The sequence below is a fragment of the Somniosus microcephalus genome, unplaced genomic scaffold (genome assembly GCF_052327205.1).
Source record: "Somniosus microcephalus isolate GS21.2 unplaced genomic scaffold, FLI_Smic_1.0 unresolved_chr4, whole genome shotgun sequence".
Lineage (NCBI taxonomy): Eukaryota > Metazoa > Chordata > Chondrichthyes > Squaliformes > Somniosidae > Somniosus > Somniosus microcephalus.
This window is the reverse complement of record NW_028225182.1, coordinates 11,606,663-11,678,751: the sequence shown is the minus strand read 5'-3', so window position 1 is coordinate 11,678,751 and position 72,089 is coordinate 11,606,663. Positions and strand designations below refer to the sequence as shown.

The 72,089-nt window shown below is 46.2% G+C and overlaps 1 protein-coding gene across 1 annotated transcript; it reads left to right on the top strand.

The window, feature by feature from the left end:
• Window positions 1–12,730: 12,730 nt before the first annotated feature.
• LOC147089572 (putative G protein-coupled receptor 139) lies at window positions 12,731–24,998 on the top strand. The gene is made up of 3 exons (XM_085977011.1): window positions 12,731–12,800; window positions 22,497–22,538; window positions 23,498–24,998. Exons 1-3 carry the CDS (start codon window positions 12,731–12,733, stop codon window positions 24,415–24,417), a joined length of 1,032 nt encoding a protein of 343 aa, XP_085833137.1. The 3' UTR covers window positions 24,418–24,998.
• The last annotated feature ends 47,091 nt before the right edge of the window (window positions 24,999–72,089 follow it).

The following is a 72,089-nucleotide window of genomic DNA, read 5'->3' as shown; positions in this document are numbered from 1 at the left end:
GTCAACTTCCTAGGTCACTGTATTAGCTGCGAAGGTCAGTGTTTCACCTGCTAGGTCACTATGTCAGCTGCTTAGTTCACTATGCACAAGCCTTGTTCACCATGTCACCTGACTACTTCACTGTCTCACCTTCCCAGGTCACTGTGTCACTTGCCTAGGTACTGTGCACAGTTCTCGATCACTATGTCATCCTTATTGGTCACTGTTTCCCATGCCTTGTTAAACGTGCACAGGTATAGATCACTATGTTACTTGCCGAGTTCATTGTGTCACCAGCCTAGGTCACTTTGCACAGGTCTAGGTCACTATGTCTCCTGCCTACGTCACTGTTTCATCTGCTTAGGTCACTGTGCACAGGTCTAGATCACTGTGTCACCTTCCTAGGTCACTGTTGCAACTGCCTAGGTCACTGTGCACATGTCTAGATCACTTTGTCACCTGCCTAGGTCACTGTTTAATCTGCCTTGGTCACTGTGCACAGGTCCAGGTCACTATCTCACCAGCCTAGGTCACTGATTCACCTGCCTAGGTAATTCTATCACCTGCCTCGTCCACTGTGCACAATCTAGGTCACTGTGTGTTGTGCCTATTTCACGATGCACTGGCCCAGGTCACTATGGCAACTGCCTAAGTGTCTGTTTCCTCTGCCAAGGTCACCGTTTCATCAGCCCAGGTCACTGTGTACAGGTCTACGTCCCTATATCACCTTCCTATGAAACTGTTCCTTCTAGCTAGATCACTGTGCACAAGTCTAGTTCAATCTGTCACCTGTCTAGGCCACTGTTTCATAGAAACATAGAAATATAGAAGATAGGAGCATGAGTAGGGCATTCGGCCCCTCGAGCTTGTTCCACCATTTAATGACATCACGGCTGATCATCCGAATTCAGTAGCCGGTCCCTGTGTTCTCCCCATAGCCCTTGATCCCTTTAGCCATTTTCATCTGCCTAGTTCACTGTGGTCAAATCTAGGTAACTATGTCACCTGCCTAGGCCACTGTTCCATCTGCCTAGGTAACGGTGCACATGTCAAGTTCACTATGTCACCTGCCTGTGTCACTATTTCACCTGCCAAGGTCACTGTTCTCAGGTCTATTTCACTCTTTCAACTGTCTAGGTCACTGATTCACCTGCCTTGGTCACTGTGTCCACATGCCTAAATCACTTTGTACAGGTCTAGATCACTATGTCACCTACCTAGGTCACTATTTCACCTGCCTAGATCACTGCGCACCAGTCTAGGTTCTCTGTGTCATCTGCCTAGGTCACTGTTTCACCTGCCTAAGTCATTCTGTCACCTGCCTAGATCACTGTTTCACCTGCCTAAGTCATTATGTCACCTGCCTAGTTCACTGTGCACAAGTCTAATTCACCATGTCACCTGCCTAGTTCACTGCCTCAGCTTCCTAGGTCACTGTATCACCTGCCTAGTTCACGGTGCACTGGTATGGATAATTATATCATCTGCGTAGGTCACTGTTTCACCTGACGAGGTCACTGTGCACAGTTCTAGGTCACTGTGACAACTGCTTAGGTCACCGTGTCGGCTACCTAGGCAACTGTTCACCGGTCTAGGTCATTGTTTCACCTGACCTGGTCACTGTGCACAAGTCTAGTTCACTGTGTCACCTGCTTAGGTCACCGTGTCACCTGGCTTGTTAACTGTGCACAGGTCTAGGTCATTATGCCAGCTGCCTAGATCACTGTTTCATCTGCCTAGGTCATTGTATCACCTGCCTTGGTCACTGTGCACAATCATGTCACTGTGTCATCTGCCTATGTCACTGTGCACAGGTCTCGGTCACTATGTCACCTGCCTATGTATCTGCTTCTTCTGCCTAGGTCACGGTTTCATCAGCTTAGGTCACTATGCACAGCTCTAGGTCATTATTTTATCTGCCTAGGACTCTGCTTCATCTACCTAGGTCACTGTGCACATGTCTAGTTCACCCTATCAACTGCCTAGCTTACGGTTTCTTCTGCCTAGGTCACTGTGTCCAAATGTAGTTCACGATGTCAGCTGTCTAGGTCAATATTTCATCTGTGTAGTTCACTGTGTACAGGTCTAGATCACTATGTCACCTACCTAGTTCACGGTTTCACCTGCCTAGGTCATTGCGCACAGGTCTAGGTCACTGTGTCAACTGCCTAGGTCACTGTGTCACCTGCCTAAGTCATTATGTTACCTGCCTAAGTCACTGTGCACAAGTCTAATTCACCGTGTCACCTGCCTAGTTCACTGCCTCCACTTCCTGGGTAACTGTGTCACCTGCCTAGGTCACGGTGCACAGGTCTGGATAACTATACCATCTGCCTAGGTCACTTTTTCACCTGACCAGGGCACTATGCACAGTTCTAGGTCACTGTGACACCTGCTTAGGTCACCGTTCCTCTTGCCTTGGTAACTGGGCACTGGTCTACCTCACTGTTTCACCTAACAAGGTCACTGTGCACAAGTCTAGTTCACTGTGCCACCTACTCAAGTCACCGTGTCACCTGCCTTGTTAACTGTGCACAGGTTTAGGTCACTATGTCAGCTGGCTAGGTCATTGTTTCATCTGCCTAGGTCATTCGATCACCTGCCTAGGTCACTGTGCACAATCTAGGTCACTGTGTCATATGCCTACATCACTTAGCACAGGTCTAGGTCACTATGTCAACTGCCTAGGTGTCTGCATCTTCTGCCTAGGTCATTGTTTCATCAGCCGAGGTCACTGTGCACAGCTCTAGGTCATTATTTCACCTGCCTAGGACACTGTTTCATCTACCTAGGTCACTGTGCACAAGTCTAGTTCACTCTATCACCTGCTTAGGTTACTGTTTCATCTGCCTAGATCAGTGTGTTCAAATCTATGTCATTATGTCACCTGCCAAGGTCAATATTTCATCTGTCTAGTTCACTGTGCACATGTCTGGGTCACTACGTCACCTGCCTAGGTCACGGTGTCACCTGCCTAGGTCACTGTTTCATTTGCTAGGGCAACTTTCACAAATCTAGGTAACTATGTTACCTTCCTAGATCACTGTTCCTTCTATCTAGTTCATGGTGCACAAGTCTCTGTCACTATGTCACCTGCCTTGGTCACTGGTTCTTCTGCTTAGTTCACTATGCACAAATCTAGGTCACTGTGTCACCTGCCTAGTTCACTGTGCACTGGTCCAGCTAACTGTGCCACATGCCTAGTTCACTGTTACCTCTTCCAATTCACTGTACACAGGTCTAGGTCACTATGTCACCTGCGTAGGTCACTGTGCACAGGTCTAGTTCAGTGTGTACAGGTCTAGTTCAGTGTGTCACCAGACCCGGTCACTGTGCACAGGTCTAGATAACTATGAAAACTTCCATGGTGACTGTTTCATCTGCCTCGTTCACTGTGCACAGATCTACGTCACTATGTCACCTGCCTAGGTCACGGTTTTACCTGCCTAGTTCACTCTTTCACCTTCCTAGATCACTGTGCACAAGTCCAGATCACTGCTTCACCTGCCTCGGTCACTGTGCACAAGTCTAGGTCAGTATGTCACCTGCCTAGGTCACTATGTCACCTGTTTGGTCAGAGTGCGCATATCTATGTCACTGAATCACGTGCCTAGGTGAATATGTCATAGCTCCAGGTCATTGTGTTACAGCTCCTGGTGACTGCGGCACCTGTGTATGTAACTGTGTCACATGACTGGTTCACCTTGTCACCGGTCCATCAAAATTTGTCTCCTGTTTGTGTCACCATGTCAGCTGTCTATGTCACTGTGTCTCCTGTATAGATCACGCTTTCTGTCCAGTTTGCCTTTTGATTGGCTTCCTTCATCTATACCCTATTTTTCCTTTCCTTGTCATTTCAGATTCTCTCATGTCTAGTTCACTTTCTCATCTGTGCAGTCCATCCTTCCATCTGTCTATGGCACCTGCTTATTTGTCTAGTTCCATTTTTATCCTGTATGGTTCAACTTGTAAAATTTATTATTCAGGATTTTTTCAACACAGTGCCTATACTTGATAATAATGGGGCATAAATGTTTTTAATTCTTATTGGAAAAATATTGGTTGTTTATGAACCTGTTGTGAAATAAGTAGCTAGATAAAAATAAAGCATGCACAGTAAAAATGTTGCGACATCCCACTGTTCCCCAGATCAACAGGAAACATCTGCTCTAAACGATGAGCAAGCAATCAAAATCAGGAAGTTACTGTAGATCATAACGGTTAAGGGACACACGATTGGCACAATAGCTTGGGTCTACGCATAAATAACGTTCAAGAACAAGATGTTCAACAAGATGTGGTTTACTTCAGTCACTAAAGGCCCCTACCGCTGTTCCTGGTGGTGCAGAAATGAACAACTGCAATGGTCGGCTGCCGGGGGACAGCAGTGTATTTTGGCTCACTGAGAATCTCCACTGCTTGAGATTGAGTTACAGTACATATAAAAATATTTGCGGATAGAAAAATCCATGATGTTCCTAAAATACTGCCCCCCCCCGCCATTAAAAATAAAACTAGTTACGCTCAGATCAGTAAGAGCTGCACATTTACTTTACTGATATCGGTAACATTTCTGGTCGCTGGCCCGAGCTCTCATTCTTCCAGCAGGAGCCGGCCAGTTCACTGGCTATTTAAGCACGGTGGGGCCCCGTCCATTGCAGCTCCCGCAAGACCTCTTGCCTACTGTTATCGGCCAGAGTAACTGGATGGCAATCTGCAGCTAGAATTCTCGATAACCCACCTCCTTAAAATGAAAGGCCTCGGATCCTTAACATGCTGCTGTCAGGACCCTGTTCCAAATCAGCAAACACTGAACTGAACAGGTTTCCTATCTGGAACCCCTGTGGACTGTATGGCTTCAGTGCCACTCCGAAACCTCCAAGTGTCTAATAGTTAATCTGACTCAAATTTCTAAGGTGATAATTAAACTGGGACGTACCTGTCGGCACAACCCCACAGAACAACTACAATAACTGCCTGGTTACCTTAAAGCTACGTTGTTATTTACTGAACAAACGGCTCCTGTGACTGCATTGCTGGACGGAGGCGCTGCAAGTTGTTGCTGTCGAGAGGTTTGCGAGAATTTCAGTTCTGCATAAGTGATATCAGCTGCCATTCCACAGAGCAGTGAAGCTGTGTTGGTCAGGGGCGGTGTAAAAGGGAACAGTGCCGTTTGTCGGAGGCGGGGTTCGCAACTTCTTCTCCTTTTTTCCCTATGCTGAGGATGTGATGCAGTTGTTGAAGCTTTTGCAAGCGTCTCTCACGTCTGTTGCAAAAGATATCTGTTTTATTAAATTGAATTATAACCGAACATGGCACAAGTATTCGATTATACTTCAGTATATGCATTGTAAGTGTAGACATTCACTCGGGCGGTAGTTCAAAGGGGCAGACTCATTTCCCTGGCCCGTTATGCGCACTGCCCAATATTCAGTTTCATTGACCTCGACGTTTACTCCCCCAGGGCGGGCGGGAGAGGGTCTGGGATTGGGCGAGGTCAGGGCGGGGAGGGGAGCGCCAATGGTAAAAAGGAGATCATTGCAGTTTTTGCGAGGCGGGTTATGTGACATCTTAACCGCGTGGAGAGGCGGGGCTCTTCATTAATGTGCTGGAAATTGCGGTCGGAGGCTGCCCGCGGGCGAATGTCTCCGGAACCCAAGTAAAGTATGCACCTGCCTGCTGCTCCCGCAGATTCTGTCTCTTGCAGTCCTGGCCCTGCAGCATATGCCTGCCTAAAGACCCACATACCCCAGGGTCGCATTGCTGCTGGCAAGTGTACCTGGCAACACGTGGGCCAGCCCAGCCAATGATAAAGGGGGATTCCCATTGTGCTTATGTGGGTTCCATTTACGTACGGAATCCCCATCATTAGAATAGGCACCCCTTAAAATAAAATTACACAGCACTGAAATAAAAATAAATAATCGCAACGTCAAAATTAATTAAAATACCATTTAATTAAAAATTTAAAATAAAAATAGAATATTTTGAAAAATAAATTTAATTTTTTTTAACATGACAAAAATAACCTAATCTAACTTTAAAAGTAAGGGAATGTTTAAATGATTTGATTTTAATAGTTAATTAAACCCTTACAATGATAAAGGAAGGAGTTATGCCTGCTCTTACCAGGCGTAAGGCTTTCACGGGCAATTGCTTGGGCTGTAGTTGGGCAAACAACGCAACTCTGTGCCAGTGAATGTCCATTTTAAACGAATGCCAACTATCCCTCAAGCTGAAAATTGACAGATCGCAAGTTCTGGGTTTCCGCGCATGAGCATCGCCTCCCCTTTGCCATTGGCAACCTCTCTCTCCACCTGCCGAGATTGTTGACCCTTCCCCCCACTCCCGCCCCGATGGCATTTCTCTCCCTGCAGCCGATCATGTCCCAACTCGTTCAAGCACCACGACCCGACGAGGCCCGATCGCCGACTTACCCCCTCCCGCATTGGCCTCTCTCTGCACCACAAGCACTGACTTGTGACTGTCGCCACTCGCACAATATTCTCTCTTCCCCCCCACCTCAAGCCCCAATCACTCACCTTCCCCCCCCGATTAACGGGGGGGCGACTGTAAGGGTCCACGCCTGTGCCCTCCTTCCAATGGTTTTTCGTGTCCGTCAGCTTGCCATGATATGAATTTGACCATTTGCCAGGTGAGAAACTGGAGAAAAAAATGTTAATGAGGCCCTGCTGTTACGTTCAGAAGGAGCTCCAAATCCCGACCTAGCCAAGTTCTTTGCTCTCTTTTCATCCCCAGCCAGCCCCACCTTCCCCGCTTCCCCATAAATATCGGGGCCATTGACTTCAATGGCCGAGCAATTTCTAAATATTATAATTACACACACACACACACACACACACACACACACACATATATATATATGTATATATATATATAATGTTTCGTAGTTAATAAATTCATACATTTCTCTCTCTGTCGCTATATATATTATCTATAGCTACTGTGTTCTGCACGTTCTATATGCTTGCACACGCATACAGATATTTAATATAATGTTTGGGGATGATAACTATATATAAATTGATATGCATGATGCTATATTTCTCTATTCGTGACCCAGTATCGGATAGAAAGACAACATCTGGGTTGCTAGCTGGGAAAATGCATTGGCAATGGGCATTGAATGCTTGTCTTGCTGGCAATGGTCACACACCGAGAATGAATAAAAACACTTTGTGCTCTAGAATATTATTTCAATTTGCCTACCGAAATATTCTTGGGATAGTCAAGAAACCTTTAATAATTCTATAACACATGACATATTTGACATGGAGACGTGTAACGGATCTCTATCTATTGTACATAATGAAGGTAACTAACCTGAGCTGAACCTGACCTGGGAATATTTGATGGGGCAGTGTGGAGGTTTTTGGAGATTTTTTTGTTACTTTCCCATCGAGTTTAAAGTACTGATTGATTCTATTGTAAATTAAACACTGCTGTTTGTTTTCCGTTATGTCGCAGTTTAGTTTAATGGAGAGAATGTCTGGAAGATTAGTAAATTCGAATGCCTCTATCAACCATGTTAAAATAGCTGCATATCGCCACGTTAATGGGCATCTTCTCTTCCAGTTGCTGTCGCTCAGATATTCGCTTTTTAAAATTAATTTGTTATTGAAATGCACTGCGTTACTTTGATTAGCGGATACTCCAGGCTCAGCCTCCTCCACAAGGGCCCATTGGTGATATGTTTTGTATCAGCTGCAGATCAACAACTCAGTCACCGGCAGCACAGCCAGCTGCAAACTCGGCTCCTGACTCAATTCAGAGCTAATATTAGGGGTGTTCGAATATCATATAATGGGAGCATGCATTGTTTTAGCATTTTTAGCCAGAGAGCGAATGTGGAGAAAAGAGTAGAAGATTTTTATTTCTCTGTGAACAGAAGTGAGCTGAGCCATGAGAATCAGGCACTGAGATAATGAGGCAGTTGCTGAGAGACCACAGAACACAGTTAGAGTTTTACAAGGCAGTAAAAATTAAACAGAACTGAGATGAAGGCCGAAAGATTAGAAGCGGGTTAAACACCGAAATATGTGGCCTCAGCAAACGTGCAGCTACGCTGCTGTGCGGAGACGCAGCCCAAGTTAGCCGACTTATAAAAGAATGGGAAATTTTTCTCTTAAAGGTTAGAGCATTCTCTGGGTGCTGAGGAGCCACGCTGGTGCGTGGAACACCTGGAGGGCCGCAGCTGGTCGCTCCAGGCCTGGGAACTAGGCAGTGTTTTTCTCCTGGGGATTGGAGCGTTCTCAGTGTAGTGGAAGCCCACAACCACGCAGCAGCCTACATAACCGGAACCTTTCACTCTGGGCCTTGTAACCAGGCACATTATTTTCATGTCATCTTGTCAATTAATGTAATATTGTAGAACAGTTATATAAAACCAGTACTATAATGAGTCAATGTATAGTAAAGCTTGTTGTATAAAATCTTACTCGGGTCTGAATCTGAGCGGATTAATTGGCGTCGAACTAGCAACCTTTTCTTGCGACAGTTAGCACGGGAATTCCAACAGCAAAGCGGTGATAGATATGATTCAACGTTCATTTACATCTACGGAAAGCTCTTTTATAAGTAGAGATAGAAGGTGGAAGTAATGGTGTTGCGAATTTCAGTTCAGTGCATTTATCGAACCTCTGCTCGGATTCCTCTTTCCTTCCAAAACTAATTCACAGGAACTGAAAAATTCAAATAAATAGTCTATGGGGGTAATTGCTCCTTACACATCCCGCCCGAAATTGCTATATATTGCGGGCAATGGATAGGAAGATCGGATAGGTGATATAGACCATTTTTGACTGTCGTCAAAAGCTCCACACAGACCAAAAAGCCTGATAGTAATAGAGGTAATTTAAATTTAACCCACTCCACGGGAAGCTGACGGGATTGACTCAGCCGTCCGCTTTACACACTGCCTGATTTTATTATCCATTGACCTACTGAAAGTGAAATCTGGTGTGGTGTAAAACCGGCGGAGGATTGGAGCCACGCCGTTTCTACCTGAGCAAACTCACCATGGGCCTTTCCTGCTCTATTTGCAGCCCAGTAACACACTTGGTGAGATCCGGAAACTCAGCACAGGCCGAGGGTGTATCATGGCTCTTCATGCCCTGTCTTAGCCTCAGAAACTCACTGATTGAGATCCGGTAATTCAGCACAGACGAAGGGTGGAATAATGGCTCTTCCTGCTCTGTCTTGGCATCAGAACCTCACTGAGTGAGATCCGGTAACTCAGCACAGTCCGAGGGTGAAACATGGCTCTTCCTGCTCTGTCTTGGCATCAGAATCTCACTGACAGAGCCGGTAACTCAGCACAGGCCGAGGGAGGAACATGGCTCTTCCTGCTCTGTCTTGGCATCAGAACCTCACTGACTGAGATCCGGTAACTCAGCACAGGCCGAGGGAGGAACATGGCCCTTCCTGCTCTGTGTGGGCATCAGAACCTCAGTGAGTGAGATCCAGTAATTCAGCACCGGCCGAGGGTGGAACATGGCTCTTCCTGCTCTGTGTGGGCATCAGAACCTCACTGAGTGAGATCTGATAACTCAGCACAGGCCGAGGGAGGAACATGGCCCTTCCTGCTCTATGTGGGCATCAGCACCTCACTAGCTGAGATCTGGTAAATCAGCACAGGCCGAGGGTGGAACATGGCTCTTGCTGCTCTGTCTGAGCATCAGAACCTCACTGAGCGAGATCCGGTAATTCAGCACAGGCCGAGGGAGGAACATGGCTCTTCCTGCTCTGTCTGGTCATCAGACCCTCACTGAATGAGATCCGGTAACTTATCACAGGCCGAGGGTGGAACACGGGTCTTCCTGCTCTGTCTGGGCATCAGCTCCTCACTGACTGAGATCCGGTAACTCAGCACAGGCCAAGGGTGGAACATGACCCTTCCCGCTCTGTGTGGGCATCAGTACCTCAGTGAGTGAGATCCGGTAACTCAGCACAGATTGTGGATGGAACCAAGACATTTAAGAGGCTTAGGATCACACTGGAATAGAGGAGCTATCAGCACAGGCTGGGGATGGAGCCTGGATCTTTACTTCACTTTATGGGCCTTAGGACCACACTGGAATAGAGAGCTAACAGCACAGACTGGGGATGGAGCCTGGGCACCTCCTGCTCTGTGAAAGGCTCCGTGTCATAAAGGGTGAGATTAAATAAGTCAGCACAGGCCAGGAATGCATCCTAGAACCTTTGCACTCTCTATGGACTCTGTTCCACAGAGGGTGAAGTCTACTAATCAGCACAGGCCATGGATTGCGCCTGGGCTCCTGCTGCTGTTTGTGTAGCCCCTATAATGCACTGGCTAAGGTCAACTAACAGCACAGCCCAGGGATGGTGGCAAAAGGAAAATATAAGCAAAGCAAAGGAAGATAGAAGAGCAGCCAGGAAGAATACGAAAGAATGGATGGACGGTAAATGAAGAGAATCTGAGCAAGCAGAGAAGAGGAATTTGTAAATATATGTTCCCAGTATCCAAACGATTGACAACACAGCTCACAAAAGTTGAGTCATTGTGAAGGCCCGAGGTGGTTCAACTTTAACCACAGAGGAAGGATGGAGAGATCTTTGGGTGGATCCTTCCCTGGCAATGTTCAGCCAGACAGCAACAGTAACTCGCATTGAGAGATCTGAGGAAACAGTTGGTTTACTGATTTCATTAAATGTAATCGTCTTTAGGAAAGGTGGAAATTTCAGAAACCAAGCTGAGACTGGCAAATCATAAGACTTTCATGAGATTTAGGTGAACGACAAAGAAATAAACAGCACAGAAGGAGGCCATTCGGCCCATCGAGCCTGTGTCAATTATTTGAAAGAAATATCCAACTATTGCCACACACCCACGGCTGTTCTTTCCCATTCGCTTTTAAACCAATGAAGTAAGTTTTTGAATTGCAGTCGCTGTTGTAAATAAGAAACGCGACTTCAATTTGCACACAGCAAGTTCCCACAAACAGTAATATGATAATGACCAGACAATCTGTTTTTTAGTGATGCTGGTTGAGGGATAAACTTTGGCCAGCAAGCTGGTGAGAACACCCCTGCTCTTCTCTCTCTCCCGGCAGGACTGTGTCTCGCTCAGTCTGCCTCTCACTATATCTGCTCTCTTCTGTCTCCTTCTGTCTCAGCTTCTTTGTCTATTTTAAAGTCCAAGTAACTTTTCATTTTTTACGACATGCTGATGCAGGAGCTGAGACTATATCCTGGGTATTGGGAGACAGGGAATCTCTCAGTCAGTTTAACATGCTGTATTATTCTATGATTCTGCGAGCGATGTAAATGATGCTGATCATTTTCCAGCTCCACATTACCACTTTGCTTCTGTGCTCCTGTGTCAGGATGTCTGAGTGGTTAATTCGTTGAACTTAATATCCAACGTATTCGTGTCCATGTGCGTTCGGACCCCACTCCTGGTAAGGGTCATGTTCAATCTTCACTGGTCACGTTGCCACCCACATTTATATTGTACCCTGTTATTTAATCACTCTTTCCCTCTCTCCCATTTCATATTCTATTATGTCTCGCACCTTCACATCTGAAACCTTCACTCGTCTGCATTCCTTTCACCTCTCTCTGTGTCCCGCACTCTCTCTAAATGTTAGAACCATAGAATGATGCTATAAAAAGGACATAAAAATCACTGGAGAGAAGTGAAAGAAAGTATAATAAGGATGGTACCAGAACTGAGAAATTACAACAATTGGAAAAAAGATTTAACAAATTGGTGTTGTTTTCTTTAGAAATTGATGACTTTGAGGTGACCTGATAGAAGTCTTTAAATTATGAATGGGTTGTACAGGGTAGATGAGAAGAGAATGTTTCCACTTGTGGGAGAATCCAAAACAAGGGACCATCAACACAAGATATTTACCAATAAATCCAATGGGAAAATAAGGAGACATTTTTTTCTCGTTGAGTGGTAAGAATGTGGAACTCGCTCTCACAGTCACTGGTTGAGGAAACAAGCTTAGTTATCTTCAAAAGAAAACAATACCACTTCATGCACTAAAAGGGGTAGATGGTCTTGGATGAAAATCGTGTGGAGTATTAGACCTGCATGGACAACTTGGGGCGAATGATCTGTTTCTGTGTTGTACGTTCTGTGTAATAGAGAGACCTAACACTAAACTAATTAATTAATTAAATGAATAAATGAAATAGCGGGAGCGCAGGAGATGTGTTGCTGCTGCAATATTTGGGAGCTGGTGGACATTTTTGCCCAGGGTGACTACATCTGTGGTAAGTGTCTGCGGCTTTAGGAACTTCGGCTTCGAGTTGGGGAGCTGGAGTCCGAGCTGCAGACATTGCGAGACATCAGGGAGGGAGAAAGTTACCTCACCTTTTGGTCCAGGAGGTAGCCGCACCCCTTAGATTAAATATTTTAGAATTGACAGGTGGTCACAAAAGGAGGGTGTGACTGCGAGTGAGGCAGGTACCGGGATTCAGGAGGTAGTATTGATTGAGCCTCAGTCCCTGCACTTGTTCAATAGATTCGAGGCTCTTGCAACCCTTGTGAACAGGTGCGGGGACTGTGGGGAGGACCAGTAAACTGACCACGGCACCATGGTACAGGAAGCCGTTCAAGTGGGGGGAGTAAAAAGAAGGTGGTTGTAATAATTGACAGTATAGATCGGGGTTAGACACTGTTCTCTGCAGACAGGAGCGTTAGCCCCGAAGCCCATGTTGCCTACCCTGTGCCAGAGTAAAGGACATTTCCTCCGGGATGGAGAAGAACTTGGATTGGGAAGGGGATGAACCAGTTGTCGAGGATCAAGTAGTTACCAACGACATAGGTAGGTCAAAGAAAGAGGCTCTGCAGAGAGATTTTGAGCAGCTATGGAATAAATTAAAAAGCAGAACCACAAAGGTCATCATCTCTGGATTATTACCAGAGCCGCGAGCAAATGGGCATCGGGGCAATAGGATCAGTGAGATGAATGCGTGGCTCAAGGATTGGTGTGTGAGAAGTGGATTTCGATTCATGGGACACCAGTACTGGGGACAGAGATAAATGTTCCTTTGGGATGGACTACACATGAACCAGGCTGGGACCAGAGTTCTAGCGAATCGAATAACTAGGGAGATAGATAGGGTGTAATACTAAACCAGCTGGGTGGATGGGGGGAGAGTCCCGGTGCAGGGAAATGTAGAATGATAAAGAGAAAAGACCAGGAAGCAGTGCAGGAAAGTGAGTAGGATAAGCATAACCAGATTGTGTCAGAAAGGGAGAGAGTGTACAAACCATGTAGTGCACAAACAAGTAGGATCCAGGTAAAAAAAAAATGATATTATAACAAATAGGGCCAAAATACAAAAAAAAGTTACGATTTCTAAAAATGATAAAAAGACAATTCTAAATGCACTGCATCTGAATGCACGAAGCATTCATAATAAGGTAGATGAATTAACAGCACAAATAGGTATAAATGGATACGATATAATTGTGATTACAGAAACATGGCTGCAGTGTGACCAAAGTTGGAAGCTGAATATACAAGGATATTCAAAATTTTGGAAGGACAGGCGAAAAGGTAAAGGAGGCGTGGTGCCGTTGTTTATGAAGGATGAATCCAGAGCAATAATGAGAAAGGATATAGGCTCAGAAAATCAATATGTAGAATCAGTCTGGGTGGAGCCAAGAAGCTCCAAGGGGTAGAAAACATTGGTGGGAGTTGTCTATAGGTGACCAAATGAAAGTGGTAATGTAGGGGATGGCATTAACAGAAAATTAGAGATGCATACAACAAGGGCACTACAGTAATCATGAGCGACTTTAATCTACTTATAAACTGGCCAAACCAAATTAGCAATAATACTGTGGAGGATGAATTCCTGGAGCTTGTACCAGATGCTTTTTTAGTCCAGTACATTGAGCAGCCAACGAGGGGAAAGTCTATCATAGATTGGGTATTGTGCAATGAGAAAGGGGTTAATTATAATCTTGTTGTGCGGGGTCTTTTAGGGAAGAGCAGTCATAACATGATGGAATTCTTCATTTATATGGAAAGTGAAGGTATCCAATTAGAAAATAGGGCCCTAAATCTAATCAAAGGAAACTACGAAGGTATGAGCAGTGCGTTGGCTATGATAGATTGGGGAGCTTCATTAAAATGCATGATGGTGGATGTGCAATCGCTAATATTGAAGGAACAAATGCATGAATTGCAACAGTTACAGATTTCTTTCTGGTGCAAAAACACAAAAGGAAAAGCAGCGCAACTATGGGGAACAAAAGAAATTAATGGTAGTGTTAGATCCAAAGAGGAGGCATATAAAGTTGCCAGAAAAAGTAGCAAGCCTGAGGATTGGAAGCAGTGTAGAGTTCAGCAAAAAATGACCAGGAAATTGATTTAGAGGGGCAAAATAGAGTATGAGAGAAAACTTGCAAGTAATATAAAAGCGAACTATAAAGGCTTCTACAAGTATGTAAAAAGAAATATATTAGTGAAGAAAAATGTAGTACCCTTACCGTCAGAAACGTGAGAATTTATATTGGGGTGCAAGGAAATGGCTGAGCAATTAAACAAATACTGTGGTTCTGCTTCACGGAAGAGGACACAAATGACTTCCCAGGAATGCTAGGGAGCCAAGTGTCTAGTCAGAAGGAGGAATTAAAGGAAATTAGTAATAGTAAAAAAATAGTGCTGGAGAATTTTATAGGACTGAAAGCAGATAAAACCCCCAGGGCCTGTTAATCTGCATCCCAGAGTATTACAGAGGTAGCCATGGAAATACTGGATGCATTGGTTGTCATCTTCCAAAATTCTATAGATTATGAAACACTGCCTGCAGATTAGCGGGTGGCAAATGTAACCGCACTATTTAATAAAGGAGGGCGAGAGAAAACGGAGTACAGACTGGTTAGCCTAACATCAGTAGTAGGGAAAATGCTAGAGTCTATTATAAAGGATGTGATATCAGGACACTTAGAAAATATCAACGGGATTAGATAAAGTAAACATGGATTATGAAAGTGAATTCGTGTTTGGCAAAGCTACTAGAGATTTTTGAGGATGTAACTTGTAGAATAGATAAGGGAGAACAAGTGGATTTGGTGTATTTGGATTTACAGAAGGCTTTTGATAAAGTCCCACATAAGAGATTAGTGTGCAAAAGTAAAACACATGGGATTGGGGGTAATATATTGGCATGGATTGAAACTTGGTTAACAGACAGGAAACAGAGAGTAGGAATAAATGGGTAGTTTCTGGGGTGGCAGGCAGTGACTAGTGGAGTAGTGCAAGTATCAGTGTTTGGGCCCCAACTATTCACAATATATATCAATGATTTGGATGAAGGAACCAAATGTAATATTTCCAAGTTTGCTGACGGCAGGAAACTTGGTGGGAATGTGAGTTGTGAGGAGGAAGCAAGGAGGCTTCAAGGTGATTTATTCAAGTTGTGTGAGTGGGCAAATACAAGGCAGATGCAGCATAACGAGGCTAAATGTGAAGTTATCCACTTCGGTAGGAAGAAAATAAAGGCAGAGTATTAATGACATGGTGATATATTGGGAAATGTTGATGTGCAAAGCGACCAGTTTGTCCGTGAACACCAGTCACTGAAATCAAACATGCAGGTGCAGCAAGCAGTTAGGAAGGCAAATTGCATGTTGGCCTCCATTGCAAGAGGATTTGAGTACAGGAGTAAGGATGTCTTACAACAGTTATGCAGGGAATAACAACAGAAAATGCTGGAAAAACTCAGCAGGCCAGGCAACATCCGTGGAGAGAAAATAGAGTCAACGCTTCGGGTCAAACCCATTGTCAAGACTGGAAAAGCAAAGGAAATTAAATAGATTGAGAGACCAGGCTGGGAGAGAACAAAAGAGAAGTTCGTACGGATGACCCCGAGCTTTTGGTCGCCTGTCATTTTAACTCACCGCCCCATTCCAACTCAGACCTCCCTGTACTCGGGCTCTTGCATTGTTCCACGGAGGCTCAGCGTAAGCTCGAGGAACAGCACCTCATCTTCCGATTAGGCACTTTACAACCTTCTGGACTCAATATCGAGTTCAACAATTTCAGATCATAACCTCGGCCCCCAATACATTTTTACTTATTTTTTATCCATACCTTTGTTTTGGCCCTTCCCCCCCTTTATTTCTCTTCCACATGGCAGCTGTCTCCCATTCTGCCAGCGCATTTCACACCTAATCCAAAGCCCTCTTTTGTCTCCACTTGTCCTATCACCGTCTCGTCTCGTTTTTAATACCTCTTAATGTCTCTTTACTTCTCAATTGTTCACTCCCAGCCTGACCTCTTAATCTATTTCATTTCCTGTGCTTTTCCAGTCTGGACAAAGGGTTTGACCTGGAACGTTGACTCTGTTTTCTCTCCACGGATGTTGCCTGGCCTGCTGAGCTTTTCCAGCATTTTCTGTTGTTATTTCGGATTTCCAGCATCTGCAGTATTTTGCTATCAGTACAGCTATACAGGGCCTTGGTGAGACCACACCTGGAGTACTGTGTGCAGTTTTGGTCGCATTAACTAAGAAAGGATATACTTGCCATAGAGGGAGTACAGCGATGGTTCACAAGACTGATTCCTGGGATGGCGGGACTGTCATATGAGGAGAGATTGGGTCGACTAGACCTGTATTCACGAGAGTTCAGAAGAATAAGATGGGATCTCATTGAAACGTACACAATTCTGACAGGAGCTAGATAGACTGGATGCAGGGAGGGTGTTTCCCCTTGCTGGGCGGTCGTAACGATGGGTGACAGTCCCAGGATACGGGATAGGATTTTTAGGACTGAGGTGAGGAGACATTTCTTCACTCAGAGGGTGCTGAACCTATGGAATTCTCTACCACAGGAGGCTGTGGATTCCAACTCACTGAATGTAATGACGAATCTGATAGCTAGATTGCTAGACACAAAAGGCATCGGGGTATGGTGAGAGAGCGGGAATATTGTACTGAGAGAGATGATCAGCCATGATCATATTGAAGGGCCGAATGGCCTACTCCTGCTCCTATTTTACTATGTTTCTATGTTAAACGTGCAGAGTGGCAGAAAAAAATAGAGAGTAACTCTCGGGAAATTGATGAATTTTCCACATTTTAAATACCCAGAATAGGGGACACCAATTTCTAATAGAAGGGGCGCAGGCTGAAGGCCAGAAGGGAGTGTGCAGAATCCCTGGAAAGTGCAACCTTTGTCGCGCTGATGCTTGAGCTATTTTAGTCGGTAGATTGCATGAAATGATGCAGATCAAGTAAAATAGGAAAAACAGTCGGGGTGTTATAATGTCGAATTTAAACGTCGTAATTCAATATTCCTTTTTCCAAGACAGTTAGGAATAACCGGACCCGAACTCGATAGGATTCGAACCTGGGCGAGGAAAACAACCAAATGTGGCTTAACTTGTTTATCGCCTTACCCACATGGCCACGATTACCTTTCACCTGTGCGAGTCAATGCTACTCAGTTAAAATCGTAATGATGCAACATTCTACAGCAGCCGAGCATTTAGGATTCAATCGTCTAACACTACACGCTGCAGAAAATTCAAAAAGTGACAATCTCCTGTCAGATTTTGTATTTTGTTCCATTTTTATTCATTGAGGATAGCCGTTCATTGTTTTTCCCAATCCATTGATGGTTCCAGTCCATTGTTTTTCCCAATCCATTGATGGTTCCAGTCCATTGTTTTTCCCAATCCATTGATGGTTCCAGTCCATTGTTTTTCCCAATCCATTGATGGTTCCAGTCCATTGTTTTTCCCAATCCATTGATGGTTCCAGTCCATTGTTTTTCCCAATCCATTGATGGTTCCAGTCCATTGTTTTTCCCAATCCGTTGATGGTTCCAGTCCATTGTTTTTCCCAATCCATTGATGGTTCCAGTCCATTGTTTTTCCCAATCCATTGATGGTTCCAGTCCATTGTTTTTCCCAATCCATTGATGGTTCCAGTCCATTGTTTTTCCCAATCCATTGATGGTTCCAGTCCATTGTTTTTCCCAATCCATTGATGGTTCCAGTCCATTGATTTTTCCAATCCGTTGCGGGTTCCTATCCATTGATTTTCCCAAAGCATTGATGCTTACAGTACATCGATTTTCCCAATCCATTGAAGGATCCAGTTTCTCTCTCTTTTTATCTGCCTCTCTCTGTGCAGTAGAAGTCTACAGAGAAAAATATAAGACAATACACAATCTTACAGGATTGTATTGAACGGAGACTGTTTGGTGAGTGGATTCACTGGAAAGGCGATGGAAGCAGTTTCAATCGCAACTTACAAAAGGGAAGCGGATATATACTTGAAAAGTGAATATTAGCAGGGCTATTGGGAAAGAGCAGCGTGGAGTGGGGTTAATTGGATTGCTCTTTCAAAAAGTCAGCACAGGCACGATGATCTGAATGGCCTCATTCCGTGCTCTGTCATTCCATGATTCCATGATTCTATGCAGAAGCAGACCCGTTACTTACACCCAGATCACATTAATTTCAAATTTCTCAGCAAGTGCTTTATGTAATTGGATGGCCGAGTGGTTAAGACTGTTGGATTTCAAATCCTATGGTGTTTCTCTTGGGTTCGACCTCCTCTCGGGGTAAGGGTGTAATTCAATCTTTCCTTGTCCCATTGCCACCCCCTTTTGTCTTGCACCTCCTCTTCCAGAACCTCTCTCTCTGTCTGACTCGGACTCTCTCTTTGAAGGAAGCAGCTGCTAGTCTGGGCCTGCGGCAGATGGTTAGAGATTCAGCATGGGGGAAAAAAACCGACGTTTCCTCGTCCTCACCAATCTACTTGTCGCAGATACATCCGTCCATAACAGCATTGTAAGATGTAACCAACGCACAGTAATTGAGGATACAAAGTCTCGCTTTCCCACTCAAGACACCCATCCATCGTTTTGTTTGGGAGGACCACCGTGATAAATGCGATACATTCAGTACTGATAGAGCAACACAAATCTGGGCATCATGAGGCGTTGTGGGCCATCAGCAGCAACATAATTGCATTCCTCCACAATCTGTAACATCATGACCCGGCATATCCTTCACTCTACCATTACCATCAAGCCAGGGAACCAATTCTGGTTCAACAAGGAGTGTAGAAGAGCATGCCAGAAGCAGCATCAGGTGTACCTAAAAATGCGGTGCCTACCTGGGGAAGCTGTAACACAAGACTACATGCATGCTAAAAAGCGGATGCAGCATGCTATAGAAAGGGCTAAGCGATCCCAAATCAACGGAGCAGTTAAAAGCTCTGAACTCCTGCCACATCCATTCGTGAATGGTGTGGATCATTAAACAACTAATGGGAGGAGGAGGCTCCTTGAATATCCCCATCCTCAATGATGGTGGAGCACAGCTGGTGAGGGCTAAAGACAAGGCTGAAGCGTTTGCAACCAACTTCAGCCAAGTAGATGATCCATATAGGCCTCCTCCTGAAGTCCTCACTTCCATAGAAGCCAGTCTTCAGCCAATTCGATTCACTCCCGTGATAGCAAGAAATGACTAAGCACGCTGCATAGAGCAATGGATATGGGCCCCGAAAAAATCCCGGCTGTCGTGCTGAAGACCTGTGCTCTAGAACTAGCCGCTCCTCTACCCAAGCTGTTCTAGTGCAGCTACAACACTGGCATCTATCCGACAATTTGGAAAACTGCCCAGGAATGTCCTGTCCAAGAAAAGCAGGACAAATAAAATCTGGCCAATTACCGCCCCATCAGTCTAATCTTGATCATCGGCAAAGTGAAGGAAGATGTCACCAATAGTGAAATTAAGTGTTACTTACTCATGAATAACCAGCTCACTGCTGCCTCACTGATGGTCCGTCATGCCCACTCGGCTCCAGACCTCATTACAGACTTTGTCCAAACATGGACAAAGAAGCGGAATTCCAGAGGTGAGGTGAGAGTGACTGCCCTTGATATTAAGTCAGCATTTGACCGAGTGTGGCATCAAGGATCACGTCGTAACTGAAGTTAATGGAAATCAGGGGCAAAACGCTCCACTGGTTGGAGTCGTACCTCGCAAAAAGGATGATGGTTGTGGGGGTTGGTGTTCAATCATCGCAAGCGCAGGGCATCGCTGCAGATGTTCCTCAGGGTAGTGTCCTAGGCCCAAACATACTGACATGCTACATCAATGACCTTCCCTCTAACATATGTTTAGAAATGAGGATGTTCGCTGATGACTGCACAGTGTTCCGTTCCATTCATTCAGACAATGAAGCAATCCGTGTCCGCATGCAGCAAGGCCTGGACGACTTTAAGGCTTGGGCTGATAAGTGGCAGGTAAATTTTGCACCACACATCTGCCATGCGATGACTATCTCCAACAAGCAAGAGTCTAAACACTGCACTTTGAATTTCAATGGAATTAACAACGCCGAACCCCACACCATCAACATCCTAGGGGTTCACCGTTGACAAGAAGCTTAACTGGACCAGCCACATAAATAATGTTGCAACAAGAGCAGGTCAGAGGCTAGGTATTCTGTGGCGCTTGTCTCACCTCCTGACTCCCCAAGTCATTTCCACAATTTACAAGGCACACGTAAGGATAGAGTTGGTGCACTCTCCACTTGGCTGGATAAGTGCAGCTCCAGCAAAACCCAAGAAGCTCGACACCATCCAGGACAAATCATCCCACTTGATTGGCATCCCATCCACCAAGTTAAACATTCACTCCCTCCACCAGTGGCGTACAATGCCTGCAGTGTGTAACATCTACAAGATGCACTGCAGCAACTCACCAAGGCTCCTTCAGCGGCACCACCCAAACCCGCGAACTCATCCACCTAGAAGTACAAGGGCAGCAGGGGCATGGGAACCCACACCATCCTGATTTGAAGTATATCGCTGAACCTTCATCGTCGTTGGGTCAAAATCCTGGAACTCCCTCCCTAACAGCACTGTGGGAGTACATTCACCATACAGACTGCAGCAGTTCAAGAAGGTGGCTCACCACCACCTTCTCAAGGGAAATTAGAGATGAGCAATAAATGCTGGCCTTGCCAGCGATGCCCACATCACAAAAACGAATACAAAAATATCCTGCTACTCAACAGTTTCAGCTCTCCTTCGACAGATCTGCCTGGGACACATGAATCACTTGTTGGCCTTATTCTACTTTGCCAAAATCGTCCATTTCTCTAGCTTTATATTAAAGAGGAACTATCACCGGCAGTATAATTTATGCAGTGCCAGCCTCCTCGTCAAACCTCGCTCCCCCGCCCCCTCGAACACCATTACCAGAAGCTCATGGACCTCTTGATCAATACCATTCCCGCCGCCAATTTAGTTTTTTTTGAAGCTTCTGCACGTTCTCCTGTCCCATTTAATCCATATTTGCCAATGATCTCCCCTTGTTATAACGTTAAATCCACATCCTAATGTAGTTGCTCACCTATCTCATTTAACGCCCTCTCCAAGCTCATCTTTGTCAAGAAACTTACATCTTCCTCCTTGACCCCATTCTCACTAAACTGCTGACAATGGAAAATCCCTCCGTGTCCCTATTGCTAATTGACACAGTTGCTCTTTCCATCTCTTCAGGTAATGTCGCTTTCTTTTCAAATCAGCTATCATGAACCCCCTCCGCTGAAAGGGCACCCTGGAGCGGCGTGTCCTTGCACACACCATGTCCTCCTCAAATGTCTTGAATTGAATGTGTTGTTGCCATTCTTTCCAGAAACTCTATCCTTGAATCTATCCAATCACCATTCAGCCCCTCTCACAGCCCTGTATTAAAATCACAAATAATATCATCTATGATTGTGATCACGGTGCATTATCACTCTTTGCCCTGCATGACCTTTCTGCAGCCTATGAGATGTCGGCCATCTCCTCCCAATAAAGGGGATGATGGTGTCAGCATTGCAGAAGCAATGAAATGGAAAGTGAGAGTGATCGAGAGTGAAAGAGAGAACAGGGGAAGAGAATGACAGGAAGAAATGAGAGAGAGTGAAAGGGAGAGGGGAAGAAAGATGTTACATTTGAACTGAGAGGGATTGCAAAACTGGATTTGTGACAATCAGATAGAAGAGAGGGCAAGAGAGTAAAATATGACAGACTGTGTAAAGGGAAATGTGAGAGAGGAGGTATGATTGGAAAAGAGAAAGACTGAAAGACCGCATTCCAGAATGTTTATAAAGTACAATTCACATTAATATGATAAACGTGTAACTTTCTTTAATTTATTATGCTTGGAATTAAAATAATATATCATGTTCTACTTGGATCTTTTAGTCCTTGTTCCTAACGGTGAACACCATCTGGTTCATAAGAAATGGGTCCTTGACTTAGGAGTTTGACTTTGAAAAGCCAGATGGTGCCAACACCATGTTTATTCAGCATCCTGTAACTAATTACAGTAGGGATACAATCTAATAGCACCAGTAGGGATTCACTGCATTATAAATATGCCACTACCTTATCTTCGTTTCTTCATTAGTGTAGTTGGAGTGATCGCTTCCAACACCAGTAGGCATCCTCTTCACACAGAAGATGAATTTTGTATTGCTTTATTGGATAGAGGTCGTATACTACCCCGTTCTCGCGGCAATTGGGGTACCTGGCAAGTGATTTTCAGAATGTAGTGTGTCGGATTCGCTGTTTAACGCACCGTGTTGCTATTGACAGACAGTGCCTGGTAAAAAAAATAGATTGTTCTTCAAGTCTTTGTCATGCACTGAGTTAGGAATATCAATGCTTGTCAGATTGGTTAAATCAAATGATAACGGGAGACAACTCAATACAGGTATTATGTTATTTTCGCCATTATTTTTTCACAATTTAACCCCAATTTGCTGTTTTGTACTCACTATTTACAGGTTGAATTTGTTTGCTCCGCCTACTCTCTTTTATCCTTGATGTTTTCTTTCCTGCTTCTCAATTTTATCCTTGGCAGTCACTTCTCTCCTACTCACTTTGTTCTAAGTATCATAGTACTTGTTTCTCCTTTTATCAGTCATGTTATTTTGCATCCTGCTCCCTTATATTCTTGGTTTTGTCTTCATTCTTGCTCCTATAATCCTTGTTGTTGCTGCCTCTCCTGCTCCGTCTGTCTTTGTTGTTCTCTCCAATTCCGCTCTTTCTTCTGTGGTGTTCTCTTCTCTCCTGCCCCTCTTATTCTTGATGTTTACTTCTCTCGTATTGTCTTTTATCCTTCGTGTTCTCTTCTGTCCTGGTCCCTATTATCCTTGGTGTTGCCCTCCCACTTCTCCACTTTTTCCTTGCTGTTGCGATTTCCTCTGGATCCTTTTATCTTCAGCGTTGGCTTATTTTATGGACCGTTCTAGTTTAGAATTGCCAGTGGAAACTGAACGTGATAGCTCACAGAAAACGAATCTTCTGATTGACGAAGTGTAATTGGCCTACGACGTCGCAACACTATCCAGCGGCATGAGCCGCTCCATCAGGAAAGGAGAGGAAACGCCATGGGGAATTATTCAATATCGCATGCACGTGAGACCAGTTTATATTTCACATTTCGCACTGGTTAATGATTGTAATGTTTTGTTCCTATACCCACAGTAAACTTGGCGGCTATTGTGATCCTGTCCCGTGGAAAGTGCGGTCTCTCCAAATGCATCACTCGCTACCTGGTGGCCATGGCGACGGCGGATCTCATGGTGATTGTCTGTAATGTGATATTACATCGGATCGCTGAGCTTTATTGGTGGTACTCTTTCCTGTACTACACTCCTGTGTGTAGAATCATTCTCTACCTGTCTCCTACTGCCATTGACAGTTCTGTTTGGTTAACGGTTGCTTTTTCCTTTGATCGGTTTGTAGCCATTTGTTGCCAGAAGCTGAAAACAAAATATTGCACCGAGAAAATCGCTAGTGTGGTTATAGTGACTTTGGGCGCGCTGTTCTGTTTGAAGAACATCCCCTGGCCCTTTGTTTATCTTCATAATGTGATAATTAACAATATACCGCGGGGATGTGTTGTACCATCACAGTTTTATACTCTACCCACATGGATAGCTTTTTCTTGGATTGAGCAGCTGTTAACCCCTTTGCTTCCATTTTGTTTAATCTTGCTATTTAACGCTCTCACCGTCAGACGCATTTTAGAGGCCAATCGGGCGCGGACGAGCCTCCGGAACCTTAGCAATGGTGAGAATGACAAGGACCCTGAGAGAAGGAACCGCAGAAGGTCTATCGTTTTACTTTTTGCTATATCCGGCAGTTTTATCCTGCTCTGGATGACCACGGTAGTCTATTTCTTATCTTATCGAATTGTTGGCGCCTTTCACCGCAGATCTTTGCTCATTGCGTTTGGAGTATTTCAACAAGCAGGAATTAAGCTTCAGCTCCTGAGTTCCTGCACCAACACGGCCATTTACACAGTGACCCAGAGTAAGTTCAGAGAGGAGCTGCTCAAAGCGCTCAAACATCCCTTTAATCTAATTCATAAATTACTTAAATTATGCAAATGGCAGAACTGACTTCCCTAACTTCGCATTTCAAATTCAATTCACAGTGATCACCTACATTTAGCAAAGGGACTGAGCAACAGGGGACAGCACGCATCCTGGAAATTCCTTTATTGTCGTTCTTCGGGATAGGCATTAATTTATTGCTCACGCATAATACTGGCGTTGTGGATCCACTACTCCTTGCTGAAATCAGCCGGCTTTCCATTTTGAGTTTAATCTAGGGCAGTCACAAGCGGACGCTTTCTATCAGGGCGGCCGATCTGCAACATCAGTTTTACACCAGCGCATCAAGTCTACAATATAAAACACTTGGGCGACAGTGACACCGATTCCTGTTTTACACTTGTCCCGATATTGTTTTTCACTTAAATCGGTGGGGATAATTTTAACTGTTTTACAATAGTGTAAAATATGCGATATCTTTTGAGCCACTCATTAAATGCCCGACAAAAGCGTCATTTCCATCAATGCCGAAAGATGAAATAAATCAGCAAGTAATCACTAAACTCAATTAACAATTTTCTCTATCTCCCTCTGCTGGTACTACTTTGTATCACTCTGTACTTACTTACACCTTAATCTATATCACCCTGTTGCCGTAACTCTGTGTAAATCACTGTAATCAATTTTACCTTAATCTATATCCCTCTGCTGGTGCCCTTCTCTATTTCAGTACGCTGTCACAGCTTTATCTCTATTCCTTTTCTGGTATCTCTCTGTTTAATCCTTTGTACGCAGTTATACTTATCTCTATCTCCCTCTGCTGGTGACGCTTTGTGTGACAGTTCTCAGTTACATCACGCTCTGTCTCTCGTCTGTTGGTGGCACACTGTATCACTCACTGTAGACAGTCAAACCTTTTAATGAATTCCACTGCTAGCCTCTCCCTGTCTCAAATACTGTGCCTTCAGCTTTATCAATCAGCCTCGGCAGATGTCCCGCTATATCACATCAAAATGTTTATCACAGAGCCAGCAAGATGGACGTTGAGTCCAATGGCCTCCTTCTGTGCTGCATGATATTCTGATTATCTGTGCCCAGTCACACGTTGCCCTATTTCTCTCTGCTGCTGTGTCTAGATTTTACTCCGTGTACTCAGTTACATCTCAATCTATCTCACCCTGCTGGAGTCTCGCTTATTACTCAGCGTAAACAGTGAAGCACAGAAGACGTGGATCTTGGTGTCTTGAGACTCCATCTTTAAATTGATCCATATCACTGTGTGATGATAAACAGGGGCAACATGTCAATGGGCAAAATGAGGAGAATTGATAGTGCCCGTGCAGGGTGGGGATGAATCTCAAGTTGACGATGTGCTGTTGTGTTTGTTCATAGAAGAGGGAGATTCGGGAATGATGGAGCGCGTCTCCAGGTAGAATTTCAGAGTGATCAATGAGGGCCAAAAGGATGTTGCACTATTGTCCTGGTAATAGACGATATCGTTATTGACGTTGAAATCATAGACCTGGTGCTGTGCTCACGGCAGAAGCCAGACCCAAGTGACATGAGTAGCGATTTGTGCGAGTGGTGAGAGATGGTCATCGGCATGGTGATCGAGGATCTTAGAGAGGATGACGTGGTTAAAGAAAGGAAAATTGAAGGTAGCATTGCCGGGAGGAGGAACGGTGTTTGAACATATTTAAAACAGTATACTGACGGCCTGATACAACAACTGACCAACTCGAGCTATTGCAGTAGTCGCACAATTTAACCCATGACACCCTGCCGCTGGCAGGCTTTAAATAGATTTGTTTTGTGGAGAAAGACACAGACACATTGCACAGAAACTCCAGTGTTTGTCCCGGGCAACAGACGTGCTGCTCCAGAGATATTTCACTGCCGCACTCGGTGCTCGGCTGGCTGGCCAATTGTTTCCAAGGACCTGAGGAAATCCTCTCTTTCTACTGTTCCTACACGTGTCTTCTCAGGTGGACGGGTGACTCTGATTGATCAAGGATCTTAAGCACGAGCACTGGGAAATCGATATTAGTTCCCCCCCGGTTGCGGGAGTTGTAAGCACAATCTATCCTTTCATGAGAAGCATCAGGGGCCTTTTCACCTCACAATGGAACCGCTCACTTTTAAAATTGAATTAACTTATTAGACTTCACCAAATGTTTCCATGGTTACAGCTGATCAATTAACACCCCGATATTTTCAATTTGAAAGTGCTATGATTTTACCGTTTTATTTTGTGAACGGGCCTGTTATCTCTCTCACTTTATGGATTCGATAAGACACTGCAGCATCTTTTCACATTTGCATCTGCCCGGTTAACTGTTCCCAATCAGCCCGAGAAGTGGGATCTGTCGGAAATATTCCATCCGAGCGATGGCCTGAAGAAATTTCTGTAACTACAGTTTATGGTCATGGCTTTTGCAATTTATTTTGATGGTCCGGAATATTATCCCAAAGAACTGAGAAACTTGCTCAATTTTGAATTGTTTAGAATTGTTTGTATGGCTGTGTGTTTTCTCTTGTAAGTCTCAATTGTCCAGTAATAAATACAGAAGTTGTTTTTGGATGTTCATTTTTATTTTTGTTCACCAAGGGAGGATAATGTAACCTTGTCACAAAGGGTAATGGGAATATGGAACTCTCTCCCCCAAAAGGTGATGACGTTAGTTCAATTAAATATGTTCAAAATGCTTCTGTAAAGGCATTAAGGGATAAGGAACCCAGGCGGGTAGACGGGGTTAAGTTACGGATGAGCCATGATATAATTGAACGGCCTCGGGTGTTGAATGGCGCTGCTCCTTTTCCCATGTTCCTAACTGTAGAGAAAAGTGGTACTGCAGCGGCCTGGCAGAAATATAAAGAGCAACAAAGGGACACAAATTAAATATTAAGACATGCAAAAAGGAAGTAGGTAGGGTGAAGCGGTCTGCAGAGAACGGGATTAAACAGATTAGATTTGAACATTGTGGTTTATTTAGAAAGAATGTAATTCGGAGTAGAAGGGAAAGGATTTGTTTCAGCTTGTCGGAGTTTGTGGAGAACATAGTGATCCCGGTCACCCACATTTGCAGTAAGTGATTGCATCTTGACCAAATTCAGCTCAGAGTTTTTGAGCTGGAGTCTGAGGTGTAGGCATTGCGGGGCATCAGTGATGGGGAGAGTGACCTGGACATTTTGATTCAGGGGGCAGTCACAACACTTATGTTAAATAGTGGTACAGATCTGGTTTGTGGTCAGGGACAGGAGGGTTTAACTGAAATTCATGCGGGTAGGAGGCCATTCAAGTGGAGGCAGTGAAAAGGATTTTAGCTGTGGTCTGGGCCATTATATTCAGGGGGATAGATTCTGTTCTCTGCAGCCACAACCGTGAGTTCCAAAAGTGGTGTTGCCTGCCCGATGCCAGGGTTAAGGAAACCTCCTCGTGGTTGGAGTAGAACTTGGAGTGTGAGGGGAAGGACCAGCTGTCGTGATTCACATAGGAACCAACAACGTAGTTAGAACTAGGAATGAGGTTATGCTGAGGGATTTTGAGGAGCTAGGTTTCAAATTCAAAAGTAGAATCACAAAGGTATTCATCTCTGGATTGCTACCTGAGAGACGCAAACATTGACATAGGGGCAAACAGATTAGAGGTATAAATCCGTGTCTCAAAGAATGGTGTGGGAGGAAAGGGTTTCAGTTGATGGGGCACTGGCAGCAGTAATGCAACAACAGGCAGCTGTTCCATTGGGACGGGTTCCACTTAAACCGGACAGGGCCCAGTGCCCTGGCAAACCGAATAACTAGGGCAGTAGACAGGGCTTTAAACAAATGAAGGTGGGGGGTGGGGGGGCGATGGAGTGATGGTGCGAAAATTCAGGAAAGACTGCATTTAAAAGTAGTGAGAGAAAAGTCGAGGCTCTAGAGCAGAGTAGAGTTTTGAATAAAAATAAGTAGAGCTGGTCAGGAAATGATAGAGAGGTTAACAAATGTAATAAGGCATCAGTGACTGAGATGACATCAGGGAAAAACAGAAAAAAGTCAAAGCTGAAGACACTGTATCTGAAAGCTCGAAGCATTTTCAACAAAACAGAGGAATTAATAGCGCCTTAGAAATTGACAGGTTTGATCTGATAGCCATAATGGAGAATGGTTGCAAAGTGGCCAAGGTTGGGAAATAACTATTCCAGAATACTTAATCTTTAGAAGAGATGGGCAAAATGGAAAAGGATGAGGGGTAGCCCGAATAATGAAGAGTTGAATAAAGATTTTACAGATAAAGGACCTTGTCATGAATCTTATCATGACTCATGAAGTAACACTGGGCGACCAGCTGGTGGCGCCGTCCAAGGAGTATAAATACTCGGGCGTGGGCCCAGCTTATGAGGATGTTTCTGTAACCAGGAACTAGTGATGCAATTAGAAATCTCATGGTTTTGAAGCAGTTGATTAAATTGATGTAAAAAGACTACTGCGCCTTGTTTTAAATTCAACCCAAGTGCGCAGTAGTCTTTTTACATCAGAGCTTAGCTCCGAAAATCAAGAAGTAGAATCAGTTTGGTTGGAGCTAAGCAAGGGGCAGAGAACATTGGTGGGAGTTGTTTATAGTCCCCCAAACAGTATTTGTAATGTAGGGCAGTGTATATGTGAGGAAATTAGAGGCACATGTAACAAGGGTAATAGAGTAATCATATGGGACTTTAATCTATATATAGATTGGGCAAACCAAATTTGCAGTAATAATGTGGAGGATTAATTCTTGGAATGGATGCAAGATAGATTTTTGGATCCGTATGTTGCAGAACCAACAAGGGAGGAGGCTATTTTAGATCTAGTATTGTGCAATGAGAAAGGGCCAACCTTGCAGTAAAGTGGCCTTTAGGGAAGAGTAAACATAATATAATATAATTTTATTTTGAGTTTCAAAGCGGTTTATTTACATCCAAAACTAGGTCTTAATTCTAAACAAAGCTACTATGGATATAGGAGGGGCGAGTTGGCTAGGGTAGATTGGGAAATTACATTAAAAGATATGATGGCAGACTATCAATGGCTTGCATTTAAATAATTAATACATCATTTATAATAAATATATTCCGTTATGGTACATAAACCCCACAGGAAACGTGGTCCAACCGTGGCTAACAAGACAAGTTAAAGATAGTATTAGATCAAAGGAAGAGGATTATAATGTTGCCAAAACGTTCATAAGCCTGAGCGTTGGGTGTATTTTAGAATTCAGCAAAGGAGGACCAAGAAATTGATAAAAGACCGGGAAAATAGAAAATGGGATTAAACTAACGAGACACATAAAAACATACAGAAAAAGCTACTATAGATAAATAAACAGCAAAAGATTAGTGAAAGTAATTGTGGGTTCCTTAAAGGATGAGATAGGATAAATTATAATGGGGAGCAAGGAAATGGAAGAGAAATTAAACACATGCTTTTTATCTGTCTTCACGGAAAAACTTCCTGGAAATAGTGGTGAACCTAAGCTCTAGCGAGAACGAGGAACTGCAAAAAAATTAGTATTAGTAAGAAAATAATACTGGAGAAATTAATAGCACTGAAATACAATAAATCCCCTCGACCTGATAGCCTACATCGTGGGGATTTGAAAGAAGTGACTATAGAGTTAGTGAATGCATTGTTTGTCATTTTCCAAAATTCCATAGATTCTAGAACAGTTCCCGCAGATTGGAAGGTAGCAAATATAACCCCACTATTTAGCAAAGGAGGGAGAGAGAAAACGGCGATCTACAGACCATTTCGCCTAACCAGTCTATTTACCGGGATGGGGGGATTGTCCTATGACGAGTCTCGAACCAGTGTTCACAAGCTCAGAGTAAGGGGGTCGATCATTTAGGACTGAGATGAGGAGAATTCTATTCGCTCAGAGCGAGGTAAATCACTGGAATTCTCTACCCCAGAGAGCACAGGAGGCTCAGTCGTTGATCATATTCAAGACACAGATCGATAGATTGTTGGATATTAAGTGAAGCTAGGACTACACTGATAGTACAGGGAAAGTGGAGTTGAGGTAGAAGATCAGCCATGATCTTATTGAATGGCGGAGCAGGCAAGAAGGACCAAAAGGCCGACTCATGCTCCAATTCCTTACATTGTTATGTTATGCTCTAAACTTCAAGTAATAAAAAGACAAATAGTAATAGTTTTTACAAGTAGGTTAAGAGTAACAGAGTAAGTAAGGGAGATATGCATCCATTACAGACAGACACTTGTGATCCTCTAATAAACAACTATCAAATGGCAGAATTATAAAGGAGCCCCATGCATCCGTTTTCGTAGTACAGGAAGAGGACAAATTAACAGTAATCAGAGGAAACTTGAAATAAATCCAGTGGAGGAACTTCTTAAATTCAATATAAGTAACACAATGGAATGGAGAAAATATTTAATGGCAATCCGTAGTTGCCATTGACAAGGACGAAAGGAAAACCTGGGACACAGATAGAGAAAGAGGAAGAATGAGAGAATGGGAGAGACAAGGAGAGCGAGCATAAAACTTGGACATTGCGAGAGAGAATTGAACAGAGAGAGAGAAAGAGAGAGCGAGACAGAGGTAAAAACATCAATAGTTACAGCGAAAGAGAGGCAACAAAAACAACAACGTGCATTTATATTGCGCCTTTAACGTCGTAAAACGTCCCAAGCAGCTTCACAGCAGTGTTTTCAAACAAAGTTTGACACCGAGCCACATGAGGAGAAATTGGGGCAGCTGGCCAAATGCTTGGTCAAAGAGGAGAGTTTTAAGGAGCCTCTTAAAGGAGGAGAGAAAGTTGTAGAGGTTTAGGGAGGGATTTCGGGAATTAGCGGAGCGCAAATGTATCTGCAAATGTAATCCTACTATTTCAGAAAGGAGGGAGAGCCAAAACGGGGAAATAGAGAACAGTTTGCCTGATATCAGTAGTAGGGAAAATGCTAGAAAGTTTTATTAATGACGTGCTAACAGGGCACTTAGAAAATAATAATAGGGTTGGGCAGAGCTAACACGGATTTATGAAACGTTAATCGTATTTGCCATCTGAATGAGATTGTTGAGTTTGTAACTAGCAGAATAGATACGGGGGAACCAGTGGAGCTGGTGTATTGCATTTTCAGAAGGCATTGGTTAAGATGCCACACAAGAGGATATTAAACAAAATTAGGGCACTTGGGATGGGTGTAATATACTCGCATGGATTGAGGATTGGTTAACAGACAGAAAATATCAACATCGTGGGGGTCACCATTAACCAGAAACTTAACTGGACCAGCCACATAATTACTGTGGCAATAAGCGCAGGTCAGATGCTAGGTATTCTGCGGCGAGTGTCTCACCTCCTGACTCTCCAAAGTAATACCACCATCTACAAGGCACAAGTAAGGAGTGTGATGGAATGCACTCCAGCAACATGCAGAACCTCGACACTATCCAGGTGAAAGCATTCCAATTGATTGGCACCCCATCCATTATGTTCAACATTGACTCCCTCCACCACCAGCGTACCATGGCTGCAGTGTGTACCATCTACAAGTTGCAAGGCTTCTTCGGCAGCACCTCCTAAACCAGCGACCACTTCCACCTAGAAGGACAAGGGCAGCAGGCACATGGGAGCACCACCACCTCTAGGTTTGCCTCCAAGTCACACACCATCCTGACTTAGAAATATATCACTGACCCTTCATCATCGCTAGGTCAAAATCCTGTAAATCCCTCCGTAAGAGCACTGTGGGAGTACCAGCACCACATAGACAACAGCTTTCCAAGAAGGCTGCTCACCACCAACTTCTCAAGGGCAACTAGGGGTGGGGAATAAGTGTGGGCCTTACCAGCGACGCCCAGATCCCCTAAGTGAATTTAAAAAAACTTTACTTCTTGCAATTTAGTATACTGTATTCGCTGCTCACGATGCAGTCTCCTCTACACTGGGGAGTCCAAACGCAGATTGGGTGAGCGCTTTGTGCAACACCTCCATTCAGTCCGCAAGGGTGACCCAGATCTTCCAGTCATCTGTCACTTTAATTCTCTGTTCCACTCCCACTCTGTCCTCTCTGTCCTCGGCCTCTTACACTGTTCCAATGAAGCTCAACGTAAGCTCGAGGAACAGCACTTCATCTTTCGATTAGGCACTTTACAGCTTTCCGGATCTCAACATCGAGTTCAACAATTTCAGGTCATAACCCCTGCCCCTATCTTGTTTTTCTCTCTCTCACTTGGCAGCTGTTGATCATCCTGTCATTGCCATTGACACCTCATCTAGAGTCAACTCTTGTATCTTAACTTGTCCCATTACCATTTCCTTTTGCCTTGCCACATTACCACTGATCTCTCTCAATATTTCCTGCCTTGCTATCACAGATCTTCCCTTTTGTTCTTTCCTCCTCTCAGCACTCTCTCTGCCCCTACGCTTGCTTAAGAAACAGTTACATCTCCAACTTTTTCCAGTGCTGACGATGGGTCATAACCTGAATCGTTAACTCTGTTTCTCTGTCTAATGATTCTACCTGACTGGCTGAGTATATCCAGAATTTTCTGAAATTATATCAACTTCAATCTGCAGCAGCGAGATGCTGGAGAGAGGCAATAGTTCCGAATCAAGGAGTAATGCTCTGATACTGATGTTGAATCACATTTATATCAAACACCCCTTGAATTCCCAGCTGGGGGATTCAGAGCTGGGGATTGCCTGTGAAATCAGCTTAAAGACATTGAAATTACAACCTCAGTCTCTCCTGCCTGTCTATTATTGCTGGCTGGCAGCTGATGGCTCCGTCTCAGGGGCTCAGCTTGTGTGCAGTGTTTGCAGATGTCAACCGGTGCGGTACTGAGCCCCACACAACAGAATGTGATCAGTTCCTTGCTTGGCCTTAGGCCTGTTAGTTTATTGCAGGCGGTGTGGTACTGAGCCCCACATAGAACAGGGAAAGCCCAGGCTCCATCCCCGGCCTGTGGTGTGTTACTCCATCTCAAGCAGTGTGTTACTGAGCCCCACAGAGTGGGAAGGGCCCAGCCTCCATCCCCGGCCTGTGGTGTGTTACTCCATCTCAAGCAGCGTGGTACTGAGCCCCACAGAGTAGGAAGGGCCCAGGCTCCATCCCCGGCCTGTGGTGTGTTACTCCATCTCAAGCAGTGTGTTACTGAGCCCCACAGAGTAGGAAGGGCCCAGGCTTCATATCTGGCCTGTGCTGATGTTCTCACCCAGTGGAGCCACACAGAGCAGGGTGTGGTCAGGTTTCTGCCGGCGTTGAGTTTGTTGATCTCACCCAGTGTGACACTGAGCCCGACGCAGAGCTGGAAGGACCAAGGCTCCATTGCAGGCCTGTGGTAGCTTTGTTGTTCTCATTCGGTGTGCTAATGACCCATAAATAGCAGAAAGGGCAGAGTCCCATCAGCGGCCTGTGCTCTGGTGTATCTTTGGACCAAGGCTGTAATGAGGTCTGGAGCTGTGCGGTCCTGGTGGAACTGAAACTGAGCATCGGTGAGCAGGTTATTGGTGAGTAAGAGCCGCTTGATAGCACGGTTGATGACTCCTTCCATCACTTTGCTGATGATTCTATGTAGACAAATGAGGTGATAATTGGCTAGGTTCGATTTGTTCTGATTTTTATGAACGAACCATACCTGGGCAGTTTACCACTTGTTCGTGCCAATGCCAGTGTTGTAGCTGTGTTGGAACAGCTTGACTGGAGGCGTGGCTAGGTATGCAACATAATTCTTCAGGATTACAGACGGGATGTTGTCGGGGCCCACAGTCTTTGATTTATCCAGTGCGCTCAGTCGTTTCTTGATATCATGTGGGGTGATTCGAATTGGCTGAAGATTGGCTTCTGTGATGGTGTGGACCTCAGAAGGAGGCCGAGATGGATCATCCACTCGGTGCTTCATGCTGCGTTCTGCCATCATTAAGGATGCGAATGTTGATGGAGCCTCCTCCACTCGTTAGTTATATAATGGTCCACCATCATTAGAAACATAGAAACATAGAAACATAGAAGACAGGAGCAGGAGTAGGCCATTCGGCCCTCCGAGCCTGCTCTGCCATTCAATGAGATCATGCTGATCATCCAAATTCAGTACCCTGTCCCTGCCTTCTCCCCATATCCCTTGATCCCTTTAGCCTTAAGAAATATATCCAACACTTTTTTGAATATATTTAATGAACTGGCCTCCACCGCCCTCTGTGTCAGAGAATTCCTCAGGTTCACCACTCTCTGGGTGAAGAAATTCCTCCTCACTTCAGTCCTAAATGGCTTACCCCTTATCCTTAGACTATGACCACTGGTTCTGGACTCCCCGGCCATCAGAAACATCCTTCCTTCATCCAGTCTGTCCAGGCCTGACAGAATTTTATAGGTTTCGATGAGATCCCCTCTCAATCTTCTAAACTCCAGTATGTATAAGCCCAATCGACACAATCTCTCCTCATACGTTATTCCTGCCATTCCAGGTGTCAGCCTGGTGAATCTTCGCTGCACTCCTTCCATGGCACGAACGTCCTTCCTCAGATAAGGCGACCAAAACTGCACACAAAACTCAAGGTGCGGTCTCACCAAGGCCCTGTACAACTGTAGCAAGACATCCTTGTTCCTGTACTCGAACCCTCTTGCTACGAAGGCCAACATACCATTTGCCTTCTTAACCACCTGCTGCACCTGCATGCTTACCTACAGCGACTGGTGCACAAGAACGCCCAGGTCTATTTGCACTTTCACTTCTCCCAATCTATAGCCGTTCAAATAATAATCTGCCTTCCTGTTTTTGCCACCAAAGTGGATAACCTCACCTTTATCCACATTATAGTGCATTTGCCATGTTTCTGCCCAATCATCCAATCTGTCGAAATCGTACTGGAGTTTCACGACATCCTCCTCACAGCTTACCCTCCCACCCAGCTTTGTATCGTCTGCAAATTTGGAGATATTACATCCAATTCCCTCGTCCAGATCATCTATATATATAAATCGGTACTTCTGTCATTCTGTCATTCTGTCTATCTGTCTTTCTGTCTTTCTGTCTATCTGTCTATCTGTCTGTCTGTCATCGTGAGTGCATTGCGGGTATGCACTCGAAAGTTACAGGGCGTACCTACGCGCGCGTTACCTCCAAAGAAAGCTTACGCATCCGAGAAGGTTTTAAGCGTATTTACGTTTCGGCCGGGCTAAAATTGCGCCCACGGTATCCCAAAAACCTTCAACATTCCGCTCATTAGCATCTCATTATCCGCTCATTAGCGACAGAGTGACCTCGAGCTCGACCAATCGTACGCCGGGTTGCTGGCGTGTGCCGCCGGGCCAATCGGTGCGCGTGTGGCCGGGCTTTATCGTTCTGAACCGAGGTGAGTCGCCGCCATGTTGATTCCAAACTTTTCCTTTCCTTTTCCCGCTTTCTGCGTCTTACAAAAAAACGTTGCTGTTAAAACACATATTGCTTTTTAAAAAAATGATTTAGAAAGTAATTAACTTATCTAATCTCATTAATTTTCCTACCTTTCCCCGTTTTTCCAGGTAGGCCTAGAAGCCTCGGCGTCTCCTCCGCACCCACGCCCGAGCTAGGCACCTCCCGGCCCCACTCGAAGGCTGGAGGGCCGAGCCTCAGCCCAGCGCCGCTAGGGTGCGCGCGCAGCAGGAGCTGAGACGTCTCTGCCGGGGCTTGCTGAGCGTCCAGCGTTACCCTGGCAACCGGGCCCGCCGGACGTCTCGCACAGCCGCAATCGGCGGTCTTCACCTCGGGGGAGGGGGGGGCGGCCGCAACCCTCGGGGGCCTCGACCCTCGGGGGGGGCCGCGCGCGCAGCAGGAGCAGCTGAGACGCGGCGTCTCTCTCTCTGGCTTGGTCAGCGTCACGGTTGCCCTGGCAACTGGGCCCGCCGGCCGAGAGAGACGCCGCGTCTCAGCTCCTGCTGCGCGCGCAATCGGCGGTCTTCACCTCGGGGGGGTCGCGACCCTCGGGGGCCGCGACCCTCGGGGGGTGGCGCCCGCCACCCTCCCTCCCCTCCCTCCCCCACGCCCTCCATCCCCCCTCCCCTACCCCGCCCTTCCCCCCCCGCCCTCCCTTCCCCTCTCCCTCCCTTCCCGCCCTCCCCCTTCCCCCCGCCCTCCCTTTCCCGCCCTCCCCCTCCTCCCCTCCCCCCGCCCTCCCTTCCTCTCCCTCCCCTCCCCCCCGCCCTCCCTTCCCCTCCCCTGCCCTCCCTTCCCCCCTCCCTTCCTTCCCCCCTCCCCTCACCCCACCCTCCCTTCCCCGCCCTCCCCCTCCCTCCCTTCCCCGCCCTCCCCCTCCACCTCCCCTCCCTTCCCCTTCCCCTCCCTCCCCCCTCCCCTCCCCTCCCTCTCTTCCCCCCAGTCGCTCTCTCTCTTCCCCCCAGTCGCTCTCTCTCTTTCCCCCAGTCGCTCTCTCTCTCTCTTCCAACAACAACATGCCCTCGAAAAAGCCTCAGCACCGCCGGGCACTTCAGCCAGTTAATATATATTGTGAACAGCTGGGGTCCTAGGACCGATCCTTGCGGTACCCCACTTGTCACTGCCTGCACTTGGAAAATGACCCGTTTATTACAACTCGTTGCTTTCTGTCCGCCAATCGGTTCTCTATCCTAGTCAATACCTTGCCCCCAATCCCATGTGCCTTAATTTTGCACGCTAATTTCTTATGTGGGACCTTATCGAAAGCCTTCTGAAAGTCCTAATACACAACATCCAATGGTTCTCCCTTATCTATTTTACCAATTAGATCCTCAAAAATTCCAGTAGATTAGTCTAGCATGATTTACCTTTTGTAAATCCATGTTGACTTTGTCCGATCCTGTCACTGCTTACCAAGTGCTCTGCTATTACATCTTTTATAATAGATTCTAGCATTTTCTCCACTACTGGATGTGCAGCACTGCAGACCTTTGATCTGGTGCATTTGTTTTGTGATCGCTTCGCATGTTGCTTCTGCTGTCTATAGCATGTTACTTCAGCTGTTTACCATGTATGTAGTCCTTTGTTGCAGCTGCACCACGTAGGCACCTCGTTTTATGTCCAGCTGATGCTGCACCTGGCATGTGCTTCTACACGCTTCTTTGAACCAGTAATGCAAAGGTTGGGGATGGCATTAAAAGGGAAATTAGAGAAGTCTGCAATTACGGCACAGCAGTCATCATGGGTGAATTTAATCTACATATAGATTGGGCTAACCAAATTAGCATAATACTGTGGAGGAGGAATTCCTGGAGTGTTTACGGGACAGTTTCCTGGTAGAGATCAGGCCATCTTAGACTGGGTAATTTGTAACGAGAAAGGATTAATTAGCAATCTTGTTGTACGAGGCCCCTTGGGTCACAGCGATCATAATATGATAGAATTCTTCATTAAGATGGAGAATGTAGGAGTTGACTCAGAGACTAGGGTCCTTAATTTAAATAAAGGAGCCTACGATGGTCTGAGGCGCGAGTTGGGTAGGATTGATTGGGGAATGTCACTCAAAGAGTTGACGGTGGATAGGCAATGGCAAACATTCAAAGACCGCCTGGATGAACTACAGAATTTGTACATCCCATTTTGGCATACAAATAAAACAAAAAAGGTGACTCAACCGTGGCTAATAAGGTATGTTATGGATAGCATAAGATCCAAGGAGAGGACATATAAATTGGCCAGAAAAACAGTAAACCTGAGGATTGGGAGTAGTTTAGGATTCAGCAAAGGAGGACAAAGGGATTAATTAAGAAAGGGAAAATAGAATATGAGAGTAAGCTTTCAGGGAACATAAAAGCTGACTGTAAAAGCTTTTATAGATATGTGAAGAGAAAAGGATTGGGGAAGCCAAGCGTAGGTCCCTTGCAGTCAGAATCAGGGGAATTTATAATGGGGAACAAAGAAATGGGCGACCAATTAAATACATATTTTGGTTCTGTCTTCACAAAGGAGGACACAAATAACCTCCCAGAGATGTTGGGGAACATAAGGTGTGAGGAAAGGGAGGAACTGACAGAAATCAGTATTTGTAGGGAAATGGTGTTAGGGAAATTGATGGGATTGAAGGCCGACAAATCCCCAGGGCCTGATAATCTACATCCAAGGGTATTAATGAAGTGGCCCTAGAAATAGTAGATGCATTGCTGATCATCTTCCAACAGTCAATGGAACCTGGAACAGTACCCATGGATTGGAGGGTAGCTAATGTTACCTCACTATTCAAAAAAGTTGGTAGAGAGAAAAGGGGGAATTACAGACTGGTAAGCCTGACATCGGTAGTGGGGAAAATGCTAGAGTCCATTATAAAAGATATAATAGCAGAGCAATTGGAAAACAGTGACAGGATCGGACAAAGTCAACATGGATGTACAAAGGTAAGTCATGCTTGACTAATCTACTGGAATTTTTTGAGGCTGCAACTGGTAAAATAGATAAGGGAGAACCAGTGGATGTGGTGTATTTGGACTTTCAGAAGGCTTTCGATAAGGTGACGCATAAGGCACATGGGATTGGGACAAGGTATTGACTTGGATAGAGAACTGGTTGGCAGACAGAAAGCAAAGAGTTGGAATAAACGGGCCTTTCTCCGAGTGGCAGTCTGTGACTAGTGGGGTACCGCAGGGATCAGAACTTGGACCCCAGCTATTCACAATATATAGTACTGATCGAGATGTAATACCTCCTAATTTGCAGATGACGCAAAGCTGGGTGGGCGTGTGTGCTGTGAGGATGATGCCGAGAAAGTACAGGTTGATTTGGACAGGTTGGGTGATTGGGCAGAAGCATGACAGATGCAATATAACGTGGATAAATGTGAGCTTATCCACTTTAGTGCAAAAACAGGAAGACAGATTATCATCTGAATGGCAATAGGTTGGGAGAAGGGGAAGTGCAACGCGATCTGGGTGTTCTTGTGCACCAGTCCCTGAAGTAAGCATGCAGGTGCAGCAGGCGGTTAAGAAGGCAAATGGTATGTTGGCCTTCATAGCGAGAGGGTTTGAGTACAGGAACAAGGATGTCTTGCTGCAGCTGTACACGGGCCTTGGTGAGACAAAGGGCCAGAAATTCAGATCGGGGGCTTGCCGCGCGTGCAAGCCCCTGATATGCACTTACCCAACGCGCTGGCCGTTGACCTCCAGGGACGCCTGGAATTTGATTTTGAAAAAGAAGAATCCCGGGCAGCGTATGACGTCACGCCGCCCAGGAGTGCAGCCAGCGCGAAGCCTGTAGCGCGCTCTGCAACTGAGACACGCCCCTTGAGGTCTCAGTTTAACAGGACATGCCCCCAATGTTTGTGCCAAGCTGCTAAGAATTTTTCCATGCAAAGCAGCAGTTTAAATAGGTTTTTGGAAGTTTTTGAAAATTTTGGTAACTTTTATAAACTTTTAAAAACGTTTACATTATTTTGAAGAATCTGAAGTAGTTTTAAACAGAATTAAAGCAATTTAAAGACTTTTAAAAGCCCTAAAAGAATTTTTTTAATTCCATTTATTTATTTAGCAATGTCGTCGTCATAAATGTCTTCACACTGTTCCCTTTGGGGAACTGTATGAAGTGGTGGAAGGATTTATGACCATGATTAACGCTCATTCCGTGACCGTAACCATCTTTGAACCAGCCATTAGGGCAGTTAGTCCTATGGCGGGAGGGTTTTATGGGCTCCCACAAGCTATACAAGGAGGGGGGCCACCCACACCCACGGATGCAAATATCCCACTGGATGTCAACCCAGAATTTAGAGCTGGAGCTCCGACTCCACTTGCTGGGACTGTCTGGAGTGGGGTTCAGAAACCCTACCCTGATCTGGCCCAGCGGCGGGGATCCTACCGCTATGCCAAATGCCCAATCCGATTAGCAAAGTGAAATGGCTGGAATGAGCACAATTCACGGCATTAAAAGAACTCACAATTGAACTGATGATGACCTCAGCAATCTCCTCAAGGAGGTGGAGGCGCAGCGCCTGCTCATCATTGGTAATGAGAAGTCAAAGGTGCCGCAAAAAGGGCAGATGATAGCTTGGTCTTTCAAGTGGCAGCGTAGGGCTCCAGTCACGGGGAGGGAAAAGGCGCAGGAAACGTATGGGTGTCACCTTTTGTGCGGAGTGGGCCTTTTGCGTAGCAGTAAGCATCCCTGCCGCTGGACCAGAAGGAGTAGAGTTTCGAACCCCGCTCCAGACAGTCCCGGCAAGTGGAGTCGGAGCTCCAACTATAAATTCTGGGTGGACATCCAGCGGGATACTTGCGTCCGTGGGTGTGAGTGGGTGTGGGTGGCCCCCCCTCAGATGTGTTGTGGGAGCCCGTAAAACCCTCACGCCATAGGACTAACCACCCTAATGGCTGGTTCAAAGATGGTTACGGTCACGGAATGAGCGTTAATCACGGCCATAAATCCTTCCACCAGTTCATACAGTTCCCGAAAGGGAACAGTGTGAGGATACGTACGACGATGACCTCTTGTGCAATGCACCTCCTTGGACACTCAGTCACAGATGCGAGGGGGCAAATCGTGCAATTGTTAAATTTTTCATTTTATTGACATGTAAAATGTTGGCCCAGTAATTCCCTTCCAAATGCGCGAGTACGGTCGGGGTACTTATGCATCTGGCCAGAGGAAATGCCGGTTTTCAGCATGCACAGTGCATGTGGGGAAAACCGGCATTTCCTGTCCTCTGAACGAAGGGGTTCAGAGGCAGAACGCGTGCGACTGCACAGGCAGTGCGTGCGCAGTAAAATTCGCCGCTTTCATTCATGCTTTCAGTGAGGTCAAGTCCTTACAACTTACACATGAAAAAAGCATGGGTACAGTTGCTCCAGAGGCTGCGGAGGAAGATATTTCTTATCGTGGAGCTTCTGAAAGTATGTATGTCTGTATATATTCCTTTGCGTGTTATGTATATATTCCTTTACTTATGTGTATGAATGTATTATTTAATTATGACTTTCAGAGAAAGTAACTTATTGGAAAATCATAATTAAAAACATACATTCATACACATAAGTAAAGGAATATAAAACATACATATATATACGTACAGGAATATATGTGGACATACATACATAATTACTTATTACTGATGAAAAGTTTCTTTCTTAAAAGTGCTGGAAATGTTGCATTAATCATTTTAGAACACTCATTTTCACATTCCATTCACACAGCCACAATTGCTCCTTTTACCTACCGTTCTGAAAACCCGTTTAAAAAAGAAAATTTAAACTTTAAAACTTACTTAAAATAACTTAAAATAACTTTCCTCCCTTTCCCAAACAAAAATATTGTCTTTCAGAAGCTCCACGATAAAATATATCTTCCTCCGCAGCCTTGGAACAACTTTACACATGCTTTTTTCAAGTGTAACTTCTAAGGACTTACCCTCACTGAATCCATGAATGAAATCGACGAAGTTCACTGCACAAGCGCTGCCTGTGCAGTCGCACGCGCTGTGCCTCTGAACCCCTTCGTTCAGAGGACTGGAAATGCCGGCGTTCCCCGCATGCGCTGTGCATGCTGAACGCCGGCATTTCCACCGGTCAGATGCGTGAGTACCCAGACCGTACTCACGCATTTGGACCCGAATTTCTGGCCCAAACCTCAGTTAGCATTTCTTTCATTGTGCAAAACAAGGTTATCGGTTAATGTCATATAAGTGCGTCTGACTGCAGATCACAAGGATGCGTGTTTAAATCACGTCGGGGTCATTGTTCATCTGAATAATCGAGGAGTTATTATTTTCTTTGCTGTTCCACAATAAGCAGACCCTTGCTCCAAAGGCTGCCTCACTGTTTCCCCAGTGTCAGGGAGAGAAGCGCCACAATTCCGAGGTTATTTAATGTGATAAGACACAAGCACAGGTATTGGCTCAAAATCAACCTTCAGGTGTTCACACATACAATAAACAGAGCCAGAGATACAGACAGAATCGGGAAACACCAGCAAATAGACGAGATATATTGACAATGAATAAAAGCGCTTTGCGATCAGAAAATTGCTTCAATCCCTGTGGTTAATGAAAGGGCTTTCAGTGCTTGATTTCCTTATACACCTTGGAATTCAGGAGAACCTGGTTCGTGGTTTGCAGAACAAGTTAAACCCCTGGGGCCGCGTCACCAGGTACCTGGCTGCAATTAGTGATAAAGGTGAAGAAGTTTATCAGGCCCGGCTAACTCAGTCGATTAGAACATGAGACTTTCAATTTCAAGGTCGTGGATTCGAACCCCACGTTGGGCGAATGCTTTTTGGTCAACTTTTATGTTGCTTTCACGGAAAAGCAGAATTAATTAACCAATAATCTTCGTTTGCACAATGAAAGAAATGATAACTGAGCGAGAGTCGACACTTCAATTATTTTATTTGAGCTTTGAATGTTAACTGTTACCCATAACGCATTTACACACTGTGTTTTAGGAGTCTGGATTAAAATGTTCATTGCTGATGACACCAGGAATCTGGGACAACTTTTGTCATATTGAACAGGAAAATAGAATCAGCAGAAACATCAAATCGAATGGTGTTGACTTTCAGATTCTACGCAGCTCGATTTGGAATAAAGTGATATAATTTTAACAGTGAAGATTTGGAAGTTGTGTTACTCGCATTTGTGCTTTTAATTAAAGTTTTTGGCGTCTGACTCCCGTTCATGTCTCTGAATAGGAAAGGAGGGGCTTCTCTTTGCCCAGACTGCACTGTGCCTGGTGTTTGTGAGCTCATCCTTTATATTGAGTGGTTTCTCGTCCTTTAACCGGTGTCAGCTTTCGCTCAGCGGTTACTTCGCAGCACCAACTTCTTTGTAAGTTCGAACTCTGTCTCACCGCGGGCGCAGTCTGGGATTTTTATTGTCATCTTCAATCCCCTTCTTCAACACCGAAACACATTATAGCAGTCATTTTAATTTAGCCGTGTGAACTTTTTCGAGGACACCATGAAATGATTCAATAACCTATTCCTATCAGCTCTGCGAGCTGGGCTTCATTCCCGGTTAGGGAAGTAATTTTGATTTCACCGTTTGTAATTCATGAATGCAATGTAATTTTATTAAATTAATAACATACATCTAATGTGATTAAATAAGAACTGCTTTAATCACCATTAATTAACCGATAACTTTATTTTGCAGAATGAAAACAATTGCAGCGGCAGCGACAGCGGACCAGATTGAAGCGAGGCAGCGGCAGTGAAATTAAGCAGCGGCGAGGCTCAAAGGCCCCACAGTGGCAGCGACAGTGGATCTCATTAAAGCGAGGCAGCGGCGGTGAATTTAAGCAGTGGCGAGGCTCGACAGGCCCCACAGTGGCAGCGACAGCGGACCTCATTGGAGCGAGGCAGCGGCGGTGAATTTAAGCAGTGGCAAGGCTCGACAGGCCCCACAGCGGCAGCGACAGCGGACCTGATTGGAGCGAGGCAGCGGCGGTGAATTTAAGCAGCGGCGAGGCTCGAGAGGCCCCACAGCGACAGCGGAAAATAATATTGGAGTGAGGCAGCGGCGGTGAATTTAAGCAGCGGCGAGCCTTGAGAGGCCCCACAGTGGCAGCAACAGCGGATATGATTGAAGCGAGGCAGCGGCGGTGAATTTAAGCAGCGGCGAGCCTCGAGAAGCCCCACAGCGGCAGCAACAGTGGAGCTGATTGGAGCGAGGCAGCAGCGGTGAATTTAAGTAGCGGCGAGGCTCGAGAGGCCTACCAATTTTCGAGCTCAGAGGGAGGGAAGTAAAAAGTAATCCAAGTGTGATGACACCAGGAAGAAGGTAAGTGATTGGTTGGTGAGTGTTTCTCTCTTTTTAAACTTTAACTCTCTGTTTTACAGTTTCTAAGTTCTCTGTGGTGTAGCAGGGGGGAGAGGTAAAAAGTAATCAGTGTGTAACGTCACCAGGGAGCAGGTAAGTGATTGGTTGGTGAGTATTTCTCTTTTTTAAACTTTAACTCTGTAGTTTAGAGTTACTAGGGTCTTTTCTGGTGTAGCAGGGACTGTTGGTAGACTATACAAGCGCCTTAGAGATAATTTTAATTGGTGATAGTAAATTAATTTAAATTAAGTAAAGGGAAGGTCATGCCAGGTGAGCCCAGCCCCGTGATATGCTCCTCTTACTCTATGTGGGAATTCAGGGACCCCGGTGCCCCTGATGACCACGCGTGCCAGAGATGCATCCATCTGCAGCTACTAGCAGACCGCATTGAGGCGCTGGAGCTGCGGGTGGATGGGTTGTTGAGCATTCACGATGCTGAGAGGGTCGTGGATAGCACGTTTAGTGAGTTGGTCACACCGCAGGGAAGGGCTGCACAGGAAGACAGGAAATGGGTGACCACCAGGCGGAGCAATAGAAGCAGGCAGGTAGTGCAGGAGACCCCTGTGACCATTCCCCTCTCAAACAAGTATACTGCTTTGGATACTGTTGAGGGGGATGACTCACCAGGGGAAGGCAGCAGCAGCCAACTTCCTGGCACTGGGGGTGCTCCTGCTGCCCAGGAAGGGGGAAAAAGAGTGGGAGAGCAATAGTGGTAAGGGATTCTATAGTAAGGGGAACAGATAGGCGTTTCTGTGGCCATAGAGGTGAATCCAGGATGGTTTGTTGCCTCCCTGGTGCCAGGGTCAAGGATATCACTGAGCGGCTGCAGGGCATTCTGGAGGGGGAGGGTGAACAGCCAGAGGTCGTGGTCCACATTGGTACCAACGACATAGGTAAAAAGAGGGATGAGGTCCTGCAGCAAGAATTTAGGGAGCTAGGTGAAGGATTAAAGAGCAGGACCTCAAAGGCTGTAATCTCTGGATTACTCCCGGTGCCACGTGCTAGTGAGTATAGGAATAGGAAGATAGAACAGATGAATGCGTGGCTAAAGGGATGGTGCAGGAGGGAGGGCTTTAGTTTCCTGGATCACTGGGTCTGCTTCTGGGAAAGGTGGGACTTGTACAAGTCGGACGGTTTACACCTGAACCAGAGGGGAACCAATATCCTTGCGGGGAGGTTTGCTAGCACTGCTGGGGGGGGGGTTTAAACTAACTTGGCAGGGGGATGGGGTACAGAGTGGAGTTATAGTAGGGGGTGATTTACAGCGAAATACAGAGGAAAAAACAAGTCAGCTGGGAAGGCAGAGCAAATATGTGAAGGCAAAATGGAATATGGCAGGGCTGGAAGGCATTTATTTTAATGCAAGGAGTCTTGCAAATAAGGTGGACGAACTGAAGTTGTTGTTGAACACATGGGAGTACGATATTGTTGCCATCACGGAGACATGGTTGAGGGAGGGTCAGGACTGGCAGCTCAATATTCCGGGGTATAGAATCTTCAGGCGAGACAGAGGGGGGTGTAAAAGGGGAGGGGGTGTTGCAATATTAATTAAGGAGTCAATTACTGCTGTAAGGAGGGATGATATATTAGCAGTTTCCTCAAATGATGCCATATGGATAGAACTTAAAAACAAAAAGGGGGCAAGCACTTTGCTGGGAGTGTACTATAGGCCCCCAAACAGTCAGGGGGAGATAGAGGAACAGATATGTAGGCAAATCTCAGAGAAGTGTGAAAATAATAGGGTAATAATAGTGGGGGATTTCAACTTCCCCAATATAAATTGGGATAGTCAGAGTGTGAAAGGCTTAGAGGGTGCAGAATTCTTAAAGTGCATCCAGGAGAGCTTTTTGAGGCAACATGTAGAAAGTCCTACAAGAGAGGGGTCGGTACTGGACCTAATTCTGGGGAATGTAGCCGGGCAAGTGGTGGAAGTATCAGTAGGAGAGCATTTTGGCGACAGTGACCATAATTCGGTGAAATTTAAGGTGGTCATGGAAAAAGACAAAGATGGCCCGGAAATAAGGGTTCTAAATTGGGGGAAGGCCGATTTTAATATGATAAGGCAGGATCTGGCCAAAGTGGACTGGGAGCAGCCACTTATACGAAAATCCACATCAAAACAGTGGGAGACTTTCAGAAGGAAAATAGAGAGAGTACAGCGCCAACATGTTCCTGTAAAGGTCAAGGGTGGGACCAACAAGCAAAGGGAACCTTGGATGACAAGGGAGATACAAAAATGCATTAGAAATAAAAGGGGGGCTTTTGGCAGTTACAAAAGACTAAAGACGGAAGAAGCCCTAGAGGAGTATAAAAAGTGCAGGGGCATACTCATAAAAGAAATTAGGAGGGCGAGGAGCGGCCATGAAATAACACTGGTGAGCAAAATAAAGGAAAATCCTAAGATGTTTTATAAGTATATTAAGGGCAAGAGGATAACCAGGGAATGGATAGGGCCCATTAGGGACCAAAGTGGCAATCTGTGTGTAGAACCAGATGATGTAGGCGGGGTTTTAAATGAATTTTTTGCATCTGTGTTAACTATGGAGAAAGACGATGCAGACATAGAAATCGGGCAAGGGGATTGTTACATACTTGAACATATTAGCATCGAGAGGGAGGAGGTGCTAGCGGTTTTAGCAGGCCAAAAAGTGGATAAATCCCCAGGCCCAGACGAGATGTATCCCAGGCTGCTGTGGGAGGCAAAGGAGGAGATTGCAGGGGCTCTGACACAAATTTTCAGAACCTCTCTGGCCACAGGGGATGTACCAGAGGACTGGAGAACAGCTAATGTAGTACCACTATACAAGAAGGGTAGCAGGGATAAACCAGGGAATTACAGGCCAGTGAGCCTAACATCTGTGGTAGGGAAATTATTGGAAAAAATTCTGAGGGACAAAATTAGCCTCCACTTGGAGAGGCAAGGATTAATCGGGAATAGTCAGCATGGCTTTGTCAAGGGTAAATCATGTCTGACAAATCTGATTGAATTTTTCGAGGGGGTGACTAGGGAGGTGGATGAGGGAAATGCTGTGGATGTGGTTTACATGGACTTCAGTAAAGCTTTTGACAAAGTCCCGCATAGGAGACTGGTCAAGAAGGTAAGAGCCCATGGGATCCAGGCTGCCTTGGCGCATTGGATCCTAAACTGGCTGAGTGGCAGGAGGCAGAGGGTGATGGTCGAAGGTTGCTTTTGTGACTGGAAGCCTGTGTCCAGTGGGGTACCTCAGGGATCGGTGCTGGTCCCTTGTTGTTTGTGATCTACATAAATGATTTGGATGAGAATGTAAAAGGGATGATCAGTAAGTTTGCAGATGACACGAAAATTGGTGGGGTGGTAAATTGCAAGGAGGAAAGCCTCAGGCTACAGGACGATATAGACGGGTTGGTCAGATGGGCGGAAAAGTGGCAAATGGAATTTAACCCTGAAAAGTGCGAGGTGATGCATTTTGGACGGAAAAAAATGGCAAGGGAATACACAATGAGTGGTAGGACCCTAGGAAGTACAGAGGGTCAGAGGGACCTCGGTGTACATGTACATAGATCTCTGAAGGCAGCGGAACAAGTAGATAAGGTGGTTAAAAAGGCATATGGGATACTTGCCTTCATTAGCTGAGGCTTAGAATATAAGAGCAGGGAGGTTATGATGGAGCTGTACAAAACGCTGGTGAGGCCACAGCTGGAGTACTGTGTGCAGTTCTGGTCGCCTCACTATAGGAAGGATGTGATTGCTTTGGAGAGGGTGCAGAGAAGATTCACCAGGATGTTACCTGGGATGGAGCGCCTCAGCTATGAAGAAAGATTAAACAGGCTGGGGTTGTTTTCCTTGGAGCAAAGAAGGCTGAGGGGGGACCTGATTGAGCTGTACAAAATGATGAGGGGCATAGACAGGGTAGACAAAGAGGAACTTTTCCCCTTAGTAGGGGGGTCAATAACAAGGGGCCATAGATTCAGGGTAAGGGGCAGGAGATTTAGAGGGGATTTGAGGAGGAACTTTTTCACCCAGAGGGTGGTTGGAATGTGGAACTCAATGCCTAAAAGGGTGGTAGAGGCAGGAACCCTCACAACATTCAAGAAGCATTTGGATGAGCACTTGAAATGCCATTGCATACAAGGCTATGGACCAAATGCTGGAAAATGGGATTAGACTGGACAGGGATGGATGGGCGGCGCAGACACGATGGGCCGAAGGGCCTCTTTCTGTGCTGTAAAACTCTATGACTCTATGACTCTATGACTGTTGGTAAACTAGGGCCCTTATGTATATCATTTAACTGTAGTATAATTGGTGGGATTGATTTGATTTAATTTAATTTGTATTAATTAAATGCTAATTCATGGTAGGAGAGCCCAGCCCCGTGGTACGCGCCTCCTGCGCTATGTGGGAACTCAGCGACACTTCGGGTGTCCTTGACGACCATGTGTGCAGGAAGTGTATCCAGCTGCAGCTAATGGCAACGCATTGCGGCGCTGTAGCTGCATTTGGATATATACTGGACCATTGATGAAGCTGAGGAAGTCGTGGATATCACGTTCAAGCAGTTTTTCACACCGCAGGCAAAGTTTGCACAGGCAGAAGGGGAATGGGTGATCAACAGGAAGAGCAGTAGGCGCAGGCAGGTAGTGCTGGAGTCCCCTGTGGAAATCCCCCTCTCAAGCAGATATACCACTTTGAATACTGTTGAGGGGGATGGCTTATCAGAGGAAGGCAGGAACAGCCAAATTCCAGGCACCAGGGATGGTTCAGCTGCACAGGATCGGAGGAAAAAGAGGGGTAGAGCTATAGTAATAGGGAATTCTATTGTAAGGGGAATAGATAGGCGTTTCTGTGGCCGCAATTGACACTCCAGGATGGTGTGTTGCCTCCCTGGTGCAAAGGTCAAGGATGTCTCAGAGTGGCTGCAGAACATTTTGGAAGGGGTGGGTAAACAAACCGTTATCGTGGTGCATATAGGTACCAGCAATATATGTAAAAAAACGGGATGAGGTCCTAAAAGTTGAATATAGGGAGTTAGGAGGAAAATTAAAAAATTGGACCTCAAAGGTAGTAATCTCAGGATTGCTACCAGTGCCACGTGCTAGTCAGAGTGGAAACTGAAGGATATTTCTGTTGAATACGTGGCTAGAGGAATGGTGCAAGGGGGAGGGATTCAAATTCCTGGGACATTGGAACCGGTTCTGGGGGAGGTGGGACCAGTACAAACCGGACGCTTTGCACCTGGGCAGGGCTGGGACCGATGTCCTAGGGGGAGTGTTTGCAAGTGCTCTGGGGGATATAAAATGTTCTTTCAGTGTTTTTGCCATCTCCATATTTCCCACCATTAATTTCCCGGTCTCATCCTCTAAGGGACCACCATTTACTTTAGCCACCCTTTCTCTTTTTATATAACTATAAAAACTCTTACTATCTGTTTTTATATTTTTTGCTAATTTACTTTCATAATCTATCTTCCCTTTCTTAATCAATCTTTTTCTTATTTTTTGCTGTCTTTTAAAGTTTTCCCAATCCTCTATCCTCCCACTAGATTTGGCTACCTTATATGACCTTGTTTTTAGTCGAATACTATCCTTAATTTCTTTATTTAGCCACGGATGGCTGTCTTTTCTTTTACACCCTTTTCTTCTCAGTGGAATATATATTTTTTGGAAGTTGTAAAATAACTCCTTAAATGTACACCACTGATCATGTATCCTCTTACCCTTTAATCTATTTACCCTATCCACTCTACTCAATTCCGCTCCCATACATTCATAGTCTCCTTTATTCAAGCTTAGCACACTTGTTTGAGATCCAACCTTCTCACCCTCTAATTGAATATGGAATTTAACCATCTTGTGGTCACTCATTCCAAGGAGATCCATTACTAGGACATTTTTAATTAATCCTGTCTCGTTACACAGGACCAGATCTAAGGTTGCTTGCCCCCTGGTCGGTTCAGTTACATACTGCTCATGAAACCCATCCCTAATACACTCAATGAACTCATCCTCTAGGCAGCCCTGCCCAATTTGATTTGTCCAATTAATATTATGGTTAAAATCCCCCATAATTATAGATGTTCCCTTATTACAATCCTCAACTATTTCCTGATTGATACTCCGTCCAACAGAGTTGCCACTGTTCAGAGGCCTATAGACTACGCCCACTAGTGTTTTTTCCCCTTATTATTCCTTGCCTCTGATATAGAATTAATTGGTGCCTGAGTGGACTAAGTGATATACAAAGTCGACGCATACCCAACTTAACTCTCTGCTTTAAATAAACCGGACACGGACACCAAGCAAAGGAGAACAGTATTTATTATACTACAGAGCTCTGGGAGAAGCGCTAACACCTTATGGATGTGATCGCCAATCTTCTCAATTTTGCAATAGCAGCCGTGCTCCTTTTGTACCATTTAAAAACAGGAAAGATACCATATTACATTTGACCAATCGGGTACTTTAGCATTCTTTAACTTTGGCCAATCCGATAGCTTAGCAACCCTTAATCACATTCTATCAAAAACAAGTTGATCATATTATTATACCGTTAGCAAACAACTTAATTATATTACTGTTCTGTGCAAGTGACATCACACGTTTGGTGTAAGCAGATCAAGTCAGCTGCCTGTTGTGCCAGTGTCTGCAAAATGTTAATGAATGTCCAGAATTTCAGCAGGCACTACGGTGCCATTTTAAAATTTCCTCCAACAGCCCTCCTTTTGGTCCTGGAGCATGATCCTCTTGCTCCCAGGTGACCATCGTTCTTCGTTTCTTCACAGGGTTGGTTTACAACCACTGACTCGTCTCGTGAGAACCGGCCGTTCCGGCCACGTCATCATATGTTTCTTCTTCTTCACCCATATTTTTGGGCATTAGGTCGGTGTATTCTTTGACAGAAGCTATTGGCAGCACAGCTTTCACAGCAGCTTGACAGCACATTTTAATGATACTCAATGCACAGCACAGCAGTATACATATCACAACCATGATCAATATCATTTGCACTAGCCACGCACCCCAGCCTGATCCTCCCAGTAACCAATCAAACCATCTGCCTCCAATATTGGATTGATGGAGCAAAGCTACTTGTTTTTGAATATGGTCCGCTAGGTTGGTAATATTTTCAGAACTGTCTGGGATGTATGTACAGCATTCTGCTCCGATCATGGCACTTGCACCTCCCTGTGCAGCTAGTAGGTAATCTAGTGCCATTCTATTTTGTAGGGTGACAGTTCTTAGGGCTATCATTTCGGCACTCATCTCTCTCAGGGATTCAGCCGTGTCATTGGCTACTCCCTCAATTATGGTTGCCAATAACCATATTTCTTGAGAAGTAAACATTATTCCAGCCGTGGGGAACATAGCTCCTAGTACCACCTGCCAGGTGGGAAGTTCTCTTTTAGTACGACTATGCTTGTGGTGGTCTTTCAATTCCTTTATGTGGTGTATATATGGTACTACATACCCCAAATAGCATGATCCTGCCCAATTCTCTGGTAGCCAGGGGTATGCTCTATGACCGCATATGAAGTATGTCCCATTATAGGCTGTCATTATCTGTCCCGGTTGTTCGGGGTTTATGTTGGCGCAGAAGACGGTAAAGCCCATCTGGTTGTCAGTATTTGTTCGCCTGGTCCGATTCCATGGTTTATTATTGGTCAAAGCCATCAAATTGGTGGTATTGAACCACCAGCTTTCCATGGAATTTCCTGCATTATATGTGGTAAAATTTTGTATACAATGACCTTTCCCCACATCAATTCTGATCCCTTCAGTCTGTTCTGTGCCGCGCTCCCAACATATTTCCCCGATCGGCTGGCCCTTTCCTGACGTATTGGTAAGAACTAAAAAGGGGGGTTCTTTCGTATAATTATATGTTGGCTTATACCATTTTTTAAAATTTTCTAACGAATATCCTCCCCCCCGGAACTCATTCCTTAGGCTAGTCCATTTCTGTTCCCAGGTTTTTCCGAAGGTGGATAAAGTGGTATTTTTCTGTTTTGTATGATTTCTATTAATTATCCATTCTGCCATATCTGTGAGGTTCAAGGGTATTGGTCGCAAGGGTATCCCTCCTTTCGCATGAGTGGGAGTATGGCTACATACCCAACAGGCATCTATCCCACTCCGTTTGGCATACTTATATGACATATATAAAAACGTATTTACATGCAACCCCCGTTTTCTATGCGGTTCTGTCGCCGCATCTCCCATGACAATACGTATCAACGCAACTATACACAGTAACTTATACATGTTTTTGATGCAATATTCTTCTTCCAGTTATTGCCGAAGGGGTCTCCCTCCTTTTTTTCTGTGGAACAGATTCAGAACAGTGGGGGTAATTATTCACGTTCATGCCCTTTATATAACTTCAACTGAGTCCAATGTTTCCATATGCCCTTTCCCCTTATGTCCAGACAGGCACAGGTGTCTCCACTAATTATAATTTCATACGGCCCATTCCATTTCGGTGCAAACCCTGGTTTTCCTGGTAGGACCTTTAGCATCACCCTACTCCCTGCAGGAGGGACCTGGGGTGCTATGGTGGGATCATCATCCTGTTTTTCCTTATTATCTCTCACGATTTTTCGCATTCCCTTAAGTTGGGAACTTAATTCCCTTACAAATCGTTTTAATTTATCCTTTAATGGGCCGACATCGGCTCCACCTGTTATGATGCCTTCTGGTAATTGCATCGCTCGTCCTGTCATTAGTTCATAAGGGGCTAATCCTGTAGTTCTGTTTGCTGTAGTACGCAACTTCATCAGAATGATGGGCAGGACTTCTGTTCATGTTTTTCCCGAAGTTTCCATGGCCTTTGCTAAGCTATTTTTAAGCGTTCTGTTCATCCTCTCTACCATCCCCGAGCTCTGGGGGTGGTAGGGTATGTGGAATTTTTGTTTAATTCCCATTAACTGACATGTTAATTTCATTATACTTCCAGTAAAGTGTGTTCCTTGGTCCGAATCTATTTGCACCGGCACTCCCCACCGAGGGATTACTTCTTCAGCTAATATTCTGGCTACCGTCAGGGCAGTGCAGTTTCTAGTAGGGTATGCCTCCACCCATCGGGTAAACTGATCAATTATTACTAAACAATATGTTTTCCCACGAGAATTTGGAAGGGGTCCCGTGAAGTCAATCTGCAATTGCTCCCACGGTCCCTTTGGCCTTGGTTGGTGTCCCATCTTAATTTTGATGGGTCTTCCCGGGTTATGTTGGGCACAAGTGAGGCACCTTTGACAATACCTCGCTATGTCTCGTCCCATTCCCTTCCACCACCATTCCTTACTAATAATCCCCGTCATGGCTTCCTTGCCCGAATGGGCAAGCCCATGGTTGATCTCCAACAGCGTCTGTTGTATACATTCTGGGGCGACAACCTTACCTTCCTTTCTCCATACTTTATCCGTTCCTTTGATGGCACCCTGTGCTTCCCACTTACTCTTTTCCTGATCCGTGGAGTCCTCGTGTAACTCTGCTAAGCTCACCTCATCTTCCTCTTCATATAAGGTGGCTATGGGTGCTTCTATCATTGTTTGTTCTAAAGCGTCTTGCGCTGCCTGATCTGCTGCTTGGTTTCCCCGGTGGTGTGCCCATTCTGGACTACTCTGATCTGGTTCTTTCTGGTGTGCCTTAATTTTAATTATTGCTACCTGCTTTGGTTTTTCACTTGCCTCCAGGAGTCTTTTAATTCTCTCCTGGTGTTTGATGGGATTACCTCCTGTGGTTATAAACCCTCTTCTACCCCAAGATGTCATGTAGTCATGTACTACCTCAAAGGCATACCTACTGTCTGTGTAGATATTTACTACCTTTCCTTCAGACCTCTCTAAAGCGCTTGTGAGGGCTTGTAACTCAACCACTTGGGCTGATAGTCCTCCGTCTATCCTTCCTGATTCTAAGGTTTCCAGTTGTTGGTTAACTACTGCCCAACCTGTCCGGGGTAGACCTACTACATATTTTCTTGACCCGTCGACATACAACTCCTCGTCGACTTGTTCCAGAGGAGTGTCCTTAATTTTGTCTTCCTCTAGATTCATATCTACATCTCCACAATTATGGGATTCTCCTTCCCCTAATATTCCTTCAGCTGGATTTTCGCCAATGTCTCTAACAATGGTTAGAGCTTGTGTAGGTGGGAGGAGGACTGCCTCCCATTTTGTTCTTCGTAAATTTGATATAGACCTTAGTTTTCCTGTGTTAAGCATTTCCACCAAGGTATGCTTGGTGTGTAAGATGATGTTTCCTGTCATTACTATAGGTTCACTGATTTTCACCGCCCAGGCTGCGCAGTCCAAAGCGGCTATACATCTAGATAAACCTGCAACCACGGGCCCTTCCGCGGTTGAGTAATATGCTATGGGTCTGCGTTTATCCCCATGTGTCTGGGTTACTACTGCCGAATAAAATCCTCCCTCGTTATTACAATGGATGTGAAAGTCCTTGCACATATCCGGGAGTCCCAATCCTGGGGCTGAGATTAAAGCTGCCTTTAACTGATCACAAGCTTCTTCTTGTTCTGATCCCCATTCTATGGATTCAAGAGTGGGTTTTCCTCCCTTGACTAATCTCTGTATGGGTTCTGCCAATTTAGCAAACCCGGGGATAAAATTTCTACTGTAATTAAATAATCCCAAGACCTTTCTAACTCCTCTTACTGTTACGGGCCTTGGCATTTTCTGCACCGCATCTTTTCGGTCTATGGGCATTTCCTTGAGTCCTTGGGAGATCAAGTGACCCAAGTATAGGACCTGAGGTTGTCCTATTTGTGCCTTCTTGGGGCTTATTTTTAAGCCGGCTGATTCTAAACCTTCTAATATTAGGGTAAGGGCCTCTTTTTGTGACTCTTCCATGTCCGAAGCAATTAATATGTCATCTACATATTGTAATACTGTGCTTGACTCTGGGATGGGATTTGTTGCCAACATATTACTCATCACCCGGTGAAATATAGCCGGGCTGTTATGAAACCCCTGCGGTAAACGGGTCCAGGTATACTGGCAGCCGTCCACTGTAAAGGCAAATTTTTCCTGTGATTCCTGGTCCTAAGGCAGGGACCAGAATCCGTTGGCTATATCCAATACTGTAAATATCTTATGTTCCGGGGACAATCCATTCAAGATTGTAGCCAGACTGGCATCAATCGGGTGTAATTTCGGAGTCACTTTATTTAGAGCCGTGTAATCTATGGTGAGCCTAAAGCTCCCGTCCGGCTTTCCTACCGGCCAGGTAGGTGAGTTAGTGGTGCTTGTTGTTTCTCTCAAGATTCCTTTTTCTACTAAACCCTTTACTATTTCTTTTATAGCCTTTTTAACTTCTGGTTTTATTGGGCATTGCTTATGTGGGGTATGTTCCGGTCCTGGAGTACTAATTGGTTTTATATTAGCCTTTCCCGTATCTAATTTATTCTGAGCCCATACTCCGGGAACATTTTCACAAATTAGTCCATAAATTCCTCTCTCTGTTTTCCAATCCCTAGTGGTAACAGTGGCTATTCCCACTGTTCCCAGGTTGTTAGCTATTTTTGCTAGTTTATCTTTTCTGCCGTCAGGTCAGGGCCAGGTTATTTTCCCTTTTCCACAATCTATGAGAGCTTGATACTCTTTCATAATATCATTTCCTAATATAGTTCCCTCATGAGACCTGTGCACATAGAATCTCATGGGCAAGTACATGTTTCCTACGTCTACCAATTGGGTAGTACTTAAAAAGGCTTGGGTTAGGTTTCTGCTCAACCCTCGTAACCATGTTGACTGGTGAGTTGTCGGGAGTGGGAGATCGGTGACAGGTACGGAGGTGCCTGTGTCCACTAGCATTTCACATTGTCGGCCCCCTACTAGTGCAGACACGTAAATGTGTCCCTCCTTTTTGGCCTTAATGGGGGCCATAGGACTTCACTTCTGTTCTTTAAAATTTTGCCACTGCTTCCATTCCTCCCAATCTTTGTCGCTCATGGTTTCTCTACTAGGTCCTGGGGTGGCTTTCCCGTGTTTGCTAAAGCATGTGGCTTCAAAGTGGCCTGGTTTGCCACAATAACCTCAGGTCTTTTAACTCCCCCTTTGGATTCTCTGCATTCCTTCGCAATGTGCCCTCCCTTGCCACAATTATGGCAGGTTCCTCTTTTTGGTTTAGCGCCTTGGTCTGACGTAGATACTGCCCCTATCTTTTCTTGTTTTACGGATTTATTTGCATCCTGTTGGTTAAGTTCCTTCCAGTCTAGTTGCCCATCGAACCACCTCGTCATAGCGTTCATGTGAAACCAACCCGGTTTTAAGGACCGCTTGGTTTCCAGCTGATAGTCCATCTTTGTATGCTTGTACAAAGCCTGGATCATCTCGCGTCATATCTCCTGCTATTCCTGAGCTCTCCTCATAAGTAAGGAACAATCTTTCTCCGAATTCAGAAGCCCCCTCTCCCTTACTTTGTTTAGCTGATGTTATCCTACCCCAATTGGTCGGGGAATCTCCAAGGGCTGTTTGTATGGCAGTTTTAAAAGCCTGACGAGCTACTTCTTGTTGTTCATGGGTTACTGACAAGGGTTGTTGGTTTACCCATCGACCCCCTAAATAGTCCTGATTGGGCTGTGCATTATCTTGGGGTACCAATCTCCATTTATCCGCGGGACAGGCTGCCCGGACTAGTATATGTACGTCCCGGAGATGGAGGTCATGTGCTAGTATCATCTGGTCTAATTTAGTCCAGAACTGGGCATTTCTACTTCTTGGTTTTAGGGGCCCTAAGGCATCAACTATCTGTTGTTTTTCTCCTGGAGTGAAGGTTTTATAATAATGTTTTGTTCTTGGGTTGTTGCCGCCATCTCCCATAGTTCCTCCCCTTGTTACCGGAGCCATGTCGTTAATTTCATCCTCATCACTACTTTCATTATTTGACGGGGCTGTAGGGGGGGTGGGCCGTAGGCTGCTATATGGCGGGAGCGACATGTTATTCCCTGCCTCCATTTCTTTAAGTGTTTGTTTTAAGTCACTTACTTTCTCCTTGAGAGACTTGTTTTCTTCCTTTGTCCTCTTACACTTTTCTTTAACTGTATTTACTTGTTCTAGCAGACCATTTAACTGGTGTACTAACATTACTCCTGCCTTCTTAGTCTTATCTTTAGCCTGGAAGTTCCACCAGACTCTTTGGCATTCTAAAGACTGTGTGATATCCCACCCGTCATTCTGCATACACTTAATAGTAGATTGTCTTTTTGTCATAAAGGTGTGTGACAGGGTCCCTTCTGGTCCCTTCTTAACTTGTTTACCTTCCATAGGATTTCCCTCGGATCCTTTTTGGACCTCTTTATCTTTCTTCCCCATATTTGAGAGAGAAAATATACTCACGGCCACGGATCACAGTCTGAGCGTTTCTCAGACGAATCGTGTGTTTTCACCACCACGAGCTTCAATACTCACGGCCACGGATCACAGTCTGAGCGTTTCTCAGATGAATGGCGTGTTTTCACCACCACAAGTCCGGTCTCTAGGTAGACGGGATCAGTGTCTCACCGGCAACCGTATCTTATCCTATAACAAATTTAGGCATAACAACACTACACATTTATCCTTCACAAAGACAATCCTTAACTTATACTTAATTAAAATACTAAACTGGTATCCTTTCTGGTAGTCCGGTCCTCTAAGATTCTTTTGATGAGTTTCTAATTACCCGAGACACCCCATCAAGCATCCCCCGTAATTTCCACTCACCCTGCTCGCAGCGCCAAATTGATATAGAATTAATTGGTGCCTGAGCGGACTAAGTGATATACAAAGTCGACGCATACCCAACTTAACTCTCTGCTTTAAATAAACCGGACACGGACACCAATCAAAGGAGAACAGTATTTATTATACTACAGAGCTCTGGGAGAAGCGCTAACACCTTATGGATGTGATCGCCAAACTTCTCAATTTTGCAATAACAGCCGTGCTCCTTTTATACCATTTAAAAACAGGAAAGATACCATATTACATTTGACCAATCGGGCACTTTAGCATTCTTTAACTTTGGCCAATCCGATAGAATGTGATTAAGGGTTGCTAAGCTATCAAAAAAAAGATGATCATATTATTATACCGTTAGCAAACAACTTAATTATATTACTGTTCTGTGCAAGTGACATCACACGTTTGGTGTAAGCAGATCAAGTCAGCTGCCTGTTGTGCCAGTGTCTGCAAAATGTAAAAGAATGTCCAGAATTTCAGCAGGCACTACGGTGCCATTTTAAAATTTCCTCCAACACCTCCACCCAAACTGTTTCATTATCCTGATCTTTTGACCCAATATCATTTCTCTGTATTACAGTGATTCCTTCCTTTATTAACATAGCCACCCCACCTCCCCTTCCTTCCTGCCTGTCATTCCTGATCGTTAAATAACCTGGTATGTTTAATTCCCAGGCATTGTCACCCTGCAGCCATGTTTCTGTAATGGCCTCAAGATCATACCCATATGTAGTTATTTGTGCCATTAAATCATCTATTTTGTTACGAATGCTACGTGCATTCAGATAGAGAACTTTCAAAGATGTTTTGTGACACTTAGTTCCTGCTTTTGCCCTTTTTATTACATTACCTTTTACTCCATACCTTCTGCCCCTTCTTGACACGCTCTGGTTTTTAATTTCCCCACTGCTACCTAAGTCTATGACCATTTCTGTTGTCATTTTTATTATTTGCTCTCTAGGAATCTCCCCCCCACTAGTTAATTTAATGCCCTCTCTACAGCCCTAGTTATATGATCTGCCAGGACTCTAGTCCCAGCACTGGCCAAGTGAAGCCCGTCCCAATGGAAAAGCTCCCTCCTGCCCCAGTACTGGTGCCAGTGTCCCAGGAAGCAAAACCCATTTCTCCCACACCAGTCTTTGAGCCACGCATTTAACTCTCTAATTTTATTTGTCCTAGCCAAATTCGCTCGTGGCTCAGTTAATAATCCAGAGATTATTACCCTTGTGGTTCTGCTTTTGAATTTGGCCCCTAGCTGCTCAAACTCCCTCAGCAGAACCTCCTTCCTTGTCCTATCTATGTCATTGGTACCAACATGGACCACGACAACTGGATCCTCCCCCTCCCACTCCAAGTTTCTCTCCAGTCCAGAGGAGATGACCTTAACCCTGGCACCGGGCAGGCAACACAGCCTTCGGGACTCTTGCTCTCGGCTGCAAATAACTCTATCTATCCCCCTAACGATACTATCCCCTACCACTACAACATTTCTTTTAACTCCCCCCACTTGAATGGCTCCCCGCTCCACGGTGCTGTTGCCAGGTTGCTTACCCTCCCCGCAGTCCCTGTTCCCATATTCACAGGGAGTAAGAGCCTCGAACCTGTTGGACAATTGCAAGGGCAGCGGCTCCTCCAACACTACCTCCTGGATCCCCGTACCTGCCTCACTTCTAGTCACACCATCGTGACCCTGGCCACGGACTACACCTGAATTAATTAATGTAATTGTTGTGAATACCTCGTGATACACAGAGTCCAGGTAACTCTTCCCCCTCCCTGATGTGTCTCAGTGTTTGAAGCTCGGACTCCAGCTCTTCAACACGGAGCCGGAGTTCCTCGAGCAGCCAACACTTACTGGAAATGTGATCACCGTGAGCATCAATGGTGTTCACCAGCTCCCACATATTGCAGCAGCAACACATCACCTGATCTCCCATTCTATGTAATTAATTAAATTTATTAATATTATTCTTAAATACACTCTGCCCCGATTCAAGATGGTGAATATCACACCTTAGAAACTATAAACCAAAGAGATTTAAGCTTAAAAAGGGAGAAATACTTACCAACCAATCACTTACCCGCTTTCTGGTGACGTCACACTTGGGTTACCTTTTACCTCTCTCCTTCCCTCCGAGTTCCCAGACTGGAGATTGGTCTTACCTGGTCTCTGGGACATTTATAGCCCGGCTGCTGCCGCTGAGTTCCCGCCGATGCACTGAGGCCTTACCTGGTCTCTGGGTCTTTTATAGCCCCGCTGCTGCCGCTGAGTTCCCGCCGACGCACTGAGGCCTTACCTGGTCTCTGGGACTTTTCTAGCCCCGCTGCTGCCGCTGAAACTCCCGCCGATGCACTGAGGCCTTACCTGGTCTCTGGGACTTTTATAGCCCCGCTGCTGCCGCTGAAATTCCCGCCGACGCTGCTGCCGCTGAAATTCCCGCCGACGCACTGAGGCCTTACCTGGTCTCTGGGGCTTTTATAGCCCCGCTGCTGCCGCTGAGTTCCCGCCGACGCACTGAGGCCTCACCTGGTCTCTGGGACTTTTATAGCCCCGCTGCTGCCGCTGAAATTCCTGCCGACGCACTGAGGCCTTACCTGGTCTCTGGGACCTTTATAGCCCCGCTGCTGCCGCTGAAATTCCTGCCAACGAGGAACATTAATGGTTACACCTGTAAAACATTCTAGACATTAACAAGTACAACAACAGACAATCCAGAACACAGAGTTATTTCATCACATTCACCCCCTGCTATAGATTCAGTCTGTCAGGTGGTCGAATAGTCCTCTGGGAATGACGTATCTTTTGCTGAGGCTCCTCCCAGAGTACCAACTCTGGATCATCTGAATTCCCTGAATCATCAGTGTTTTCCACACTGACGGTTTGTGTCTCTGAAGTTCCAATACCACGATTGGAAACTCTACTCTCAGAGTCGAACTCTTTTCGAGCTCCAGCAGGTGCAAGATCTTTAATAGAGACCGTATCCTCTCACCCATCCAGATATTGAATGAAAGCATACTGGGGATTAGCATGAAGGAGTTGTACTTCCTCCACCAGTGGATCAGTCTTGTGGCCTCTCACATGTCTGCACAACAGCACAGGGCCCGTGGTCGTCAACCATGTGGGTAATGATACTCCATTAGTAGCTTTTCTTGGAAAGCTAAACATCCTTTCATGAGGGGTGGCATTCGTCGCTGTACATAAGAGACCTTATGGAATGCAGCACGTCTGGCAGGACATCCTGCCAGCGAGAGGTCGGCAGGCCTCGTGACTTCAGAGACAATACAATAGCGTTACACCCTGTCGCATTTTCTTTCACGACCTGCCCATTACCACGAGGGTTATAGATGGTAGTTCTACTCGTTGCAATCCCTTTCAATAGCAAAAACTATCGCAATTCTTCGCTCATAAAGGAAGAACCCCTATCACTATGTATATAATTAGGCATGCCAAACAAAGAAAACAGTTGGCAGAGGCATTTAATTACAACAGCACTGGTCACATCCAGACAGGGGATAACAGAATGGAACCGAGCGTACTCGTCTATAATATTAAGAAAATAGACATTGCGGTCGCTCGATGGAAGGGGACCTTTAAAATCGAGACTCAAACGCTCAAATGGTCGAGTTGCTTTAATAAGATGAGCTGGCTCGGACGGCTTATAGAAGCGGGGTTTGCATTCAGCACAAACACGACAGGTTCTGGTCATTGTCTGGACCTCCTCAATAGAGTAGGGTAGATTGTGAGACTTAATGAAGTGGTTCATTCTGGTAACCCCAGGGTGGCAGAGTGCATCGTGGGGACTTTGAAGCTTATCTATACATGGACTAGCACATACTCCTCATGACAAAGCATCCGATGGCTCATTAAATACTCCAGTCCTGTACTGAATATCATAGTCATATGTTGACAGTTCTATTCGCCATCTTAAAATCTTATCATTTTTGATCTTGCCTCTCTGCTTAGTATTGAACATAAAGGCCACAGATCGCTGGTCAGTAATAAGTGTAAAACGTCGGCCAGCGAAATAATGTCTCCAACACCTGACTGCTTCGATAATCACCTGCACCTCCTATTCCACTGAAGAATGTCGAACTTCTGATCCTTGCAATGTATGAGAGAAGAAAGCTACTGGTCTACCAGCTTGGTTAAAAGTTGCTGCCAACACATAATCAGATGCATCACTTTCCACTTGAAAAGGAATCTTCTCATCCACGGCACATACCACTGCCTTCCTAATGTCCCATTTGATATTACAGAAAGCCTCCTGAGCTTCAGCCGATAGCAGAAAAGACGTCGACATAATAAGAGGTCGGACTTAATCTGAGCAGCTAGCCACCCACTGGGCATAGTACAAAAATAATCCCAAACAGCTTCTTAAAGCTTTTACAGTGCGAGGTAAAGGTGATTCCTCAAGTGGGCGTAATCTTTCAGGATCCGGCCCGATTACCCCATTCTCCACAACGCAACCAAGAATACACAAAGGTGTAGTATTGAAGGTACACTTGTTTTCATTGTAGGTCAGTTTTTACCTCGTTGCCATCTCCAGGAACTTCGTGAGATTTTGATCATGCTCCCGTTGGTCGCGCCCACAGATAGTAACATTGTCCAGGTATGGGAATGTTGCTTCCAACGTGTATTCATCCACCATACGATCCATCTCCTGTTGGAAGACGGATACTCCATTCGTCACTCCAAAGGGCACCCTAAGAAATTGGCACAGGTGCCCATTAACTTCGAAGGCCGTATAAGGTCGGGCTTCTATTTTGATAGGGAGTTGATGGTAGGCAGACTTTAAATCAATGGTGGAGAACACGTGATACTGAGCTATCTGGTTCACCATCTCAGAAATACGAGGCAAAGGATAGTCGTCCAATTGGGTATACAAATTTACAGTTTGGCTATTATCGACCACAAGTCTTTTCTTTTCATTAGTTTTAACCACCACCACCTGGGCACCACGGGCTATTACTGTGTTCGATGATTCCCTCCCGTTGAAGCCTTTCCACTTCCTCTTTTATAAATGTTTTATCTTCTGAACTATACCGTCGACTCTTAGTCGCTATAGGTCTACAATTAGGAGCAAGGTTCACAAACAAATAAGGTGGACTTTCTTTTAAAGTAGAAAGGCCGCAGACTGTGAGTGGAGGCTGAGACCCACCATACTTAAGGATAACGCTCTCATGCTGATACTGTAAGTCTAAGCCTAAAATTAAGTTTACACACAACTGAGGTAATATAAGGAGTTTAAAGTTCTTATACTCCGTATCCTTAACGGTCAATGTGACTTTACAATATCCAGTTACCACGGAAGTAAGGGACTTGGACGCCATCACAATTTCAGGTCGAGTAGGATACACCTACAATGAACAGGAGTTAACAAGTTTGGGATGTGTAAAACTTTCAGTACTGCCACAGTCTATCAAACACCCAGTAGGACGACCATTAATCTTAATGTCCATCATAGATTTCGACAAGGAACACGGTATGGTCTGGTCAACCGTAACCGAGGCTAGAGTAAAACGATAGGCAGCAGCAAAGAAGACATCAGGTACAGGATTACCCTTACACCCTTGTGGTAAAGCACTGTTTGTATTCCACTGTGTACATGCCTGGACATGCCTCGGCTGAATCCTCCCACAAGTTCTAGTATAAAGGTGACTGCTCCCCAGCCCTTTGTATTTCTGGACCGGTCGACCACTCGAGGCAGACCTTCATTCTTTTGTTAATAAAAGCCTTTAGTTACTCTCTTAACTCTCAGTCTTTTATGAGTAATTGATAGCGCATCAATTTTATTAACAAAATTTTTATAATGGAGAAGATCCTCACACCAGCATGCCTGGACTTAGATCATCGGGAGGCGGACTCATCCACCAAGTTTACTCACTGGCTTAAGTGTTTCGAAAAATTCCTGACCGCCTCTGCAGCAATCAAATCGGACGAGGACAAACTGGATGTCCTGACCTCCAAAGTGAACCACCGAGTGTACTCGTTCATCCAAGACGCGACCTCGTACGTGGACGCTATCAAGCTCCTCAAGGACCAGTACACGCGCCCAGTGAACGAAGTGTACGCCAGGCACCTTCTGGGGAGTCGTAAACAACAACCTGGGGAATCGACCGTGGAATACCTTCAGGCACTGTCTGTGCTTGGCCGGGCCTGTGGTTGTAAGGATGTAAAGGCCGCCGTGTACACAGAGGAACTTATCCGGGACGCTTTTGTAGCGCGCCACAGATCCAATTACACCCGACAGCGACTGTTGGAGCAGAGTGACCTCGACCTCAACAAGGCCTCTGAACTCGCACTATCATTGGATGCAGCCTACCGGGGCATGGATGCCTACTCCTCTACACCATGGACGCCGCGGGGAATGACAGCCTGGGACAAGGTAGGACCGCCTCACAGCGCCGTGCCACCCCAGCCACACCCCAGCAACGGCCCAACTACCGCAGCAGGGTCCCAAGGCCAGACAGCAGTGCCCCAAGGCCAGAAATGCTACTTCTGTGGCCAGGCAAAACACCCCAGAGCGCGCTGCCCGGCGAAAAACGCGATCTGCTCGGGCTGCGGGAAGAAGGGACACTACGCTAATGTCTGCAGGGCCAAAGCCACCCCGAACCCCAGCAGCGCCACGTGTGGGCCATGCAGGCCGCCATCTTGGGCCTCCCCGGCCATGTGCGAGCCACCGGTACAGCAGCCATTTTGGACGCCTCCAGCCACATGGGGATCATGGACGCCACCATCTTGGACAACAGCCGAAACGCAGCAGGCCCCCAACACCGCCTCATCTGATACCCGCAGCGACACACCAACCCCTACGCTGGCATCCGTTACACTGGACCAAGCGAGACCGCACCAGCTGGCCAGTTCCACAATGGACATTAAGGTAAATGGCCACGATACAATCTGCCTTTTTGACTCTGGGAGCACGGAGAGCTTCATCCACCCCAACACGGTGCGGCGTTACTCTCTCCCAGTCCTGCCTGCGCACCAGCGGATTTCTATGGCCTCCGAGTCCCAGTCGGCGGACATCGGCGGCTACTGCATAGTGACACTCGTAGTAGATGGGACCGTGTACGATCATTTTAAACTTCTGGTCCTGCCCGACCTCTGCGCTGCCGTCCTGCTGGGGTTAGATTTTCAGTGCCACCTTAAAAGTGTTACGATGGCGTACGGTGGACCCCTACCCCCACTCACAGTCTGCAGCCAGCAGCTCCCAAATTGCCCGCCGCGCACCAGGTGCAACCTCTCCACACTCAGAGTAACCCCCCCCCCACTGTTTGCTAACCTCACCCCCGACTGTAAGCCCATCGCCACAAAGAGCAGGCGATACAGTGCTGGGGACAGGGTTTTCATTAAAACCGAAGTGGAGCGGCGCCTGAAGGAAGGGATTATTGAGGGCAGCACCAGCCCCTGGCGAGCCCAGGTTGTGGTCATTAAGACCGGCGAGAAGCAGCGCCTGGTCATCGACTACAGCCAGACAATAAATCGCTACACCCTGCTGGATGCCTACCCACTCCCCCGCATAGCTGATATGGTCAACCAGATCGCGCAGTACCGCGTCTTCTCGACCATTGACCTGAAATCAGCGTACCACCAGCTCCCTATCCGCCCTGAGGACCGCCAGTATACTGCCTTTGAGGCAAACGGCCACCTCTACCACTTCCTTCGAGTTCCCTTTGGCGTCACCAACGGGGTCTCCATCTTCCAAAGGGAGATGGACCGGATGGTAGATCAAAATGCGTTGCAGGCCACTTTCCCATATCTGGACAATGTGACCATCTGCGGCCGTGACTTGCAGGACCATGACGCAAACCTCGAAAAATTCCTCCGCACCGCCCAACTCCTGAACCTGACATATAACAAGGAGAAGTGCATATTCCGCACAAACCGCCTCGCCATCCTTGGCTGTTGTGTAGAACATGGAGTCGTCGGCCCCGACCCCGACCGGTTGCGCCCCCTTATGGAACTCCCACTACCCCACTGCCTCAAGGCCCTGAAGAGGTGCCTAGGGTTTTTCTCCTATTATGCCCAGTGGGTCCCCTACTATGCGGACAAGGCCCATCCGCTGATCAAGTCCACCTCTTTTCCCTTGACGGCAGAGGCCCGCTTAGCCTTCCACCATCATAGAGTCATAGAGTCATAGAGTCATAGAGCTTTACAGCACAGAAAGAGGCCCTTCGGCCCATCGTGTCTGCGCCGCCCATCCATCCCTGTCCAGTCTAATCCCATTTTCCAGCATTTGGTCCATAGCCTTGTATGCAATGGCATTTCAAGTGCTCATCCAAATGCTTCTTGAATGTTGTGAGGGTTCCTGCCTCTACCACCCTTTCAGGCATTGAGTTCCACATTCCAACCACCCTCTGGGTGGAGAAGTTCCTCCTCAAATCCCCTCTAAATCTCCTGCCCCTTACCCTGAATCTATGCCCCCTTGTTATTGACCCCCCTACTAAGGGGAAAAGTTCCTCTTTATCTACCCTATCTATGCCCCTCATTATTTTGTACACCTCAATCAGGTCCCCCCTCAGCCTTCTCTGCTCCAAGGAAAACAACTCCAGCCTGTCCAGCCTCTCTTCATAGCTGAGGCGCTCCATCCCAGGTAACATCCTGGTGAATCTTCTCTGCACCCTCTCCAAAGCAATCACATCCTTCCTATAGTGAGGCGACCAGAACTGCACACAGTACTCCAGCTGTGGCCTCACCAGCGTTTTGTACAGCTCCATCATAACCTCCCTGCTCTTATATTCTATGCCTCGGCTAATGAAGGCAATTATCCCATATGCCTTTTTAACCACCTTATCTACCTGCTCCGCTGCCTTCAGGGATCTATGTACATGTACACCAAGGTCCCTCTGACCCTCTGTACTTCCTAGGGTCCTACCACTCATTGTGTATTCCCTTGCCTTATTTGTCCATCCAAAATGCATCACCTCGCACTTTTCAGGGTTAAATTCCATTTGCCACTTTTCCGCCCATCTGATCAACCCGTTTATATCGTCCTGTAGCCGGAGGCTTTCCTCCTCGCAATTTACCACCCCACCAATTTTCGTGTCATCTGCGAACTTACTGATCATACCTTTTACATTTTCATCCAAATCATTTATGTAGATCACAAACAATAAGGGACCCAGCACCTATCCCTGAGGTACCCCACTGGACACAGGCTTCCAGTCACAAAAGCAACCTTCGACCATCACCCTCTGCCTCCTGCCACTCAGCCAGTTTAGGATCCAACGCGCCAAGGCACCCTGGATCCCATGGGCTCTTACCTTCTTGACCAGTCTCCTATGCGGGACTTTGTCAAAAGCTTTACTGAAGTCCATGTACACCACATCCACAGCATTTCCCTCATCCACCCCACTAGTCACCCCCTCGAAAAATTCGATCAGATTTGTTAGACATGATTTACCCTTAACAAAGCCATGCTGACTATCCCCGATTAATCCTTGCCTCTCCAAGTGGAGATTAATTTTGTCCCTCAGAATTTTTTCCAATAATTTCCCCACCACAGATGTTAGACTCACTGGCCTGTAATTCCCTGGTTTATCCCTGCTACCCTTCTTGAATAATGGTACTACGTTAGCTGTTCTCCAGTCCTCTGGTACAACCCCTGTGGCCAGAGAGGTTCTGAAAATTAGTGTCAGAGCCCCTGCAATCTCCTCCCTTGCCTCCCACAGCAGCCTGGGATACATCTCGTCCGGGCCTGGGGATTTATCCACTTTTTGGCCCGCTAAAACCGCTAGCACCTCCTCCCTCTCGATGCTAATATGTTCAAGTATGTCACAGTCCCCTTGCCCGATTTCTATGTCTGCATCGTCTTTCTCCATAGTGAACACAGATGCAAAAAATTCATTTAAAACCCCGCCTACATCCTCTGGCTCTACACACAGATTGCCACTTTGGTCCCTAATGGGCCCTACCCTTTCCCTGGTTATCCTCTTGCCCTTAATATACTTATAAAACATCTTAGGATTTTCCTTTATTTTGCTCGCCAGTGTTATTTCATGGCCCCTCCTCGCCCTCCGAATTTCTTTTTTAAGTATGCCCCTGCACTTTTTATACTCCTCTAGGGCTTCTTCTGTCTTTAGTCTTTTGTAACTGCCAAAAGCCCCCCTCTTATTTCTAAAGCATTTTTGTATATCCCTTGTCATCCAAGGTTCTCTTTGCTTGTTGGTCCCACCCTTGACCTTTACAGGAACATAATGGCGTTGTACTCTCTCTATTTCTCTTCTGAAAGTCTCCCACTGTTTTGATGTGGATTTTCCTATAAGCAGCTGCTCCCAGTCCACTTTGGCCAGATCCTGCCTTATCATATTAAAATCGGCCTTCCCCCAATTTAGAACCCTTATTTCCGGGCCGTCTTTGTCTTTTTCCATGACCACCTTAAATCTCACCGAATTATGGTCACTGTCGCCAAAATGCTCTCCTACTGACACTTCCACCACTTGCCCGGCTACATTCCCCAGAATTAGGTCCAGTACCGCCCCCTCTCTTGTAGGACCTTCTACATGTTGGCTCAAAAAGCTCTCCTGGATGCACTTTAAGAATTCTGCACCCTCTAAGCCTTTCACACTCTGACTGTCCCAATTTATATTGGGGAAGTTGAAATCCCCCACTATTATTACCCTATTATTTTCGCACTTCTCGGAGATTTGCCTACATATCTGTTCCTCTATCTCCCCCTGACTGTTTGGGGGCTGAAAGTACACTCCCAGCAAAGTGCTTGCCACCTTTTTGTTTTTAATTTCTACCCATATGGCCTCATTGGAGGAACCCGCTAATATATCATCCCTCCTTACAGCAGTAATTGACTCCTTAATTAATATTGCAACACCCCCTCCCCTTTTACACACCCCTCTGTCTCGCCTGAAGATTCTATACCCCGGAATATTGAGCTGCCAGTCCTGACCCTCCCTCAACCATGTCTCCGTGATAGCAACAATATCGTACTCCCATGTGTTCAACAACAACTTCAGTTCATCCACCTTATTTGCAAGACTCCTTGCATTAAAATAAATGCCTTCCAGCCCTGCCATATTCTCTTTTGCCTTCACATATTTGCTCTGCCTTCCCAGCTGACTTGTTTTTCCCTCTGTATTTGGCCATAAATCACCCCCTACTATAGCTCCACTCTGTACCCCAACCCCCTGCCAAGTTAGTTTAAACCCTCCCCAGCAGTGCTAGCAAACCTCCCCGCAAGGATATTGGTTCCCCCCTGGTTCAGGTGTAAACCGTCCGACTTGTACAAGTCCCACCTTTCCCAGAAGCAGACACAGTGATCCAGGAAACTAAAGCCCTCCCCCTTGCACCATCCCTTTAGCCACGCATTCACCTGTTCTATCTTCCTATTCCTATACTTACTAGCACGTGGCACCGGGAGTAATCCACAGATTACAACCTTTGAGGCCCTGCTCCTTAATCCTTCACCTAGCTCCCTAAATTCTTGCTGCAGGACCTCATCCCTCTTTTTACCTATGTCGTTGGTACCAATGTGGACCACGACCACTGGCTGTTCTCCCTCCCCCTCCAGAATGCCCTGCAGCCGCTCAGTGACATCCTTGACCCTGCACCAGGGAGGCAACAAACCATCCTGGATTCACGTCTACGGCCACAGAAACGCCTATCTGTTCCCCTTACTACAGAATCCCCTACCACTATTGCTCTCCCACTCTTTTTCCCCCCTTCCTGGGCAGCAGGAGCACCCCCAGTGCCAGGGAGTTGGCCGCTGCTGCCTTCCCCTGGTGAGTCATCCCCCTCAACAGTATCCAAAGCGTGATACTTGTTTGAAAGGGGGATGTCCGCAGGGGTTCCCTGCACTACCTGCCTGCCTTTGTTGCTCCGCCTGATGGTCACCCCCTGTGCTGCCCTACCCTGAGGCGTGCATAACTCGCTAAACGTGTTATCCACGAGCCTTTCAGCATCGCGCATGCTCCAAAATTCATCCACCCGCAGCTCGAGCGCCGCAATGCGGTCTACAAGTAGCTGCAGCTGGATGCATTTCCTGCACACATGGTCATCAGGGACACTGGCAGCATCCCTGACTTCCCACATAGAGCAAGAGGAGCAGAGCACGGGTCTGAACTCTCCTGCCATGACTTACCCCTTTAATTTCTTTAAAAATTTATTCAATACCCCAGTTACAGGTATGCTCTAGGGCGCTTTATTTACCAACTATCCCCACTACACCACAGAAATTTAACACCACAGAATTCAAGCTTGTATTGAAAAAAGAGAAATACTCACCAACCAATCACCTACCTGCTCCCTGGTGACGTCACACACTGATTACTTTTTACCTCTCTCCCCGCTGCTGAGTTGGTATGCCTCGCCTCTCTCCGGTTTTTATACCGGTCTCACCACGCTGCTCCCGACTGGTCACGGGCCTCGCTGGTCGCCGGGTTTTCTCCCGAGCTCCTCCTCGCTGCTCCCGCTGGTCCAGACTGGTCTCGGGCCTCGCCTCTCTCCGGTTTTTATACCGGTCTCACCATGCTGCTCCCGACTGGTCTCGGGCCTCGCTGGTCGCCGGGTTTTCTCCCGAGCTCCTCCTCGCTGCTCCCGCTGGTCCCGACTGGTCTCGGGCCTCGCCTCTCTCCGGTTTTTATACCGGTCTCACCACACTGCTCCCGACTGGTCTCGGGCCTCGCTGGTCGCCGGGTTTTCTCCCGAGCTCCTCCTCGCTGCTCCCGCTGGTCCCGACTGGTCTCGGGCCTCGCCTCTCTCCGGTTTTTATACCGGTCTCACCACACTGCTCCCGACTGGTCTCGGGCCTCGCTGGTCGCCGGGTTTTCTCCCGAGCTCCTCCTCGCTGCTCCCGCTGGTCCCGACTGGTCTCGGGCCTCGCCTCTCTCCGGTTTTTATACCGGTCTCACCACACTGCTCCCGACTGGTCTCGGGCCTCGCTGGTCGCCGGGTTTTCTCCCGAGCTCCTCCTCGCTGCTCCCGCTGGTCCCGACTGGTCTCGGGCCTCGCCTCTCTCCGGTTTTTATACCGGTCTCACCACACTGCTCCCGACTGGTCTCGGGCCTCGCTGGTCGCCGGGTTTTCTCCCGAGCTCCTCCTCGCTGCTACCGCTGGTCCCGACTCAAGGAAGACATTGCCAAAGCCACCATGCACGCAGTGGACGAATCCATCCCCTTCCAGGTGGAAAGCGACGCGTTCGGCTTTGCCCTGGCCGCTACCCTCAATCAGGCGGGGAGACCCGTGGCCTTCTTTTCACGAACCCTCCAAGGCCCGGAGACCAGACACTCCGCTGTTGAGAAGGAGGCCCAGGCGATTGTGGAGGCTGTGCGTCATTGGAGGCACTACCTGGCCGGAAAACGATTTACCCTGCTCACTGACCAACGTTCAGTTGCTTTCATGTTTAACATCAAGCAGAGGGGCAAAATCAAAAATGACAAGATCTTGAGGTGGAGAATCGAACTTTCCACCTACAATTACAAGATCTTGTACTGGCCCGGGAAGCTCAATGAACCCCCGGATGCGCTATCGCGTGGCACCTGCGCCAGCACGCAGATCGATAGACTGCGGGCCCTCCACAATGACCTCTGCCACCCGGGGGTCACCAGGTTTTTCCACTTCATCAAGGCCCACAACCTGCCTTACTCTATTGAGGAGGTCAGGACCATGACCAGGAACTGCCAAGTCTGCGCTGAGTGCAAACCGCACTTTTATAGACCAGACAGGGACATCCTGATAAAAGCCACTCGCCCCTTCGAGCGCCTGAGCGTTGATTTTAAAGGGCCTCTCACCTCCTCCGACCGCAATGTGTACTTCCTCAATATTATTGATGAGTACTCCCGTTTCCCGTTCTCCATCCCCTGCCTGGACATGACCAGTGCCACGGTCATTAAATGTCTGAACGACCTCTTCACCCTGTTCGGTTTCCCCAGCTATATCCATAGCGACCGTGGCTCATCGTTTAAGAGCGACGAACTCCATCAGTACCTGCTAACTAGGGGTATTGCCACAAGCAGGACCACCAGTTACAACCCCCGGGGGAACGGACAGGTGGAAAGAGAAAATGCAACAGTTTGGAAGGCCGCCCTGCTAGCCTTAAAGTCTAGGGGCCTTCCAACCACCCGCTGGCAGGATGTGCTCCCCGATGCACTCCACTCTATTCGGTCACTGCTCTGCACTGCCACTAACGCCACCCCTCATGAGAAAATGTTTGTCTTCCCAAGGAAGTCCACATCGGGGACATCGCTACCGCCATGGCTGACGTCCCCATGGCCGGTCCTACTGAGAAGGCAGGTGAGGACCCATAAAACGGACCCCCTGGTCGAGAGGTTCGACCTCCTCCACGCC

Coding starts and splice junctions, on each gene's coding strand:
- LOC147089572 (XM_085977011.1), top strand. CDS start 12,731: ATGGAGAAGAACTTGGATTGGGAAGGGGATGAACCAGTTGTCGAGGAT. Junction 12,801..22,496: donor AGTAGTTACCAACGACATAG/GTAGGTCAAAGA, acceptor TTTATTGGATAG/AGGTCGTATACTACCCCGTT. Junction 22,539..23,497: donor CGCGGCAATTGGGGTACCTG/GCAAGTGATTTT, acceptor CTATACCCACAG/TAAACTTGGCGGCTATTGTG.